This window comes from Arvicola amphibius, chromosome 1 (genome assembly GCF_903992535.2).
Source record: "Arvicola amphibius chromosome 1, mArvAmp1.2, whole genome shotgun sequence".
In the NCBI taxonomy this organism is placed as follows: Eukaryota; Metazoa; Chordata; class Mammalia; order Rodentia; family Cricetidae; genus Arvicola; species Arvicola amphibius.
This window is the reverse complement of record NC_052047.1, coordinates 166,884,816-166,956,904: the sequence shown is the minus strand read 5'-3', so window position 1 is coordinate 166,956,904 and position 72,089 is coordinate 166,884,816. Positions and strand designations below refer to the sequence as shown.

The 72,089-nt window shown below is 44.9% G+C and overlaps 1 protein-coding gene across 1 annotated transcript; it reads right to left on the bottom strand.

Moving 5' to 3' along the window:
• Positions 1 to 38,175: 38,175 nt before the first annotated feature.
• On the bottom strand, positions 38,176 to 43,032 carry Dmrt2 (doublesex and mab-3 related transcription factor 2). The gene is made up of 3 exons (XM_038317630.1): positions 42,505 to 43,032; positions 41,287 to 41,389; positions 38,176 to 39,230 (listed from the first exon to the last, which is right to left on the bottom strand). Exons 1-3 carry the CDS (start codon positions 43,030 to 43,032, stop codon positions 38,176 to 38,178), a joined length of 1,686 nt encoding a protein of 561 aa, XP_038173558.1.
• Positions 43,033 to 72,089: the final 29,057 nt, after the last annotated feature.

Genomic DNA, 72,089 nt, shown 5'->3' with positions numbered 1-72,089 from the left:
TTCTCAAGTTGTACTGTGAGACCAACATTACCCAAGTTCCAGAATGAGAATCTTAGTAAGGTGTCAAAAACACACAGGAAATCTCAGTCTATGTTGTTTGTGAATATAGAATCAACAGTTCTCAACAGATTGCTAATAAAATGAATCCAATATATGAAATCGATTTTACAGAGTGATCAGGTAGGATTTGCCCCTCCCGCCACCCCGTGAATGTCAAGTTGTTTAACATTCAAAATAATAAAAGCAAAAGTAGATAGAATCGCCGGGCGGTGGTGGCGCACGCCTTTAATCCCAGCACTCGGGAGGCAGAGGCAGGCGGATCTCTGTGAGTTCGAGACCAGCCTGGTCTACAAGAGCTAGTTCCAGGACAGGCTCCAAAGCCACAGAGAAACCCTGTCTCGAAAAACAAAAAAACAAAAAAACAAAAAAAAAAAAAGTAGATAGAATCAAACAGTGAGTTAGTAGTTCAAAAAGATTAAACAAGATTGGCAAATCCCTAGCCAAACTAAAAAGAAGAGAGAGAAAACACAACTTAATAAAATTAGAGGTAAAAATAGAGGTGATCACAACACGTCGCAGTGAAATAATGAGAATCATTAGTGGTGTAAGAGGTCCTTCTGTCTAAGTGTTGCTTTCATTGGTTAATAAAGGAACTGCCTTGGCCTGTTGATAGGGCAGAACTTAGGTAGGCAGGGAAGACAGAACTGTAGCCTGGGAGGAAGAAGGGTGGAGTCAGAGAAGTCATGAATCCTCTGCCTGAGACAGACCTGTTAGAATTTTTGCCAGTAAGCCACTGCCAAGTGGTGATACACAAATTAATAGAAATGGGTTAAATTAATATAAGAGTTAGCTAATAAGAAGCTAGAGCTAATGAGCCAAGCAGTGTTTTAATGAATATGGTTTCTATGTGATTATTTCAGTTCTGGACAGCCGGAACAAACAAGCAGCCTTTCTGTTACACGTTAAGGGGTACTTCTTTGAAAACTTAATGTCTTCATCAAGGTTTCTATTGCTCTGATAAAACACTATGATCAGAAAAAGTAAGTTGGATTTATTTCTTCTCGCAGTTCTCAAGCCAAACGCCATCGCTGAAGAAGTCAGGCCAGGAATTCACAGCAGGAACCTGGAGGCACAAACTGAAGCAGAAGCCATGGGGAGATGCTGTTTACTGACCCACTCCTCATGAATTGTTCAGTAGGCTTCCTCATAGCACTCAGGACCCTGACTAGCGCTGATCATCCATGCACTATGTGGACTCAGTACTTTCTCGTCCCTTTACATTCAGCCTTTCTTATTCTCTTTTCTTCGTGTTACTCTGTACCCAAATAGACACAAGTTATGAGAGAGAATTTAAAGCTAATTGATTTCTAGTTTCAATTCTGTCATGGAATTTTTGGTTTGGGTGGTGAATGAGTGCATAAAATGTATCAGGTACTAAAGTGTAAAATTTAATGTGAAACAAAGCAGCTCAAGTACTCTCTGATTAATTTGGTATGTGATGTGTTTATTTACTTGCAACTTTTATAATTTTTAAAGATTATGTTTTAAAGGAAAAAAGGACAGAAGTCACATCATCTCAATTCCTACATAAAATGTCTTTGATGATACTCAACATTCTTTCATAATAAAAGCTTCAAAGAAATTAGAAATTAGATGCACATACTTCAACATAATAAAAGTCATATAAAACAAACCTGCAGCTAACTGTACTAACTGGTTTTGTGGGTCAGTTTGACACAAATCGGAATCATCACAGAGGAAGGAGCCTCAGTTAAGGAAATGCCTCCATGATATCCAGCTATAAGGCATTTTGTCATTTAGTGATCAATGAGAGGGGGAGACAGCCCACGGCGGATGGTGTCATTCCCTAGGCTTGTGATCCTGGGTTCTGTATGAAAACAGGCTGAGCAAGACATGGGAAACAAGCCAGGAAGCAGCTCCCCTCCATGGCCTCTGTATCAGCTCCTACCTCTGGGACCCTGCCCTGTGAGAGTTTCTATCCTGAATTCCTTTCAGCTGAATGCATTCCCTCTAATCTCGGGAATGAAAGAGACAAATGTGGCTACTCTCACCGATCTTATTCAAATAGCACTTGAAGTCTTAGCCTCAGTTATAAGGCAAGAGACAGAAATAAAGGGAATACAGGTAGGAAAAGAAGAAATCAATTTACTCCTATTCACAACTGTGATCTTATATTTAAAACACCAAGACTACCCCAGAAAACTCTTTCTGCAGGGTAGCAGGATATAAAATCGACATACAAAAATAAGGAGCGCCTCTGTCTGCCATTAGCAAATGTGCAAACAATGAAGTCAAGAGAAGAAACATTCAAAAAATCAGGTGTGTGGGAGTAAACATAAACAACAAGGTAAAGATTGCTACCAAGAAAAGTTTAACTGAAGATGCTGGATTGGCAGAATTTTGTGAAAATGGCTACATCACCAAATGTGATCTAGATTCAACCCAACTCTATTCTTTACAGAGCTAGAAAAGTAATCCTAAAATTTTTATGAAGCACAAAAGACCCCAAATAGCCAAAACACTCCTAATAGAAAGAAAAATGTTGGAACAGCAGAGAGGACCCAGAAATGAACCTACACAGCTGCCTGCCCACAGGTAATTTTGATAAAGGTGTCAAGAACACTCATTGGCGACAAGGCATCCTTTTCAACAAAGGCTGCTGAAAACCATGGATTTCCATATGAAGAAGAATGAAACTGGACACCTCTCTTATCCTACACTAACATCAACTGGAAGCAGACCAAAGGCCTTGTTATAAGACGTAAAACTTGGAAACAGTTTTAAAAAATAGGAAAAACATTTCCAAATAAAGATATGGGTAGACAAGAGGTTTCTCAAAAGGACTTCAATGTTACTAAAAATGCCTCCAATAATTGACAGGTGGAACTGTATGAAATTTTAAAGATCTGTAAGGCAAAACAACTATCAAAGGCCAACTACAGATGAAGAAAAATATCTGTATCAGAAGGCATTATTACCCAGGATATAGAAAGAACTGAAAATTAAATATCAAAGCAATGAAATCATCAGACTTATAAATTGGGTCTCCGTCACACACACAAAGACAGTCCTCAAACCTAGAAATCCAAATAACCAATAAATACTTGAAAATGTGTTCAGCATCCTTAGCCCTGGGGAAAGGGAAGTGAAAACTGCTCTGGTGTTCCAGTTTACCATAGTTAGAAGAGCTCCCATAAAGACATGACAACAAACGTTAGCCAAGTGGGAGGTCAGAGAAACCCCTATTCACTGCTGGTGGAAATGTAAACTTGGGCGGCCATGATGGAAATCGGTTCGGAAATTTAAAAGAAACTGAAAGCAGAACCTCCATAGGACCCAGCTACAGCATTTGGGGCCATATTCTCAAGACTCTCAGTAAACATAGCACAGAGACAATTGCACATCTATGCTTACTACTACATAGTCACACAATCCGGGAAACAGAACCAGCCTAGACGGCCATCCACAGATGAATGAATAAAGAAGACATGCCACATACACACGAGGGAAGTTTATGCAGCCAGAAAGGAGAATGAAATCGTGACATTGGTAGGAAACTGGATAAAACTGGAAATCAAAATCTTAAGTAAAATAAGACAAACTCAGAAAGACAAATACTACATATATGCAAACCTAAGTTTTAAATTAGTTGATATTAGGTATTTCTATATGTGAAAAGACATCCTAACTGGAAAACGTTCTGAGAAGAGAGGAAGCCACCTTTAAGAGGTGGGTAACAAGGTAATGAAATACACTCGATGAGAAGGCAGAAGGCGAGACACGCCAGCTGAAGAAGGGAAGTCATGAGAACGAAACACAGCAGCACACACATGTGGGGATGCCACAGCGAGACCCATTACTTTTGTGTGGTAACCTAGCAACTTAATTTTAAAAAATAGAAAAACCACGTATCTAGACAAAGGTACCTCTCAACATCTCAATATGGAATACTAATACATGTAGAATTTGAGGAATGATAAAATGCCCTAGACTTAGATTACAGTGATGGTTACACAACTCCTGCAGACCAAAGAAGCCCTCAAAAAGCACGTGTCAACTGGTAAAAAGAAAAGGTATGACTTATTTCAATAATGGTTTTTGTTTGTAACAAGAGCCACGTGGGCAGAGAGACTGGCAGAGAATGTGCCACAGATATAAAACGTTCAAGGATCCCAGACTGAAGACTCAACACAATCATTGTCAAACCCCCAGTGAAGACCAGAAACCATAAAAAGAGATCCGTGGGATGGGAATGTAGATAATGAGAACATTGGCAAGGGGGAAAGAAGCTGAAAACCTAACTTAATATCAGACCCACAGATAGAAGGCAGAGATGTGTGTGCTGGTGCTAGTGGTGAGGGACAGAGGGATGTTACCTTACTTAATTCTGCACCCTTTCCTCCCTCAAATAGACACAGCAGCTTTCTCTCCAAGACTACCAGGATGGAGGAACCGTCCTTCAGAAAGAGGACTTTGTAAAACAATCTCCCCCTTAGCAAGTGCGTCCCGTAAATAGTTTCAGGTTTGTTTATCGCCCCTTCACACAGCTGCCCACATTCTTCTAGAACCCCATGCTTTGTCCATATGGATAAACACTCCAAAACCCTTTGCTTTGAGAAGAGCAATTTTTATTTGCACTGAAAACACTGTGGAAGAGATTTGCCCTTCAACTTCCCCTTTCTCCCTATCCCCTAGAACTAAACCAAACTACATTGGCCTCATTTTCTTTTACCTCGCCTAAGAAATACCACCAGTCGTAAATATTGTTGCTGTCCCCTAGATTCTGGCTGACATTTCATGCAAAATTCATTTCTGAGAACATCCACCTTTTAGTGATTTACAGCCAAAGTGTTAAGGATTTTGGAAAGCGAAAGATTTGAAATACAACCAAACAAAGACCTCACCTTGTCAGTCACCCCAGGATCTTTTTCCTGTGTGTGGTGGTGCATTGCAGGCATATTGTTCTGAGATCAGGATCAGACCAGAACAAAACCTTTATGCTCTCAATAGAAGTGCTTTCACAGGCATTGTGTGAACGGAGACTGTCTGCCTGCCATGCTTTCAACCCAAGAGATGATCATTTCCTTGCGGGAAACTCACCACCTCATCGGGGGGCCCCCGTCCTACCTGAGGAGAAGATCTGACTGCAGAAATCTTAGTGGGAATCTGAGTGAGAGTCGCTTTAATAGAGTTGAGGTTGAACAGCAGGGCTGAGAACTGAAGCTCAGACTGAAGGTTTGGATGCCAAGTCAGTAACTCCCTATCAGGTAGCTTCCCTGGACCACAATCCCACTTAGAAGGCAGAGAAAGACTGTCGCATTAGCCTGCATCATGATACATGGCTACAGACAAACACCAAGTCACACACCAGGCTCGAAGCTGTGCTAACAGAGAGCAATTTGAGAGTAACTAAAATAATTCCATCTCCATCTACACATCACATATCCACTGTCTCACTCTTTATTTTAAAAATTCAGGATGTTCAGGAAGCCCTGGATATGTGTGCGTTATATTAATATATATGTGTATGTATGTGTATTATATTAATATATGTGTGTGTGTGTGTGTGTGTGTGTGCATAACCTTCTTACCCTTGACTTGGCTGTCACTTTAAATATACAGCCATTTAAAAGGCACTTGAACACCTGCAGTACAGAGAGAACTTTTCATTTCCCTACTAGAAAAACAATCCAGCAAATTTAAATGAATCACCTCCATGTATCTCCTGCAATGGACCAGCTGCCTGGTTATTTGTCCCTGAATTGCCATTGCATGCTGATGGCATTCTTTGCCGGAAGGAGAATGCTGGGAGACGCTAATCAGACAGAGGATGCAGCCTTTGGCTGCAGCTTAAGAGGGAATCTGTTTACTCCGATTACAGCATGGTCTCTATCTCTCTCTTTCTCGCTGCTTACTCTCTTCCACGAACAGCCAAACACCGAACACCGCTGGGCTGTAGTTTTGTTTTCAAGTGAGGCCCCAGACTAGCGGCAGCCTGGCCACTGAAGGTTGTCAGAGGCAGAAAGTCCCCGTCCCAAGACCTCAGTCAGAAAGGGCAGGTGAAACTCAGAAGTCTGTGTGCTCGCCATCTCGGCCAGGTGATTGCCACCTGGTCATGAAAGACCTGTCTCCAATCCCCTTTCCGGAGCTCACAAACTCAGAGTTCCCAGGATTTGGGGATTCTGTTTACGCTTGGAAAGCTGTGAGGAGAGCTAAGGGTGCTGGGTTTATGCAGGACTTAGGGTGTTTCCTGCGTTTATAATTCAGCGGAGCAGAGACATCAATACCTGCTCTCTCACGGAAAGAAAGGGAAGTGAGGAGACACAAAGAACCCCTCCAGGCGCTCTGAAGAAGTGGGCCTGAGGGGAAGGAGAAAACAGTTCACAGGGAGGCAAGTCGGCTTCATTCACAGGCGTCACCTAGTGGGCGCTGGGAGAGGGAAGGGCCTGGAAGGCTGTCACCACACTCCCAACTCAGGCGCTGTAGGTACAAACAAAGAGGAAGTTGCTGCAGAGGGAAGCTGCAGGAGCCAGGGAGGACAGACACAGAGCACAGGCCAGGCCAGCTACTGAGGGAGACTGGGATTCTAGGAAGAGAAAAAAAAGCATCTTCAGGAAAAGCATACTTTAAAATGTCATAATTAAACCCAAATTCTGACCGTTCTCCATCACATCCCGGCCTTGGGGGCAGGCCATCTCTGGTCTGGCTCTAACCAAATGGCACAGGGCTGACTTTACGACCTGTATCCCCTGTTGGAATTATCACGCTGACTGCTTTGTTCTCAATGCTTTAGAACGCTGGAATACCGCCCGCCACCCCAGGTGTCTGATAAAGATGGTAGCAGATGACAAAGCCCTTGTGACCCCCTAATCCATGGACCCTTCTCCAGGTCTGTTGCTGGCTTCAGCTGCTGCCCGGCTTTTCCTGGATCTTCAGTATTCTGGGCACAGCGCCTCTCCGACTCAACCCTATTCCAAGAGTGGACCATTCTTAGGAAATACAGTACCATTTTATGTGCAATTCAGAGGCGACTCTCACAAAGGTAAACTGGAAACTCTGCTGCCTGATAAGCCAGCATGTTTACCTGGGAACTATCATCTCCCACACGATTGTCATGGGCATTAAATAGATGATATCCCATACTACCAAAATTCAAAGTCCCCTCTCCCTTCCCACAATTGGCAAATTAAAAATGGAAAAGAACATGGACATCTTAGTATACTGGTAGATTTTAAATATTTGAAAGGGAAACGGTGTTTTAAAGAAGACTCTCTTGAAAGAGTGACTACATTTTGTCAGGCTATAATATTAGATACACGAACTCATATTGGGAAGCTAAGTGACCTTCCTTCTATGGAAAAAAAAAATGAATCTTCAAAAACTCAACTTGTGAACCAATATCTTCACCGCTTTATCAAAAGAGCACAGGTTGCATTGAAGACAGATGCAGCTGAGTGCAGATTCCTGCCTCCTTTCTCCTAATATTCGGGGGAAATCACCTTGTTCCACTGTTGATGGGGATTCAGCTCTCTGACCTTGGCTAGTTGTTGATGACAGAAGAATATAGATTATCTGTTTTGTGTATTTAAAACCAGTAAGACGAGCGTGTCTTCACAGTACCCGCAGTACTTCTGAGATGCCCTGTGCAGCCTTCTCCACCCACACTATTCCCAGGTAGCTAGACAATGTGTTCTCCACCCTGAGTGTGCCCAATTCTTTCAACTAACCAGTTTCGCTCTCCCAGGCAGGCACCTACTGTATTCATCTACCCGAGGGAAGTCCTGTAGGAGGAGTCAACACCAGGCCTTGTGTTGAACTCTCCCGTTCCTAGACCCTACATCTTCTGACCTTTGACCTGGACACTCCCCCATCAACTCATTTTGAGCTCAGTAGTCAATGCTTTCTGGCCAACAGTTTCTGAGCACTCCCTGTTCCAACTTATTCTTAGGGCAGAGCCTTAGCCTTTTGTTCCCACCCTCACCTCTATCCTGCATTGTATCCTCCCAGGCACTGTCTCTAATCAAGTTCTCGGTGTGCAGCCTGCTGGAGGAGAATAAACTGTGTCCTGCAGTTGAATGAACTGGAGTTGGAGAAGCCGACTCTGCTCTGGAGAGAAGAGGAAGATTGCAAAGCCAGGGGCCAGAGAGAAAACCCTTCGGAGCCTGCTGGGGCAACAACAGAGAAAAGTTAAACTGACTCCAATACCAGCGATATTTGTTCCATCCTGCGTTGACCATCTTGACTAGAACACACACGCTCTATTATTTTTTTCCACAAAGTGCACTGTTCTGCCCAGGTGATCTGAGTTCCAAGGTTTAGGGGGTGGAGGGCATTAAATACAACAAAAAAGCCATTCTTTCCTTCCCACATTCACTTGTCCCAGCTCTCCAATCTCCCCTAAACCAACCGCTCTCTCCTCAGTCCTTGGAGTCCTATAAATGATGCCAAATCCACACAGTCAAATGGAACCATGTGGTCTACAGTAAGAACTGAGTTCTTAGCATGGCATTACAAGCTAAGGGAAGAGGAAGACCTAGCCTAAGTCCAAGCGAGTTTTGCAACATGCCAGAAGACTCATGATCGGTCTAATTAAAGATGGGAAAAAGTACAGAGCAGGGAGGTGAAAGCGATGCAGAGCTCTCCACCCTGCAGAAATGTTCTCGGTGTGGCACCCACGCTAACTGCATGAGTGTTACCTCAGAACTTGCTAGAAGGCAAGCCTTCAACCTCCTCCCAGACTCACTCAACCAGAAATCAAGGAGGAGAGAGGAGAAGTGGGAGCAGGGTCTACCCAGATGATTTTGATGACTGCTAAATTCAAAATGACTGTTCTAGTACATCAATGTTGAATTCCCCTCTGTGTGCTGCTAATATGCTTTATTGTCATTGGTTAATAAAAGAAGCTGCTTTGGCCTATAGCAGGGCAGAATATAGCCAGGCTGGAAGAGAGTGGGGGGGAGGGAGAGAGAGAAAGAGGACAGATAGATACATACATACAAACAAACATATATAGGTACATACATAGATAAACATATAGAGATAGATGATACATAGATAGATAGATAGATAGAGAGAGAGAGAGAGACAGAGACAGAGAGAGAGAGAGAGAGAGAGAGAGAGAGAGAGATGACAGATATATACAACCTCAAGTCCTAAAGGTGTGCTCAGTGGCTTCAAACAAGTTCATCGCCTTGGAGTTCGGCTGTCCATTAATCAAAAACTGCTATCACCGGGCTAAAATCGAGGTGTTATCAGGGTTCTACCTCTTGGTGGGGAGAAGCATATGGAAAGAAAATGTTTCCTCCCACATTTAGCTTCTAGGTTTACCCCTGCAGTCCTTGGCTTGCCTTCCTTCTGGTTTCAAAGCTAACACTGTGACATCTTCCAGGCATGTCCCAGGATCTAGCTCCCTCTTTCACCTAATAAAAAACCCTGTCACTACTGTGAACCACCTGGATGAGCCGTATCGTGAGCCGTATCATCCCTGCCCAGGATCACTAGTTTAACTAGATTCTCAAAGTACCTTTGGCTGCATAAGACAGCACTCTCACCGTTCCAGGGTTATGGCAGGGGTGGAGGAACAGGGTCATTACTCTAACTGTGACACTTACCGAGCATTTTCTGAATCCTGTTCGGATGGGCTAACTCTTAGACAGTGTCTCGCCCCAAACTCGCACCTCTCGGGAGTATCAGTCCCTGGCTGATATCCAGCCTCCTGCGATCACGCATCTCCCCACCTTTGTCCCCTCTCCCTTTCCATGCCAGGAGCACAGCACCCACACAGCACCCCTTCTGCTGCTCGCCGTCACCCTGCTTCATGAGCCCATTGGCTCAGCTCACACAGCTGCCCCCCAGCCACCGTCTGCACCTCCTCCTGCCATTCTTCCTCCCACTGCCTTCACTGGGCCCTGTACACTCCAAGCCACCAACCTGTTGACCCGATAACCACCCTCCCTTCTTTCACATTTTCCTGAACATGAATTAACCTTTTTGAAAAGACTAAATGGTACATTCTTAGTAAGCTATACCCTCTCCACTCCCCCTCGGGCTCACTATAAACAATGAGCAGAAGCCACCAGTCAGTGTACTGTGCTGTGTGCACAATACTTTTCCAAGGCATCTAAGGACCATGTATGAACAGTACTTCATTAATTTTTCTCCTTCAGTGTGAGTGGATTAAAGAACTAAAAACACACTAACTTAACCCTTCGAAAATGTAGACTGAAAGAAATTGTCCATACGGTAACAGCCATAGGGTATTTTTAACCTGAAACTCTTAATGTACTTTTTCCATGGATCAGTGCTTCGCCACAGTGCCTAGAGGCGGTGAGATTCCGGAAAGGCTGGGATATTGACAGGGATGTGTGAAAAGCATGCTATGTTCTGAAAGGGGCTTAAATGTGATGACGGCCGGCATAAACTCGAAAGACAACATGGGACACAAAGGAGACACAAAGAGAAAAGGGACACCACTCTGATCCATACAATGGGATCCAAACTACCCCCAAAGTGGCTCAAAGAAACAACAGAGGTAACATGGATGAAACTGAAGCTCCATTGTGCTATACACATGAAGATACTGACACTCATGACACACGCACACTGACACTAATGACACACGCACACTGACACTAATGATACACGCACACTGATACTCATGACACACGCACACTGATATTAATGACACATGCACACTGATACTCATGACACATGCACACTGATACTCATGACACATGCACACTGACACTAATGACACATGCACACTGATACTCATGACACACGCACACTGATATTAATGACACATGCACACTGATACTCATGACACATGCACACTGATACTCATGACACATGCACACTAATACTCATGACACATGCACACTGACAGTAATGGCACATGCACAGATACTCATGACACATGCACACTGATACTCATGACATGCACACTGATACTCATGACACACGCACACTGATATTAATGACACATGCACACTGATACTCATGACACATGCACACTGACAGTAATGGCACATGCACAGATACTCATGACACATGCACACTGATACTCATGACACATGCACACTGACAGTAATGGCACATGCACAGATACTCATGGCACATGCACACTGACAGTAATGGCACATGCACAGATACTCATGACACATGCACACTGACAGTAATGGCACATGCACAGATACTCATGACACATGCACACTGACAGTAATGGCACATGCACAGACACTCATGACACATGCACACTGATACTCATGACACGCACACTGATACTCATGACACATGCACACTGACAGTAATGGCACATGCACAGATACTCATGACACATGCACACTGACAGTAATGGCACATGCACAGATACTCATGACACATGCACACTGATACTCATGACACATGCACACTGACAGTAATGGTGCATAAAGCACTATCCTCTCCCATCACGTCAGAAGACTCATGAAGAACACAGCCTTGCCTGACTGGCCTCACCACCCTTCTCCAGCCAGCCCTAACTTTTACCACACAGCCACATTTGCCCTCTCAGGCACTTCAGAAGGTCCTTCTCCTAAATACTTCAGCATACACTCCTCAACAAAAAGTGGAGCTGGGGGGCTGGCTCAGCAGCTCAGAGTGCTTACTGCCCTCTCGGTGGACCTTGTGCAGACCCAGCACCTATGAAAGGCAGCTCAAGGCTACCAATAACGCCAGCCCTAGGACATCTCACACCCTCTTTGGACCCAAAAGAGCACTTCACTCACAAGTACATACTCCACACAAATACATGCATTGATTTAAATAGGAATAAAACGCCAGGCAGTGGTGGCACACACCTTAAGTCCCAGCACTTGGGAAGCAGAGGCAGGCGGACCTTTATAAGTTTGAGGCCAGCCTGGTTTACAAAGTGAATTCCAGGACAGCCAGAGCAGTTATACAGAAAAAAACCTGTCTTGGGGGGGGGGGGACACGGGGATCCAAATGAAATTCATCTTTTTTTAAAAAATAGGGGTACACTTTCATAGTGCTAAACTAGTTCTTAGTTCTCAAAATCAGAACATTTAACACCAAAGACAACAGCTTAACCTGCAGTACATAATCCAATGCTGTCAATAATGTCTTCTGACACATTTCCCTCACCACGACAAGACGCTGTCAAAGACCACGCATTCAGTTGTACCTGCCATATCTTCCTGATGTTTTTTAAGTCTGGAACAAGTCCACAGCCTTTCAGGAGAGGCCAGCTGCACTGTGCACTGTTCCTCAGTTTGCCCTTGGCAGATGGTGCCTTTCTGTTGGCTTCAGGTCACACAGGCTCAGTCAGAGAACACAGTGACCACCCAGAGCAGTGTGTCTGAAGGCCTAGGAGCCCGTCACCTCTTGTGGTGACTTCTAGTAGCAGGTCAAGGTGTTGTCCAGTGTCTCCACTACACACCGGCCCTACACACTTTGCACACATCGTCTATGGAAGATCATTGAGAGACTCTGAAAGTATGAAGGTATGCATATAAATTTACAGTTATGTGGAGCATCCGCTGAGGACTCAAGCCTGGGACCATCTTCCCGTGTGTGTGTGTGTGTGTGTGTGTGTGTGTGTGTGTGTGTACATGCTTGTATCTGTGCATGTGTGGGTATGGATGTATGTGCACGTATGTAAATGTGCATGTGAAGGACAGAGGTGTACATTGAATGTCCTCTCTATCACTCTCCACAGTGCTTTTTGATACAAGGTCTCTCACTGAACCTGGGGCTCATTGGTGGGGCCAGACTAGCTGGCCAGCGAGCCGCAGGGATCTACATGGATCCACCACTGTCCCCCTTCCAACGCTAGGGTTAAGACACATGCTGTTCTGCTTGGCTCTTTATGTGGATTCTGGGAATCCAAACACAGGTCTTCCTGCCTGTGTGTCACATACCTTTCCCACTGAGACATCACCTTCCAGTGGCCTTAAAAGACTTTTTTTTTTAACCTATACCCTCCTTCCTCATTTATCTACTTCAGACAAGAAACTTTTTCTCTTTTTATTTATTCCATTATCTCTGGTAGAGACTCCTGGGATCATATTTCATTCAATGGGTTGCTTCCTTCTGTGTTCAGATTTTCCCAGATTTGGCAAGCCAGAAAGCCATTCCAGCTGGTTCCTATCATCCTTTTGACATGGCTCTATCACGTTTTATGAGAGCAGCTTTACTTTCTGCCATAGCAATGTATTCTCACTAATCTCTTTTTTGGTGTTTAAATCAGAATGCACCAAAATTATGAAAATTCTCCACTTCACGTAAGTTGACAGTCATGCTCTCAAACGTTTTTGTGTAAAGTGAAGTAAATATTTTATTACGGACTGACCTACAATTTTGTTTTTAAATGAAGGAGCCACCATTTCTAACATTATGTGTATTTACATGCCCTCCCTCTTCTGACAAAAAAAGATTAAAACCTTCAACATACAAATGTTTGGTTACAGCATGCAGACTGGTAATGATTGGCTTCGTTATTACGTCTGTATATTTTGCTGAGCCATAGGGAGCACTGTAGCCCAATGTATCTGCTTCTACCTTTGGTTCTTTCTCCATAGCTCAGAAAGGAACTGCTGTGCTTTGACTGAAGACTGAGTATATGTCAGTATCAAGAGACATCTGCTGAGGAGCACAGTGTGAGAAAGATGCAAGCTTTGCAAAGAGACCTGAGCTCGAACACACCTTCTACCACTTGTTAATACAAGCACTGGGCATGGGTTGTCCTTCTCGGTCTCTGTTTGTCACCTTCTTCTATAATAGACACCTCAAAGGCGTGTTGTGTGGCTTGAGACGTAGCTTTGAAACCTCCCAGCTCAGACACTGACACATAATAAATACTCAAGAAAAATCTTTATTACTTACAGTTCTGATAAGATTTCCCTTCTCGATAATAAGAAGGTGAACTCCCAAAAAAAGATATAGTAATCCTCCTGGATATTGGAAGTAGACACGATCGCCAGGCAAAATTGGGAACTTGAGGGTTGGGCAAGACTGGGCCAAGGGAAGATGGGGAGAGAAAAGTGTGAAGGGGAGAACGGGGGGAGCTCGGAGGAATGGGGTGCATGGGATATAGGAAGGGTGGATATGGGAGTAGGGAAGCATATATCTTAATTTAAGGAGCTACCTGAGGGTTGTCAAGAGACTTGACCCTAGAGGGGTTCCCAGGTTTCCAGGGAGACGCCCCCAGTTAGTTCCTTGGGCAGCTGAGGAGAGGGAGCCTGAAAAGGCCAGTTCCTATAGCCATACTGATGAATTTCTTGCATATCACCATAGAACCTCCACCTGACGATAGATGAAGAACATGACAGAGCCCCACATTGGAGCACCGGACTGAGCTCCCAAGGTCCTGATGAGGAGCAGAAGGAGAGAGAACATGAGAAAGAAAGTCAGGACCGTGAGGGAACCTCCAGCTGGCGACAGATGGGGAAGGTGACTGAGCTCCACATTGGAGCACTGGACTGAGCTCCCAAGGTCCTGATGAGGAGCAGAAGGAGCGAGAACATGAGGGAGAAAGTCAGGAACAAGAGGGGTGCGTTCACTCATGGAGACGGTGGGACAGAACTAATGGGAGATCACCAACTCCAGTTGGAATGGGACTGATGGATCATGCGACCAAACCCGTCTCTCTGAATGTGGCCAACAGCGGGGGCTGACTGAGAAGCAAAGGACAATGGCTCTGGGCTCTGATTCTTCTACATGGACGGGCTCTGTGGGAGCCTTCTCAGCTTGGTCGATCACCTTCCTGGACCTGGGGGGAGTTGGGAGGACCTTGGTCTTAGCATAGAGTGGGGAACCGTGATGGCTCCTTGGCCCTGAGAGGGAGGGAGGGGAGGTATGGGTGGAGGGGAGGGGAGGGAAGGGGGAGAAGGAGGGGAGGGAAGGGGGAGGAGGAGGGGAGGGAGAGGGGAGGAGGAGGGAAGGAGATGGAAATTTTTAAATATAAAAAAAAATAAACCATGAGGAAAAAAAAAAAAGATTTCCCTTCTCACAACCCCTCAGTTGCTTCCTATGAAATTCTAAAAAGAGAAGCCACAAACAATCTGACAGTGATAGTGTTCACTGAAGTCCACCCCCTGTAACGGGGGTGCCGGTGGTCATGCAGGGACAGCCAGCTTCATCCCCTCGCACAGATTTTAAAAAATAAAAACAAAAAACACTGAACCCAAGAACAAGCTGGAGAGAAAGGGAAAATAGCAGCTTTATCTCTTCAGGGTGTGTGGGGGCCTATGATTGGAAAGCCAGTACAGGAACACTGGCTTGAGTATTTTGCAGGGCCCTGTGTCCTCCCTTCTCCCCTGTTGGTCCTATTTAAAACCAACCCCCATTTCTTCCCACCATTTCTTCTCACAATGTCTTCTGGGAACAAGAACCTCCATCTCAGGGAGCCGTCCATCTCTTTTCTTGACTCCCTGTGTTCCTCTAACCCTCCTTCACCGTAGTCTCCACTTCTAGCTTAGCCTACCAGGAGTCTCTGGCATGGGAGAGTTGCTTCATGATTCCACCTTCTCCTCCTGTATCCTCAGAGTGAGGTGTTGTGGTATGTAGGATAAAGGGCATTGGCGATCAACATATGCAGATAAAGCATCTGATAGAGTTTACCCCCAGAGAATTATGCATATAAGATATTTTCATTGTTCCTCCATCCCAACCATCCCATTCTCCCATCCCCTTCATCCCAGCACTCGAGAGACAGACACAGGCAGATCTCTGTGAGTTCAAGCCAACCTGGTCTACATAGTGAGTTCCAGACCTGCCAGGGCTGCATAGTGAGACCCTGTCTTTAAAAAAAAAAAAAAGCAGAAACAAAGGAAAGAAAAATTGTGTTAGAAATGATGAGGTAAAACATGTGCACCTTATACCTTAAAAAGGATGCCCCTCACATCAAGTAAAGACATGCATGTGGGAAACCCAAGCAGAGCGAGAATGTAGAGCTATAGAAAAACTAAAATAACTATAAAGCGAAATTTAAAGAAAATGTAGGGCATGAAATAAGACTTCTGGATCAGAACCCTAAAAACAAAATACTAAGTTTTGTAATGATGAACTGAATACTAGCAAAACACAAACCAGTACAGAGAAACAAATTGATGAGTTTGGGATAAGATATTTGTAACATAAAAAAGCAAGAATTTAACAAGTATAATATATCAAAAAGGCTACTGGAAATCAGTAAGAAACAAGACATGAACCTTGATTTTTTTTTAAAGGAGCAAAGTGCAAAACAGATAATTCTCAAATAACTACTGAGAACATTACAAAGTGCTCAAATCCTTGCATAAACCAAAAAATCTTCAAATAAAATAAGACTGTTATTACAAAAATAAGTTGAAATCATTTCAGAGACAACAGGTTGTAAGAATCTAGAAATCTTTCATGCTGTGCTATGCTGTGCCAGAGGGCACAGGAAACTGGCACTGCCATTCTAGGATGCAAAGTATCCTCTTTGTCTCCCGAGTTCTTTCTGAATCTGTGTGGCATGGAAATTCTTGCACATCTCCTAAGAGCAAAGGCATGAGGTCATCGGCTATGGTGTGATACATGATGATGGGTCTTAAGGACAACCTACGTGCCCATCCATAAGTGAAGAATAAAATACAGCGGGTGCAGTGGTCACTGGTGATCAGGGAAACTGAGGAGTTAGCGTCTGATAGATAGAGGTCCAGTTTGGAGAGATGTAAATTCTGAAGACAGGTGGCATAGTGGATGCAGAAGAATGTGAACATGCCTCATGCCAAAACCTACACATTGAAAATGACAAAAAATATAAGATTTTTTTGAGACAGGGTCTCACTCTGCACCTCTGAACGGCCTGCAACTCCTCAGATAGACAATGCTTCCCTAGAATCCACCTGCCTCAGCCTCCCAAGGGCTAGAATTAAAAGTGCTCAACAGCGACAATCGGCTAATATTGTAAGATCCCGGTTTGGGATATTTTACAACACATTTTTAAGATTTAAAAAAAAAAATGAGTCCACAGTATAGAGTAAATTACAAGAGTTAAAAATAGTGAGCTAATTGCGGAGCTATGGTGGTGCCCGTCTTTAATCCCAGCACTCAGGAGGCAGAGGCAGGCAGATCTCTGTGAGTTTGAGGTCAGCATGGTCTACAGAGTGAGTTCCAGGACAGCCAGGGGCTATTACAAAGAAAAATCCTGTCTCGAAAAACAAAAACTAAAGACAAAAACAAACAAGCAAAAAAAAAAAAAAAGGAAGTTAAGACCTACCAAGCCAAGAGGTCAGCCTGGCACTGTCAAGGTCCTGATGGTGCCTAGTCAGTGATGAGCAGCCACACGATGCTGCCCAAGGGCCTAGCAACAGGCATTGTCAGAGGCCCTGATGGTTGACTGTCAGATGTCAACGGATGATTGGGACACCTGGGTATTGGAGGGTATGTAAGGTTCTCCCCATCACTAAATAAGTGAGTCTGCTGTATCCCTTTCACTGGACTCCAGGAGTCTAGAGCGTTGACATCACACCTTCTCACCCCCTCCCCGAAGGAGGATGTTAGGGTCCAGCTGCAGTGAGCTAATTGTAGTTATAGCAACATTTATCATAAACACAGTATTGAATGATGAATGAAAAACAGAAACATGTTTGAAACAAGACTTGCTATTTTGCTGGAACACATTTCCAAAGATTTGTTACCAGCACGTTAGCTTGGACACTTACCGGTGTTAGGGGAGCAGGAATAGAGACCGGAGGATGCGGGGTGCTAGGGAGAGGTGGGGAGTGGAATAACAGAAGGAGAAGGGTGTTCCGTGGACCAATGATGAATGATGACAAGGTATTATGAACTGAGATGTTTTCACTTTCAACTAAAAATAAATTACATCACACCATAAAAACCCTCCGAAAGAATAGAAAGTCTATGGTTGAGAACCTATTTCCTTCTTTGGAAGTGGAGTGAAGTGAATTAAAATAGATTTTATTCCAAATGTTCTGGATCTTCGGTGCATTCCGGCAAATGGTGATTTACCCTCTGGCTACACACATCGCAAGTTCATCTGTGTTTTATGAGCTTTTAAACATCCCCAGTGATCTCTCATTACCACACTTTTCTTCCTTCTCCCTTTTTCCTCCACTCCATTTGGAGCCAGATTAAGGGGTGGGTGAGACAAGAGTTACCTAGGGCGCAACTATTTAAGAGGTGCGAAAAATATCACTGGAATTATAGCAAGATGGAAAAATGATTTTTCCTAGCACTCTTATTACAGAAAGTACTTTGTGAAAGCACAGAGAATCCGGTAATAAATTGTATGGGGTGGGACTGTGTGTGGCCCCTCTTCCAGGCAAATATATGAACACTAATAAGAGGTTTTTTTACGCTAAAGGCCACGGGAGACAATGTAGAGTTAGCCACAACTCCGACAGCCATCCACCGTTCATGTATAAACAAGGAAAACCTTAACCATTCCGGTGTACAGATACCCCTACTTAATCCACTTAACCACAGCCCAGCACTCTTGCTGTTCATTTGAGTAATCATCTTTAAGACCACAGAGGGATTTAGGGAGAGGGAGGAAGGGGAAGGGGATGCTGAACTGCTTGCTCTTCCTAAATGTGGCTAAATAAACATGGGATGTGTGTGCAGGTGTTCAAGACTGACCCCATCAGTTAGTCACCTGCTCCTATCTGGTTCTGCCTCCCAGTAAGTAGGGACAGCATTTCAGAGGTCCCTTCACTTCCCAGTGTGGAAGCCTGTGACTCCCTGTAGCAGGTATTCAGTGCTCAGCTATGCCGTTCCTCTGACCAGCCTACCATCATTGGTTGGAAGGGATAGAAATGGTGAATAAGGGCCACTGTCGTTCCATTTATTAAGGGGACAAAACTGCTGACTGGCTATGCCAAAAACCAAAAGTTTGTATCTTACCCTTTAAAAGGGCAGTTTGGAGAAGAGAGACCAGTGCTGGCTCATGGAGGAGTGGGGGGTTGGTCTCACGTAACTCAGGATGACCTGAAACTCACTCAGCGCCCAACGGTGACCTTGAACTTCTGATCCTCACACCTCCACTTTCCCAATCTCTAGAACTGCATATGTCTGCCATCATGCCTGGCTCCCCGAATGCCTTTTTGAAACCTTAATTACTAGGAAAAGGAAATAGGGACAATAAATCCGGGAGGCAGTTTGGGAATATCAGGAGAATTGTCTGCCTGCGCACATCTCTGTGGGGTGTCTGGCAAGCCATAATTCTGTACCCGAGGTTCTCCTCCCATCTAACACACTGACTCAACTTAATCCGAAGTATAAAGCAGGCATCTAAAAGCTTGCTTCCCACTTTCTATTGAATAAACAGAGTTCCAACTATATTTTCGCACATGGATAGTGGTTTTTCTTAATATCCCAATTTTTTTCACTAATTCCACATATTAAGCTGTTTAATAACCTGTGTCATGCATTAAACAGTTTGCAATAATATGCTCCTTAACTCTTCAGGATGACTTAAAAGCTGAAACACAAAGGGGAGAAAAGAAATCTGGTTCGATAGCACACTTTGGTTTCATTTCCTCCTGAGCAAAGTTGATTGGCAGGCACTGCAGCAGGTACAAGGGACACTTTATGGTGCCAGGCCTGCTGCTGCTGGGGTCTAGTGGGCATGTGGTTTCTTAGAAAGAGGCTGAGTTAAGACTGGTCATCTATGTGGAAAAGCCATCACCCATCTCAGAATGAGGACTTTGGAACACGGTTCCAAAGGTTTCTTCCAGCCTTTGGGTTTCATTTGTTGGTGACCCTTTAATCAATACCATTTTCTTGTAAGTCATAATGACGTCTAATTCTTTTTTTTTTAATTTATTTATTATGTATTTAGTGTTCTGGGCACCAGATCTCAGTATAGATGGGTGTGAGCCATCATGTGGTTGCTGGGAATTGAACTCAGGACCTCCGGAACAGCAATCAGTTCTATTAACCTCTGAGCCATCTCTCCAGCCCATGACGTCTAATTCTTAAAGACGCAGAAGCACTAGGTTAAACATTCTTCACACATTATTTTCCCACTCATTCTCAAGAGCCCTCTAAAGACTCTTTTATCCTCCTCAGGATTCAGAGCCGAACCTGTGACATACCTTCTGAGGTCACAGGGCAGGTGGAACTCAGCCCAGACCCTCAAGACATCGTCTTTGCTCTGCTGACCCTGAAGTGTGCTCCTAATTATAAGCAGCACTTGTTCCAGGCTGTCCCTGTGAACCTCTGACGCCAGGTTTTAGTGGTAAAGTTCCCCACGGTGCAACCACTTACCTCCCCTGACACCCCCGCCCCACCCCCATGAAACAGCGGGGCTTGCTTAAAGGGCTCACTTGCAGCAGCTTCAGAGGACCAAGCCAGCCTGGAGGAGGAGCTATTCCCAAGAGGGTGGGAAACAAGGTGACTGACAGCGGTAGACCCGTGTGCTCCTGCAGCCTTCCCAGTGGAGCTGAGGCAGGTTCTCATAATTTACATGCTCCATTTGAAATCTCGATGCTGAAGCACCAGAATTAGACATCTGTTCCCTTGACATTTTAACCAAAGAGTGCTAGTTTATTGCTGAGCTTAAGGATAAAAGAAGTAAGAAATGAAAGTTGGGTTGAGCTTTTTTCAGGTTTCCTCCTCGCTAAGTACAATCAGATGTTGGATCCGCAGCCTGACATGGGGTGGATGCTCGGTTTATCAGCTCGGTTTTTTTGAGACAATGCTTTTCATCACAAGAGAAAAAGGAAAGGCCCTATACAAATAGCTTCAGTTAAATGCCTCAAACAGCCCCAAAATTGTGGTGCCAGAAAAAAAATAAAACGGGAAAGATATCTAAACTGATTTATGAGGTTTTGTGGAGAAACAACTACCCTTTCATCTCTCAATACACAGTTTATCTTTGACCCTGGAGTACTCACTGGAATTCTGGGCAAAGGGCACCTACTCAGAAGTAAGCTATCCAAGACCCCAGGAGCTACATCATGAGTCAGAGATCAAACGCCTTTTATGTTCCTTTTGGTCCAAGATGAAGACTGTGGACCTATTATAGTTTAATACGCAAATAAAGAATCCTTCAGGGGAATCTGCTGCCTCAGCAAATGCTTTCATCTAAAAGGACAAGTTATTTGTGATATTAGATCCAGTCAGTGTCTCTATCCAGTATCACAGAGATGGGGAGATGGGAAGGTACCATTCTGAGGGCAAACGTAGGAGTTATTGGTTTGACTTTCCTTTTATAAGCAAAAAAAAAAAAAATCACAGTGCTGTCTGTTGATTTTCATCCTTGACTCTAAAATAACATGCGCGCCTAAGGGATTTACACTTCAAGGAGCTTCCCACATCTTCCTCACACTTTCTACTTTGGCCAAGAGCATCTTTTCCTCTAGGCTTCCATGAGGACTAAAGCTGTAACTTATCAGCCGAGACTTAATTAAATGCATGTGGCTGGTGAGTGTTTAGTTTCTTGGTTTGGTTAGTGGTTTGTGGCTTGTTTGTTTGCTTGTTTTTCAGGAGATGTAAGGAGAAACTGGGATATCTGGAAAAAGTCATTGTGGCACATTGTGATGACCACAAGATGGAGAGCTACCTGGCATAAGAGAATCTTCCGGTCTCCAACACCCTTGCCTCTGTCTTGTGTCATCTTCCTGATCAAGATGGATTCTGGAATGTTAACAGCCTGACCAATCAGAGCTTTCCCGGGGTTTATACTGTGACAAGAGCAGAAGTTCAGTGTCTCAAGAATAAAGACTCTGTAAGTGCTGGAAGGGAAGCTGGTCTGTAACGGGAGGGAATGACAGAGAAGAGATGGCAGAGGAGCAGGAGTCCTCGAGACAACCTCTCCTGTGGCTCAGCTAGCCCCTTACCTCTTATGAGATTCAGCTTCCAATTCTTCTGTAATATACATGAAACATATATTCTAAAAGTCCTCATTTTGTATTACCCTCGAGAAGGCTAGGATGCTACAATCAGAGCTCAATGGGCCATTCAGATTTCAGTGTAAAAGACTAGACAAGTACAGACAGCAGGGGTCCAGTCCATGAGGTTGCAGACAAGAGCAAGGACCCATTTAGAGACTGACCTAATGGACGCTTGTGTTGCATTCTGTCAAAGGCGCTAGTTGCTCTCCATTTCCTCAAACTTGAGGTTAAAAGGTAACAGATTTATTTGTTGGAGAAAATTTCACAAGACTGTAGTGTGGTTATCGCCGGCTTCCTTTAACCATATTTATAATGAAAATCCAGAGCAGAGAGCAGAGCATGTGCAGTTTGGTACAGAAAGGATCATAAATGCAGTTAAAGTTGTGGACAAGGCACTATGTGTAGACAATGTAGCTGTAGCTATTTAAAAGCGTAGGGCTATTTTTAAAAAGACATACACTTATATGGGACAATAGAAAGGTATATTGACTACAAGACCCCATCCATCGAAGTTTCCAAGATACAAAAATGCAAACTCATTTGAAAATCCTGAAATAAGAGAGCCTTCAGAGCATCCTGCTCCAATAGGGCAACTTAATGAAGTGTTTGCCCTGGTTAATCTCACGGGTTCTCCAAGGGTGCTGTAGTGCTGGTTCAAGAGGGCCCAGCTATATCTCAAGGCTGCAAAAGAACTGAGCATCACCCACAAGCTTTGGGTTTTGCAGGAATCTAAAATACAAGAGTGGAGGAGTCATAGAGGCTTATATCGAGGTTCCAGGAAATCTCTGATGAACTGGAGCCATATAAGGATTGAAACCGACTAGCTGTAGATGATGGAGCCATAAAGCCAAGCTACCCAAGACAGTCAGAGTTCACATCACACCACGGCCTGCCCTGGATGCTGGACCTGGCGGGTCAAGGTTTTTGTGTAGCTTCAGTCTCCTTTATGAATGGAAATGTTTATTTGGTACTGTTGAATATTGGAAGTATGCAAATTTCTTATTTTATAGGGGCTCAACAGCAAAGGGTTTTCCTTCAGTATCAGCAGAGGCTTCGACTCCTGAATGGTGTTGGTACAATTAAACCTGTCGAGAGTCTTGAAATTAAACTAAAAGCATTTTGCATTCTGCATTGGTCATGAGCTTATGGAAGACAGGAGTGGAAGGTTATAGTTTGGTTCTGAAATGCCCCCATAATTTCATATGTTTGGACACCTGATCTCCAACTGGTGGCACTTTTGTAAGAAACTTTGGAAATGTTAGGCGAGTAAGAGGAGTTACCCAGAAAGAAGAACTAGGCAACTGAGGGTAAACTCTCATCCTTGGCTGTTTCCTGTCATGTCACTTTCTTGGTTAGCACCATGTATGAAGCCACTGCTACGCTCTCCATCCTGTATTGAGTCACTGGGGTAGGAGTTCCTTTTGTCTGTGTGTTGCTTTCATTGGTTAATGAATAAAGAAACTACTTTGGCCTAGTTGATAGGGCAGAAATTAGGTAGGTGGAGAAGACAGAACTGAATGTGGGGAAGAAGGGCAGAGTGAGAGGAAGCCATGGGTCTTCTGCCTGAGACACGGATGTTAGAATCTTGCTGGTAAGCCACAGTCACATGGCAATACACAGATTAATAGAAATGGGTTAAATTAAGATGTAAAGATAACCCAATAAGAAACTAGAGCTAATGGGCCAAGCAGTCTTTTAATTAATACAATTTCTGGGTGGTTATTTTGGGGGCTAAGCTAGCCCGGTGGCCAGGAAGAACAGAGGGGCCCTCCTTGCAACAGTTTGGGTTTCTCTCCTTGTAACAAGTCACTGACACCATTACGCCTTCTCCACCATAATCCACTGAAATCCCCTCAAACTACGAAACCAAAATAAATCTTCCCTCCCTTAAGTTGCTCCAACCATGTATTCTGTCCTATTGATAAAAACAGAATAACTGATATAGACGGTATCAAATTTTTAATTATTTTAACTTTGTAACTAATGCTATCCTTTTGGAAAGTATTGAGATCGGAAAGATTTTCTCTGCAACATCTACCAATACTTTCACATTCCATCCTGTGACCCTATAAGAAGAGAAGCTCTTCTGCCCTCAGTTGCTGAGGCCAGGCACACGTCAGGACTGTCCCTGAATAGAGGCCTAGTAAAGAGGCCATTGTGTGAAGCTGTGAAGTTGAAGCCTGGGTTGCCTTGAAGAACCCAAGATGTTAGAGATGCCAGAGTCCTGGGATATCTGCCAAGCAGAGCTGCTAACAGGGAGTGGAACCAGCCCAAGAGAAAGAAGTGCGCTGCAGTCAACAAAGCTGAACTGGGTTGGAGATCTGAAGAGCATTTTGACATCAGACATGGAGATGCAGAGTTTGGAGTTTACCCAGCTGGTTTTCGGTCTTGCTTTGGTGCAGTATTTCCTTGTTATGTTCCCTTCCTTACATTTTGGAATGGTAATGTGTATACAGTGCCATTATATGTTGGAAGTATGTGATCTGGTTTTTTTTTAATTTTGATTTTATAGGGGATTACAGTTAAGAGATTGCATGAATCTCAGAAGAGACTTTGAACTTTGGACTTTTAAACACTGTTAAGACTGTTATAGACTATGGGGACTTTTGAAGTTAAACTAAATGCATTTTGCATTATGATATCGTTACAAGCTTATGGGGGCCGGGAATGGAATTTGGTAGTTTGAATGTAATTGGCCTCCATAATCTCATAGAGAGTGGCACTATTAAGAGGTGTGGCTTTGTTGGAATGGGTCTGACCTTGTTGGAGGAAATGTGTCACTGTGGGGATGGGCTTAGAGGTATCCTATGCCCAGGATACGACCGAGTGCATCAGTTGGTTTCCTGTTGCCTGCAAGATGTAGCACTCTCGGCTCCAGCACCACATCTGCCTGCACGCTGCCATGTTCCACGTCATAATGATAATGGACTGGATCTCTAAAACTGTAAGTGAGCCACCCCAATTAAATGTTTTCTTGGTAAGAGTTGCTGTGGTCATGGTGTCTCTTCACAGCAATGAAACCCTAAGATATTGTCCCAGTACTTCCCCAGGTTACCCAGGCTTGGAAGGGAGAATATTGCATGAGCCAAGACATGCCCATCCTGGAAGCCAGCCTCAGTTCTTCCTGTTGTCATTACAGAAAGGAACAAGAATGACTTCATGGAAGCTCTTCAGCGTGCCTCCGGAACACCCGCTCAGAAGCACACCTCCCACCTCTGCACAGGCCACGAAGTGAGAACCTACAGAGACAGACCCTTTACTACATAGAGGCAGAAAGGAAGCAGCAAGATCCCAGGTTCTTCAAGGACAAAGAAAAGACTCAACCTCGACCACAGACAGGGTCCCCATGAATGCTCTTCGTGTCCTGAGGCAGCTTCACAGTTGCCCTGGTTCTCAAACTCCCTACAGACGAAAAGCCACCAGTCACAGCTGGTTTATTAAGTTTCCTGATGTTGTCTTCCATTCAAGAGTCAAGGTTATTAGTGGCAGTCACGTTAAAGCAGCGAGTCCGTCTTCTACACATGAATGAGATGCTTACGGATGCCTTCCTCAGATCAGCGCCTCTACACAGTGAAGACGGTTCAGATGGCTTGGTGTTCCATGGTTAGGAGAACAGAGTTCTTTCCGCGAAGGAGAGGAAAGGCTTACAATAAGCTGAGAGGAAAGCCTCTCAGGATAAAGATCAAGGGACCTGAAACTTTGAAATCCATAACTCCTTGAAGAGACACAGTGTTCTCATTTTTTGCAATGAAAAGTTGTTCTAAACCAGCATAAGAACCTTAACATGATGAGAGCCCAACCAATGGCCTAAGCTCATATTAAAACAGCTCATAGGCAATGTTCTGACTAGTTTTTTTTTTATCAACTTGACACAAGCTAGAGTCATTTTGGAAGAGTGAAAAAAAATCACACAGACCATATACACACTAGACTGCCCTGCAGAAAAACCTATGGGACATTTTCTTGGTCGATGATTGATGTGGAAGGGCTCAGCCCATGTGGGTAGCACCACTCCTGGGCTGGTGGTCCTTAGCTATATGAGATAGCAGACTGAGCAAGTCACGAGGACCAAGCCAGTGGGCAGCACTCCCTCACAATTTCTGCTTCAGTTTCTGACTCCAGACTCCTGCCTTGAGTTCCTGCCCTGACTTTCCTCGGTAATGAATGCAGTGTGACACCCCCCCCAAGTTGTTTTTGCTCATTGTATTTTGACACAGCAGAACCCCTAAGGCAAGCACTAGTGTGGCGTGTTCTCCGAGACGCACCAGTCGGTAGGAAAGCAAGAGGCAGAGTTCAGCTCAAGATACAATCCCATTCATGTCACATGGAGAGACAAGACCATGCTCATATGCCCCTAGCCCGTATCGGGGAGACACACAAGGGTTTAGCTTCTACAGAAACACTCTACCATGAATATAGTATGCAATCTTTTACCAGCTGTAAGATTCACCTTTAAAAACACAATTTGAATCCAGGAAGTAGTTGTGCACCCTTTTAATCCCAGCACTCGTGAGGCAGGGGCAAGTGATCTCAGTTTGAAGTCAGCCTGGTCTATAGAGCAAGTTCAGGACAGCCACGGCTACATAGAGAAACCCTGTCTCAAATTAAAAAACAGCCGGGCGGTGGTGGCGCACGCCTTTAATCCCAGCACTCGGGAGGCAGAGGCAGACGGATCTCTGTGAGTTCGAGGCCAGCCTGGTCTACAAGAGCTAGTTCCAGGACAGGTTCCAAAGCCACAGAGAAACTCTGTCTCGAAAAAACAAACAAACAAAAAAAATCAAATTAAAAAACAGCATAATTTAAAATCTAGAAAAGAGACCTATGTATTTATTGCAAAGCATTCCTACCTACATATAATGTATTTTATAATAATATATTTATTATAATATTTAAAATTTGCAAGACATGAGCAACAGTTCTGTGCCAACAAGACTGATTTTCCCCATGTGCTTATTTCTTAAAACCCACTCACTTCTCCTTACAGGTGGTAAAGTTACTCACAGTAAGTGAAAAGGAAATAGTTGGAGAGAAGACCATGGATTGGGTACTTAATGAGCCTCTGTGTAGGAAGTCAGCATAGAAAAGACAGCAGGAATTAACTGAACCCATTAGATGTCACGCTCAGATCTGAATGAAGGATCACAGCGTCAGATGTAGAAACAGAAGTCAAAGAATGCACGCAGGGAAAATAGTGAAGCTTCAAGGACAAGAAGGATGCAGAAGAACCAGTGGGGACCACAAGACAGACAGATACTGTCAATAGAATCTCCTTCTTATTCAGCTGCTTGCAACCAGGGCCTGCGACAGTGGCTTATTGTGGGAAGAGTTACCTACCTCCTGCAAAATGTGGACGTGGAAAGAAGGACACAGTCCAGAGCTGGTTTTGCAGATCCTCAAAGCTCACAGGCATTCGGCATCCTTGGGTCTTCCCATTCCAGCCTTTTTTTTTTTAACCATAGCCACCAACCTTCAGGTCAGAAGATGCTGGCAGAGGTTCAAATTCCAGAAAGAAATAGGTAGAAAAGAGAAACTCAAAAGGTGTTCATCCTCTCTGTTTGGGACTCTACAGAGATTTTCCTGAAGTCCCATGCACAGCTGTCCACCTACACCTCAGTGACCACACCTCAATGCAAATGCAAATAGCCTAGAGAGTAGTGCCTTTACCTGCACACAGGGCCAGTCTAAAAGCTCCACTACCAACAGACAGGAGAACAGACATGAAGAGGCAGCAAGCGGTGCCTGGTTCTCTTCCTAGCCTAAGCATTCAGATAAGAGAGCAATAAGGAAGCCAGACCTGAGCTGAGCCATCTTTTCTTATTTAGGCCAAGGCCAATGTCTGAGAGAACCACTGAGTGCTGAGGTTGCACCTTCTCTTGAAACGAATCCTGTTGGTGGGGGCCTGTCGGTGGAGGGAGGGGTGTTTGTTAAATGACTTGGAGTTAACGTCAGACTTTTTTCTACTTAAAAGAACCAAAACTGACGGGGCGTGGCAGCATATGTCTTTAATCCCAGCACTCACGAGGCAGAGGCAAGCAGATCTCTGTGAGTTCAAGGCCGGCCTAGTCTACAGAGGGATTTCAAGGATAGCCAGGACTGCTAACAGAAAAACAGTGTCATGAAAAAAATTATATGTGTGTGTGTGTGTATGTGTGTGTGCGTGCGTGTGTGTGTATACATATATAAAATTTCAAAAAAGAAAGAAAAGAGTAGGAAAAAAGATCACACATAAACCCAATTTTGAGCATATGTCTGGTTCACGAAATGTTCTCACTAGCTATTTATTGGACTGGGAGGTTTAAGAGATGGCGCAGCAGTTAGGAGTACTGGCTGCTCTTCAAGAGGACAAGGGATTGGATTCCCAGTACTCACAGAGTGGCTAACAGCTACCGGTTACTCCAGTTCCAGGAGAGCAAATGCCCTCTTCTGGCCTCTATGGGCACTGTACACACATAGCATACTGGCATCTATGCAGGCAAAACACACATGCACATAAAATAAAAAATAAAATGTTTGTTGAACTGAACTGAATTTTAGGGGAAGTCACACAGCTCTGTTGCTCGTCTACAATTACTCCATGCCTGCCTTGAGCCTCCCACTTGTTACCCCTGACCACTGTGCTGAGGGCTTGGAGCTGTTTTCTATTAGGACTTTGCAAATACTTCATATGCAGCTATAATCAACAGCAAGCTTTTAAAGCCTTCTGGTGTGTAAACGGCCCTGCATCTCCAGTGGTTTCAGTGTAGGGGTGAAAGTACCACTGTGGGCTGGGAGATGCTCTGTGGGTAAAGGCAGAGAGAGGAGAAACTTAAGGACCAGGAGCCCGGTATGTGCAATGGTGAACAACAAGAGATCTCGTCTCAAATACAGTGGGAGGAGAGGACATACTGACCCCTGAAGACGCCCTAGGCTGACCCCTGTGTCCTTCGACTTCCCCACACACACACCATGGTATTCACACTGGCACATGAACATACACACACACACACACACACACACACACACTTAAAAAAAATACAACCTTCTATTGGTTCTGTTGTCATAGCCAACATCCTTGAATACCACGGCAAACGGGAGAAGCTGAGACAAAACCCACTACTCCTCTCTCTGAAACTCCTAAATCCACAGGTCTTATTTTTTTAAAGCCCTGACCATAATAAAATGTGCAGAGAAAAGTGAGAGAAAGCTGAGTCAGGTTCAAATGATCGATTCCTGAAGTAACAGTGAATCATCACGGACCGTTTTCAAACGGAATGCAGGGGAAATGGTTGTCTGTGTTCAGAGACTATGTGAAAAGAAAAATAACCAATGTGATATGCTAAACTTCCTGGTTACACATTTTTGACGACTGGGATGCACATGTGTGCATGCAAACCAGAGGAAAGCATTCCTGAGCCATCCACCTTGTGTTTTGAGACAGGGTCTCTCAATGGAACCTGAAACTAGCCAGTTAGGCTAGGCTGGCTGGCCAGTGGGCTCCAGAGATCCGCCCATGGTCATCATCCCAGGGCTGGGATTAGAAACACTGGCTAGAGCACTTGGCTTTCGGTGTGAGTACGGAGATCCAATTCAGGTCCTCATGTCTCAATGGCAAGTACTCTCTCAATGAAGTTATAGCATCAGGCCCCAGACGGGACATTTTTGAAAGCCATATCTTAACTGTTGATTCCTCTAATAGCTTAACATTGCCTAGCTTATAAGAAGTGCTTAATAAATATTTATGGAGCTAAATGACAGCAGTGTGTCACATATAAAGAATCAGATTTACAGATTTGACTAAACTTGAAATAAAACCAAAGCTTAACTTTACTGTACTTGAATAGAGTCAGATTTCACCTTAATGAATGTCAATACACTCTATATTGATTTAAGCCATAGAAAATCTGATTTCTCAATCAAAATTGATTAAGTTGGCTAAACTAAGAGAACCATTTTCAGAATTCAGCATTTATCATATTAAAAAATATTTAAATCTAATCAGCCCTAAGATTTCATAGATAAATTAATTTTATTTAAAAGCAAGCCAATGGAAAAGCATATATGTGTGTGTATGTATACACATACACACACACACACACACACATATATATATATATATATATATATATATATATATATATATATATATGACTTTCCACACTACTAAACCCCAAGAATATCACATAGCAAAGAATCAGTAAATGTAAGGCATTTGTCTGTCTAGACACTTGGGTGAAGTTATTATTCAGTTTCACACGTATGCAGCAGAGGTGCAATGTTCTTAATCACAGTGACTCATGACTTCCGGCCTTAAGAGGGTGTGCTCTTTATAACTTCTTCTAAATCATAACAAATTTTATGTTAAAAGTACCTAGCCAGGCAGCAGTGGTGCACACCTTTAATCCCAGCACTCAGGAGGCAGAGGCAGGCGGATCTCTGTGAGTTAGAGGCCAGCCTGGTCTACAGAGAGAGTTCCAGAACAGCCAAGGCTACAGAGAGAAAAACTTGTCTCAAAAAAAGCACCAAAAACTATTTCAGCAAATTTCTAATATCTAATTGAGTATTATTAGCCATAAATTCATATCTACAATACATTTGCACTCTCAGTTTTACATCTTACTACACAGGCTCTAATTCTCTGTCCCCAGAACCCGCCTGTCCAGGCTCTATTTGTGTGTATTTGATATAGTTTCAGATTCCACATGTATGTAAGATCTATATCAGAGTACAATGGTAATTTGCTTGATTACATATAAGTATTTCAAAACATGTTTTTTATCTTAGATAGAAGAATGATAGATAGATAGATAGATAGGTAGATAGATAGATAGATAGATAGATAGATACATAGATACATAGATAGATAGATAGATAGATAGACAGACAGACAGACAGACAGACAGACAGACAGATAGATAGATAGATAGATAGATAGGTAGGTAGATAGAGCTTGCTAATCTTTCATCTAATCCTTCTCCCAGAAACATAAAATCATGGATTACCAGAATTGGAGATAATTCTTATTAAATACTTCTTGTGTTAGAAATATGTCTTACTCTGTAGCCCAAACTGCCTACTCATGGCAATCCTCCTGTCTGAGCCCGCCTGGGGTGGTAGCTTGAACCACCACAGCTGGCTTCAGTTAACCCTTCTCCAACTGTTTGTGTGCCAAGGTGTGTGGTAGGATACAGGCTGGAGCAGTCTCTGCTTGCCAGTGCAGCCTAATGCATAGTGCAAGGCTGCCTCCTCGCTCCTCATAAGGACCTCCAGATATTCTTTCACATATACACAAGCCAAACCTGAAGATGGCCATCCAACCACTGTGCCTCTCTGGCCCCGCCATATCCTTGGCATGTCTAGTTTCTTCCAGAGACTCCAAGGGAACTTGACTGCCCCGCTCAAGATAACATTTCCTCTACATGAAATGAACTCTTTCCCTTGGGATATCTCTGCTCAGGACCACGTCTGCAACATCCTGAACTTCATAATTTGAAAAATTTGGAAGTACTTTCACCACCTTCATTGCCAAACCCATCAATGACTGCATTTAACGTGCAATGTTCAAAGCTTGTCACACATTTCCATATCTGATCTGATGCAAGAAACGGGTTGTAGCATTTCCTTTGATCTGCATGCTCTAAAAGGAATCCAAGTCTGCCTCAGCAATTTCTTGCAGTTTTGACTCCTTCTCATTCCCTTTTGAGCTTTGCAGTCCCCTCTGACTCTCAGATTGGTTTCACATAAAACTAACAAGAAGTTAAGTCTCTTTCAACAGATTGCTTCATAATTCGGTGAAAGTTGTTTTTAATGTCTGACATGAGATTTGCTCTTTGGGCCAGGCGTAGGGACATACATCTTTAACCCAGCACTAGGAAGGCAGAGGCAAGTGGATCTCTTCTGAATTTGAGGCCAGCCTGGTCTACATAGTGAGTTCCAGGACAGCCAAGCCTACAGAATGAGACCCTGTCTCAATTTTAGGCTAGTCCAACCAACCAGCTATAGCTGCCACCCCTCCCAACAATGTTATCCCCAAGTTTGATAAGCTGTGCTTTATCTTCATCTGCCAACTAGAATATGGGTGAAGACAAGAGGATCTTGGAGCCAGGAAACAAATGACCTTCCACAAAATTGATATTGATATATTGCACAAAATTGATATTGATATATTGCTCAATGTTTTTGAAGCTAGCTATTCAAACAGCTACAAACCTCTATGACTTCACTCTTACTGTCTTCGTTACGTTTTCTGTTGCTGCAAAGAGACACCAAGACCATGGCAACTCTTATAAATGAAAACATTTAATTGAGGGAACGGCTTACAGTTTCAGAGGTTTAGTCCATTTAACATCATGGCGGGACATGGTGGCATGCAGACAGACTTGGTACTAGAGAAGGAACTGAGAATGGAGAAGAAGCTACGTCTTTAATCTTGATCCCACAGGCAACAGGAAGTAAACTAAGACACTAAGTGTAGCTTGAGCATATATGAGATCTTAAAGCCCACCCCACAGTGACACACTTCCTCCAACAAGGTCATACCTACTCCAACAAAGCCACACCTCCTCATAGTGCCACTCCCTTTGAGCCTACAGAGGCCAGTTACATTTGAACAACAGTTACCAACTCTGAAATCCTTCATCCTGAAAGACTTTGCCTAAGTGCCTTGCTAGATTGGGATATAGTTTGCCTAGGCCACCCTCCTGGGACCTCCATAATAGCTGTATCAAAGAGTAAATGCATTAGTTGACTTCACAGTTTCAACATCTCAGGTCCCTTCTTATGATAATACCCTATGTAAACAATCTGATGATGACTGAAGGGCCAGATGACTGGGGCGTAGCCCATGCTACTTAATAACATCAAGGAGCCACCACATGATTGCAAGATACCTCAGGGCTTTGCCAACATATTGTCTTAAGTTCACTAACTCCAACTAGGATATAGGTGACACCACTTCTCCTGTTTTCTTTGTTACTCTGAAAATAATAATATACATAATCATTAATGCAGTTAGTAAATCTGAAGTGCCCCTTTCCCCTTGCTTATCTTCAGCAAGGACTTAAATTTTGATCGCATCCATGATATATAAATGCATACAGTCTTTGGCTTGACCTCGATTCAAAGCAAAGAAAACAACAAGCGCATGCATGCTAAGTCAGAGGCTTAAAGGGGAATAGCTTACCAGACTGATGGGTCTTGGGTAAGAAAGGGCTTGGGAATCTCTTCCTAGACCTCTCGTTCTTGTCAAGAGCCAACCTGCATGCAGAGGCCATAGACTCTCAATCGCTGCTCACATGCCAGACAGGTGTGGTGGGCCAGGTGTTTCTAGGTGGGTGGTCTGTGTCACTGGAGTGTTTAGCATTAGCAAATCCCCATCCTGCTAGGTATTCCCCAAGGTAACCGTAATCATTGATAAAGTAGATAAGGATATCCTCACCTGCAAATGCCAGGCCCTTTGTCTTACAGCTTGATGAATGGTGGACGTGCCTTCTACCCCAGGCCTGAAACAAGGGCTCATTTTTAGGCTCATCAAATATCATAAATAGCACACTTAGTTCCCAGCTAAGGATGCCAATGAAAGGATTCTCGTGGCCAGCAAAAGTGTTCCTTTCCAGTCATATGCTAGAGAGAATAAATGCAAATATGCGTTCTAAATTGTACTTATTAACATTGCACATTTACTACAGTACATCTTGCCAGCCCATTTCCAGGTGTCTCTGCCTAGCATGTTCTAAATGTATTTAAACCAAACAAGTTTGAGGCCAAAACAATGAGCAGGTGAAACATGATTTAAAAAAAAAAAAAAGCTTAGTATAATCCTAAAAATAAATATAAGTGGGTGCCACTGGCCCAAGTTTATATAATGCCGAGTCTAGCCATTTAAACACCAATCAGCTCCATGAGCTGGGCCCCGGCTGTGGAAATCAGCTGCAGCAGTAAACCTAGAACAGAAATAAAGAAGTTGATCCAAAACTCATGAAATCTGGTGGGCTGTAATCATTCTTGTCTCAATTGAAAACACAGCCTCGACATTAAGTGATGTCTTTATTATTCAGCTGGGAGTTGTGGATTCCTATTTCTTCATCCCGACCTTCAGCCATTTCTTTCTCCCTTTAGCACCTCGGAGACGCCGCGTAAGGAGCTGTGGAACATTACTTAATCCAAGTTGCAGCCTTCCCTTACACAATTGGAACTCAGCTTGTAAGTTCAAATGACTGATAACACTCTCAGACTCATACTGAGAAGTATATAACAGATGCCAGAGCCTCTGGGGGTGACAACCGTGTTAAGAGGAAATACTGCACACGTTGAGGGAGGTATGTCTACCTGAGGAAATACAGTTTCCAAAGACAGGAAGTGGGTAAATAGATTGGTGGGCCTGGGTGAAGAGAGGGAAAAGTCTACCCCCAAACAGTGGCAGGGAGCATTTCAAAAGGATGCACACACCGTTGTGGCTTGAATATGATCTGTGTGCATTAGGTGCCAGGAACATGGCACCTGCTGTGGTGATGTTAAGCTGGTGGGAATTGGTTAGACTATCAGGGGCACCAACCTCAGAGGAGGTTACAGCAGTTTTTGTGGCCTTTGCCTGGGTCTCAACCTGCTCAAGCCACCAAAGGGTTAGTAAAAAGGGAAATTTTTTTGATATTAATGTATATGGAATTACTCAGGTTAATAATATTATCATTGCATTAGTATCCACAACCTAGAGCACATTGCATTAAATGTGAATTAAAGTCATGGAAATGTAATCATTTGCTGCTGGAAGTGTGGTCTGAAGCCAGTAGCATCAACATCTGGGAACTTGTTAAAAAACCATAGGCCCACCCAGACCAGCGGGATCAGAGTCTGCATTTTTACCTAGGTCCAGAGAATCCAACTGTCCATTAAAGTCTGAGAAACACTGTCGTCAGCTTTTGAAAACTGCAAATAGAGCAAAACTAACACTTGATCAATTGACATGGAAGGAAAACAACTCATTAAAACTGCATTATTGTATTGTGAGTTAAACTGAGAAAGGGGTGAAAGTTTTATTAGCCCTTAAGTCCTCAAGAAATGACACAAGCCAAATCTATCCATTACCTTAAACATCGAGACTGATCAAAGCGAACCAGGAGTTCAGCTTAATATGTCAGAAGTAGAGTTCTTTGAAGACCAGAAGCTTTCAGGGAAGCACGATGATTTTTTAAAAAGCAAAGAGCCAGCCAAGAACAAAGCTCTGGTTACGTGGCTAATGGTAGATTTGGTAGGTTGAAATTCTAAGAACTCATCATCACAGCAGAACTAATAAATTTGCCAGGAAAAGTACTCTCCCTCATAAACATTCAAGGACAATAAAATTCCAGTCACTTGTATTGTGAGAAAAACCACTAATAGCCACAGCCAACTGGATTCACTTAATGGGATTAAAATGATCTAGAGACAGGATAAAGAAGTCCCAATTGGTCTCTGGATACAAAAGGGAAAATATTGACAAATATGAGTATTCAAAATTAAGATTCCCCGCAGTTGGTAGAGGATTTACCTAAGGTGAAGCCCTGCATTCCTTCCCCAGCACTGAATAAAACCAGGCATGGTAGCACATGCCAGTAATCCCAGCATTCAGGAGATGGAGGCAGGAGGATCAGAAGTTGAAGGCTATTCTCTGGCTGTGCTGCCTGAGACCCTGGAGAGAAGGTGCTGGGAGCGGGGATGAGAATAAATCCATCTCTGGTTGAAAAACCCTTTCTCACCAAGACATCTTAACATGGTTTGTTTCTAACGAGTTTCCCCTCGTTGATTCTGGTGTGGCTCAGTATTCAGTTTGCACTTAAGGCTTTATACAAAAGGCAAATTGTCAGAAGAAAAACAAAACTGAGTGAGTGTGTAGATAAACCCCAGGTGACTAAAGGCAGACCTCTAACACCTAACACTGGGGCAGACTTGGCTGGAAAACCCCTTTTCCACTTAATGATAATCCTCAACAGCTATTGACATCTCTGCCTGCTTTCTGTTCTGTTTCCCTGGCAAGCTTCCATTTGCTCTGGCTTTTGCAAGAGTAACAGTAAGTAAATTTGACTCAACAAAACCAAGTATTATTTTACAAGTACAAACTGAAAATCAACCTAAGTTTGGGCTTGGGTTTTTGAAACTGATGCTAATTTTAAGCAGCAACCCTGAGAATCCCTGGAGGTTTCCATGAGCTAATCGGTAGCACCAGCGTTTCCACTAGATGGTAAACTGTTCTCAAGAGCAAGAAACCTTTCACAAGCCCAAAATTGTTGCGGGAGCTCCTTCTGCTCCTTCAGCCAATGGCTGCTGGCGTGGTATCTCAGCAGCTATTGGCTGAAGGAGCGGAAGGAGCTCCCGCAACACAAAATGGTTTTGATATCCAGACTTGCCCCCATGGCAGCCCTTTCAGTGAAATATCTAAACCTTGTCTTCCGTAGTGAGGTGACTTTGACTGATATCTTAGAACTTCAAAGTTTTGTTGTTTAGTTCCATGTGTGCATGAATGTGTGCGTGTGCATGCGTGCAAAGTTCGTGTCCTTGCATGTGGAGACCAGAAGAGGACTTGCAGGAACTGGTTTGCTTTACCCACTAAGTCATCTTATTAGCTCTAAAACTTGAACTTGATTCGGAGTCCACAAGTGAGAAGAAGGTGCTTTATTCATTTGGTATGACTTTGGTTTTCTGAGACAGGGCCTTACTACGTTTCGCAGGATGGCTTTGAGTACACCATCCTCCTGCCACTATCAATGCCCTCCAACCTCCAAGTGTTTGGATTACATATGTAGCAAGCGTGTCATGAATTCCCCTGGTCTCAAAGTTGACTTGGAGCCAAGGATGACCTTAAACTTCCGATTCTCCTGCCTCCACCAGGGCTGGGATTACAGGAGCATCCGGGTTTACAAAGTGCAGGGGAACAGACCCAGGGCTTTGAGCGTGCTAAGCAGGCGCTCAAATCGTTCATAACCCACAGGTGACCATTGAAGATTAATATATCCACAAGCGTCTCACACTCATTTTATCAAACTTCTGAAGCAGCACTTAATATTTTGTTAAGCAAAACAAGAGCCAAGGGCATAACAAAGAATTTACAAATGGTTAGGGAGAGAAGTCGCCTGCGTTCAATGATAAACATTCTCAGCCTTCTGGCAATTGATAAGATTTGAATAATTAATGTTTTTAATCTCAGAAGAAAATTATGCTGACAGCCTTTGACACAGTACACCTGGGAGAGGTATAAACAGGTAGTTGGGGACCAGCTGAGAGTTGGCAGAGGCTACATCTAAATGACCAGCCATTGTCACCAATCTTTCAGGACTAGTGAACTAACTCAAGAGCCAAGGGGGATTTGACACCACTGTGGACTAAATGGACTGCCCCCAATAAGGGGAATTGATCTGTGGTCACCAGAAAACTAAAGACATGGTGTGTTAAAAACAACTACAAATGTCCAAAGGTCTGTTCCTTTCCTAGAAAGGAGTGCTTGACATACAAAGGCTTGCCTAAGGGAGAAACAGGCCCAGAGAATTCACGTCTGTCCATCTCCAAACACACAATCAAATCCATATCTTGTTGCACCTGATTTCCCTTTGAATTATTTCAACTTTGTCAAACCACAGGAAACTAAGTTCCATCAACATGCAAAGAACCTTAACTCTATTCCCAAGCTCCCTTTGCCTCCATCTTAAAAAGTTAAACTGAGTTAGATAGATACTTATACATATATATCTATCTAACTCAATTTAACATATATGTATGTATGTATATATTTTCTTCAAGAAGCTCCGGGAATGTAGTTTAGAGAAAGAAGAGCATTCACCCAGCATGTGTGGACCCTGCATATGCCTCACACTACCTGCAAATTTTAAACGAAATTTTAAACGAAAGCATTATAGGCTTATAGGTATTTTCTGTGGCTCACAAGGACCATTAAGAGTGCTTGAAAGCACATAGACTTATAGAAAAATAAGGAATGCATTTCTAAGACACAAGCTTTCCAATCTAGACAAAAGACAGCTGTTTGCTTCAACAAACTCTAGGTCTTTTGAGGACAATGTTATTTTTATTGCTTTTTGGAGTGCTGTGTAAAGCATAGAACCTTACAATTTACATAGTAAGCAATTTCCATCTTTAAATATACTGAGGTGATAAGAAAAGGTACATGCAGAGGAAATATGTAGGATCTTAGGAATCATCATTTACATTAGAAATTTCTTTATACAAACATCTTAACTCTAAAAACAGAGAGGGTATCTGCAAAGAACCCTCTAAGACTGTAGAAAATGCAGCTTTCCATTTAAGCAGCCTTTCACTGGGAGACATGAGTGACTGCAGATGAAGGCCTCTTAAGAATAGATTCAACAGAAAATGACAGCGGCTCATTTGCTGAGAGTTTCGTTCCAACTTGTTTGGCTACAAAGAGGTCCTTTGCGCATCTGTCTATTGTAAAAGTGTACTTCTGGTTCTCCTTGACCAAACACTCTCTGTGTTTCTTTGGGATCTCATCAAAGACTTCTTTGACAAATGGTGTTTTCAGCTCAAGGCCTGATTTGTCGTTGAACGTCTGCTGGAATACTGAGTGGAATGGATTATGTTTAAGTGGCAGAGGGTGCCTGGTGTTTTCCTTGCTGATCTTCGTTAAGACGTGCCCTTGAGCTGCCAGGCAATCCATATCAATGGGAGAGAAATTTCGCCTGGGTGGGGAGAAGGCAGACCTCTCAGGGACAACCTGGTGAGCCTGAAGGTCAGTTCTTGAGGTTGGGACCTCCGGGAGATGAGGCAACACCAGGGAGCCTTCTGGTTTCGGTGGCATCATGTCATGCTCTGCACTAAGGCCATCCTGAATTCGGGTTCCTTTCAAATCCCAGTTGGCCCCAGACTTCAAGGCTTGAACAGAAGTGGTAGCATTTAAAAGGTATTGCTGGTAAAGAAGGGTGTCGCTAATGGGACCGCATTTGGGCCAAACTAAAAATCGTGAGGACAGGGGATATTGTCTGTAAGTTGTGGCCACACTAACATTAGAAGAAATCAGTTCCATGTTCCCCGATCCTGAATACTGCATGGTGAGATCGAGGCAGGTTGGTAAAAAGTTACAAAAGTCCTTGCTGGGTGGCTCCCCTGCAGTGGGGCTGTAGGCACTTTTGTAGGAACTGTATTCAGGTCCCGGCACCATACGGTTGGGCAGGAACAAGGCCGCAGCTTGAGAAGTTTCCAACATCTCCCTCTCCTTATATTCTCTCTCCAGCATGATGTTCTCCAACTCTTTGTCCGCAAAGGCTCTTCTCTTCCTCATCCTGTCACTAACAGGTGGCGGTAGAGGAAGGGTCCCTCCCAGGTAAGTCTCCGCAGTTATTGGGCGATAGCCTAAAATAAGCAAGTATTGGTAAAGAAAACAGATTAACATCCTGACAAGGAAAATCTGGAAATCCAGAAGGCAAACGTAACATCATAAACCACAGGATAATCAGTTATAATTCCAAATCACTGATATTTTAATATAGAAGCAAAAGTACATGTTTGGTTTAATATAGTTTCCCTATCGGGAAAGGTGCCCATATGCTAGCTTCTGGCTGTCGTTGGTTTGGTTGGGATAGGTATGTCTGCTTGCTTGCTTCAGCAAGTGTATCATTTTATGACTGAGATTTTAATATTCTTCCCAGATCCCTAGACATGGAGAGACAAAGCTGTCCACCTTATTTTCATTAGTGTTTTATTACCCATATCATCTTTTTTCTTTTTTTATTATTATAAAAGATATCTATACCTACAGCTGATGTCACTTTTATTTTCTAAAGATGTCTCATTATGTACACAGTGTTACAGCTGTAGAATAATCCAAGGAGAACTAGGAAAAAAAGAAAAAGAAAGTTAAAGAAGATTAGTAAGGAGAAAAAAAAGAAGAGAAGACTTGAGGACATAGAGAAGCATAGAAAAGCTGGAAATAGCTGTTAACTAGTCCAAACACACAGCACACCTAATAATTCATCAGGCTTCCCTTTGACCTCTTGAACAAACAAAGCGAGACAAAACAATGGGGGGGGGAGTATCTCCATCTACAGATCTCAAGTGTTTTCCCCCAAGTTCATTCATGTTGGCCAAATACCAAAAGGGCTGAAAGAGCAGTCGTTAAGATGCAGATGAAGTTGTGCACAGTTCAGAAATAGAGACAAAACCAAAAGCAAAAACTAACAGAACACAAATAGAATGCTTGGAGTATTGCACCACTCCCAAACACTTAGCAAGACTAGCAAATTTTTCTGAAGGATCCTGTGTGCCGTTTGTATTTACACAGTGACAAACCTATTACACTCATTTGCAAATAAAATAAAAATTGAAAGGTATTGCTTCCACTTCTAGGTTAAGTGTCTGCCAGAAAGTTATTTACTGAAGTTTACTTTTTTCCATTGAGTCCTCAAAATGCCTCAACTTGCTTTGGCAAAATTTTCGATTTATCAGTATGGTCCCTAGGGTTATAAATGTTTACCTACTTTGCAACCAAATTCAAAACTCTTTCAAAGGTCAGACGTACACAACACAGACTGAGACACAGACAACCTTTAAAACCACTCAGGATCAGCTAAACTCAGAAGAAAAGAAGACTCAACTGTCCATTTCCAGGAAGGAAGCCCTTCTATTTAAGATGAGCTATAGGAAATGGCAGTGATTAAAGCAAATGGAACTTCACCTTAGATAAAGGCAAAGGAAGTGTAAAGAACGTTAAGGGAACCGGCGATGGCAATACATTGCTTAGCCAGTCACTAAATAAACACCATGTCTAAATCCAAATGCTTTAGAAAATGACTACTTTTGGAAGAATTAACCGGTCTCCAGGGTTTGTAGAAAATGAAGGCGAGGGTAGACCTACTCAGCGAGCCTCCAGTTTGCCTGTTTGATTCCAGTCTTTTCCCACTCTACAGCCTTGAGGGACAAAAGCAGTAAGAAGGAAGTGTGGAGGGGAGCAGCTTGCATCTAGATTTCCAAGGAGGAAAACAGAACGCTGAAGAGTGAAACCTGAGGCTAGAGGTGACTCTTGGTCCCAGCTGTAATCGTCTTGCTCCGCTTACTCTGCCCATTAAGCTCCTTCCATAACTGGGGGGAGGGGTGAGTTTTAATTGTTTTCCTTCCCAAAGGTAGCTTCCAGGATCACTTGACGGTGCATTTTTGTGCATCCCTCACACTGGGACAAATTTCACAGGCTCTGCAGCGGAGCACATTAACTAGTGAGAGGACCTTATCCTGGTGGTAAAACCCTCCGCGAGTAAAGCGCCAAGCATTTTCTAGATATGAATTCCCTTCCGCGAGGCAAAATTTCGAATGAGGATTAGCTCCTTCCTGGGTTAATACAAACGCCATGCGTCTAAATGATAGGCACCCCTCAGCTGGATTTAAAAAGCCACAGAACAACTTGACATTATTTTACCTTCTAAAATGCTTTTGGCCAGCAAACTTGGCGCCCTGACTTGCCTCTGGTACACTGCTTTCCGCTCGAAATTATTCTGTTTCCCGGAAAGCCCCTTCTTGTCCTGTAAACACACACACACACACACACACACACACACACGAAAAAGAAAAAAATCGTGAGAGTAGGGGAGGGGCATCCACAAGCCTCTAGAAGTCTCCCCAACCTAAAACATATTTGTTTTGCCGTCTCTTATAAAAATTATTTGAAAGAAAATTAATGGAAGCGCTCCTTAATCTCAGCTCAGCCGCTCCTGATTCTTTAGATACTGCTCCAAAAGGCACTTAAGGAAACAGCTAGAGGGAGTTGAGATCCACTGTCAAGGGAACTTTAGGAATCTGGCCTGCGAGAACTGGGTTGGGGGACGATTGCCTCCCCAGGGCGCAACCACTAAACTGAAGGTGCCCTGAACCAGAGTCTGAGGACAGGATGGTTTCTCCCCTAGGTGGAGTGGAGACGACGGGGTGCCAGAGACTGAGGGAGTCTTCAGTGTCTGCCTTGTTCTCAGGATGAGGGCCGTACGTAAAGACGGAAGAAACTCTTAAGGGACACCAGCCTGGGAACCCTCTGCTCGCTGCCAGGCTGCTTCCAACTGAGTGAACTGCAGAGAAGCCTAGCAAGACTGGGCAGCATCTACCGCCAACCAGGAAAGAGATTGAGCCCAGGACCAGGGCCACCTGAGGTCCCGGACAGCTTTGGGCTGAGAGGCTCTACTCAGCCCGAATTTTTGTCTCCTCTGGAAAACCGGCATCAAGTTCTGCCTAAGTGTTAAGGGGACACCGCACAGTGACAGCAGCGAGTGCTGCTTTACTCTCGGTGGGCGTTATTAACACAGTGACTGTACACACCGTGGCATTGTCAACCACCCTCGTCCCTCGCCGACCACCTGCAAAACTAACCCTAAAATATTTTAATGACTTTTCCGTGGTGTCCCAAATGGACCTAATTATTTTTAATGCCACACTTTGTTTTTTTGTTTTTGTTTTTGGTTTTTTTGTTTTTTTTTTTTTTTTTTTAGTAGGAGACTTTTCTAGCACGCTCTGCTTAGTCCACCGCTTTCTTTCCCGAGTCCGCAGATTAGCGAGAGCAGAGTATCTACAGCTCTCCTGCTGCTAAGGGGCTCCCCATCCTGGCTCGACACGCACCCTCGAGACGCACCCGGGGCCTAAGGGTACCCACCTCGGTGGCCTGCTGCCTCCGGAGCGCCACCTGGGCGGCCATGACACGCTGGCGCTCCACCACTAGCAGGCAGTTGGCGCACTGGCAGTCCCGCCAGCGACAGAAGCGCTTGTGGCCCTTGAGACAGGACACCACGCCGTGGTTGCGGCAGCGCGCGCATTTGGGCGTGCGGCTCAGTTTGCGAGGCTCCGCGCCGCCACCCGCGGTGGCACCGCGCTCAGGGGCTGCAGCGGCGGCTGGCAGCTCCTGAGCCGCTGGCGGTGGCCTGGGTGCCGGTCCTCCCGGCTGCTCTGGCCGGTCCGGCACCTCCGGGGACGCGCCCGGTTCTTCGCCGTCACCCTCGTCCTCTGCATCTTCGTCCTCCTCGTCTTCTTCCTCGTCCTCCTCGATGTCCCCGTCTGCTGTTGACGGACTGGGTCCCTGAGACGTGGTCCGCTGCGGAGTCCCACTGCCATCCTCCTCCAGCTCTAGGCTCTCCACGTCGATCTCCCAGTCCCCGGCTCCCAGGACTGCCTGTCCTTCTGTCATGGCGCTAGGCTCTCGTTCGGGTCGGTTGCCGGCACTCTAGGGAAACAGAAAGAGGCCCGAAGACCCGCCTGTCGCAATCAGGACCCTTTCTGAGTCTTGGCCCAGAACTTCTTTTGCAAGACCAGAAGTTACCCAGTTTCTTTCTGGTCCCTACAATACAAGCCACATGGACCCAGAGATTCACAACTCAACGAAGGTTTTAGTTTACTAATTCTAAGTGGTCTGTGCACCTGACCTTTAGCCGCAACCCTGTCTGGCCTCTCCAGACCCACTGACCTTACACACTCTCCGGTTTAAGCCACTTGTCAAGCTTTTCCACAGTCGGCTAACATGGCCATGATGCATATAAAACTGTCGATGGAACAATTATCTTTCCTTTCATTACAAGGGACCTTAAAATCACGTTTCCCAAATGTCCCTCACTGACTGACCTATGCCACCGCAAAGACTCTGGAGTGGTCTTCGCATCCCTACCCTTCCCCTCCACCAACGCTGTGCTATTATTAGACGGCCCACACACCCACAGGGAGTGGCGGACACTGGCCATAAAGCTGCAGAAGCTAGTCTGGCATCAGCAGTGCTTGGGCCACACAGGGTTGATGCAATTTGTTTTTCATCGTTAAGACAAGACAACCAGAAGCAGAACGGATCAGTAATGATGATTCAAGCCCTCATGCCCTCCCTGACTCCCGATCGGCGACATCATAACACTCACCAAGACTCAGAGGCCCAGGCTAGCAACCCAGTAAAAAGATATCCAGTTTTAGGATCTCTCTGGAGCTGCAAGCAGCGGACGAAAACTGAAAGGGATCTGACAGCAGGAGGCCGGAGCCCACAGGGTAGTGGGGAAGGGACGGAGGCAGGAGGTGAGTCAAGTCCTCAGCAACCTCACCCCGTACATCCCAAAGTCTGCAAAGTTCTGTTCGGTCCTCTGTAGCCCGGGTCGCTTGACTTCGCTTTCCACTTCTGGCCCAAAATGGGCAGGAAAGGTGGGGCTCGGACCCAGGACTCTGCCGCCGCCGGCGCCCTCAGCTTGCTTTCTGGGCAGCGGCGTCACTCACTGCAGTCCCGGCCTCCGCGCCCCTTGCTAGTATTATCCACCCACCCACCCCCACCCCCGAGCTCTGCATCCTCTGATTGGTCGATCGTCAGGCGGTGTGCACGCCGATTGGCCGAAGCACTCAGGCTGAGCGCCCTCCTCCTCTGCACAGAGGACGCTTCCCTCCTAGCTTTACTGAGCCGGAGTCCACACGCCAGCCTTCGCTGCAGCCGGGTCCCTGATCCGGAAGCTGAACCTGAAAGGGTGACCAGCGATCGCAGCAGAGACGTCTCCATTTATCTCGGGAACTAGGGAACAAGCTGAGTCTCACTCTTATGCACCGTATTTTTCTCGAGAAGGTAACTAAGAGGTAGAGGTCAGAAAGGTTAGCGTTGATTTCTATCGATGGTCTCATCGTCTCTGCTATTTAAGGGGCCGCTCTTTATGGGATCTTTCTCTCCACACGAAGAAGTCCATGCTTATCTTGCAGGATAGCGCCTTACTGTCTTACAAATATCTGTATTTTGTGGATAGCACTGAGGTGCAAAATAGTTCCTTCACAGAGCGGGGCAGGTGGCCGCCTCAACTACAGGTCACTTACATTTTCCTTCTGTCACTGGATAGCACAGCTCATACTGAAGAAAATGGAAATCATTCACTCCAATAGCAAATTTAGATACAAAAATATTCAATCTAAGCATGCATGTATACAAAATTTTTTAAACTGCTTTTTAGCGTGTGTGAATAGTGTTTGTAAAGAAAATGGACTTTTTTTCCCTCTCTCTCAAAATACCCGTCCCATAAATGTTTGAGACAAAGTTAAATTCCTCCCTCCCCCACGAATCGCAAGGAAGTCCTTTAAACTGCATTCCGTATTATCTTAAGCTAAATGTAAAATCTCGTTGATGCTTTTGAAATCTCACCTTTAAATATAGCCCTCTGCAGGAGGACCGGCTTTGAGAAAAAAAAAAAATACTTCGTGTCGTTCTCCTGGACTTGCGGTAGACCAGTGGTGGATATTTGTTGAAGGGAGCCGATTTCGGAGCTGATTGTAATTTTCCTCTATCCGAACCTGTCAGAAAGTTGAGAGTCAATCAAGCTCCCCACGAAGTGGAAACAAAGACCATCTGCCTGCCGGAAACACAGGTATCCTCACGCCCTTAGGGGCGGCTGAATTCCTCCTAGGTCAGGCACTGGAGCCGCATTCATGCCCAGAGCCAAGGCGATGTCCAGCTAAGTAAATGGAGATGGCTTTCTGTATGTTCCCGTAGATTTTTCAATGTTTCTTGAGGGTCTTGAGAGGCGACTCACTCTTAAGTCGCAAGACTCCCTAGGACAATTTCACTGAGGTAAACAGGAACCAACTCTTGCTGCCTCTCCGTTTAGCACCTCCTAGTAACACAGATGAGTTTCTTCGCCATCTGTGTTCTTCCTTGTCTAACCAAAGATAAGGTTCACCTGGGTGGGGAGCCTTTGCGTTCTTGACTTGTTTAACCTCTGTTTTCTCCTGTGAGTCCTGGAGAGACCCATTGTCCTTTGGAAAAGCAAAGGTGTGGGTCAAGAACCTTGGACCTGTATAGCCTCCCCACAGATGTCACAGGAAGTAGGGAGTCCTCCATTCTCAGCAGCAAATGCTGGCAGAGGGTTTGCCATGGCTTCTTGGTTGTTTTGTTGTTGCTGCTGTTCCTTTGTTTTTGTTTTTGTTTTTGTTTTTGTTTTTGTTTTCATAGCTCCTTCGCATCACTTCTGATGTTAATGCTTGGAGTTAGGAATAGATTCTCCAGGACAGGATTAGGCACTGGTCTTTCTTTCCTTGTTGTTTCTTCAGATAATGCTGAGTTTTCTCCAGCACAGTCACACACACACACACACACGATACATTTCTACCTTTGCAAACGGTATTTCTGTGTATCTGCCCTCCGATTGAAATTCCACCACCACTACCCTGCCAGATCATGTAGACAGAAGGCTTGGTTCTTTATTTATTGCTTGTATGGCGGGCCCCTAAGAAGAAAGAAGATAGGATATATTAGCCCTTCCCCGGTACTTTTAAATATTAACGAAGTTCAGAAAATAGGCTTGCTTGCTACTAGATGGCAGAGAGGGGAGCCAGGAAGGAAGAGGGAGAGGAGGTGTGGGTGGCTGCTTCCTAAACTGAAAGTAAACAGGCTAGGGAATCCAGCAGCCCTCTTACTAGTTCAAACTTTAAGAGCACTTGAGAGAGAGACAAATAATATTTGTGTACATGAACCAGTCAGATTAAGACCAAAACTTGGAAATGGGACATGGGGGTGTGGGCCCTAAGGCAGAAGAGCAAACCCAGAAGACCAGTCCTTGGGAATGTCCCAGAGCAGAGACCAGCCTGCCTGTTGTGGGCTTGCTGGGCCAGACCAGGGAAGGATGCTGAAGGGCTTCTTGGCTCAGCTGGATCCCTAGGTTGCAGGGTAGATACACCCAGTGGGTCTTCTTCAGCACTCCAGAACCCCATGGATAGGGAAAACACAGGACAATAGCTTCATGGCTGTCTTCTAATTAACACACACACACACACACCCACACACACACACATTGCCCTTTTCCCTGTGTGTCTTCCTTCCTTATACCACCATCTGTGCAGCTGCAGTCAAGGTCCTGTTGAATTACACTCCATCCTCTGGTCCTAAAGTCCTCCAGGGAACCACTGGTGGGGATTTATCCAAGGACAAACTTCAGGAAATCCAAGACACTCCCGTACTAAAAGTAAAAATGCGTGCACTCCTTCTGGGGGTGAATGGTCATGCGTTTTATTGGACTGCCAAAGGATGCCATAGTTACACAAACTGTTCAGTAAACTAAGTATTCAGGAGAAATGGGGGTGAGGGAGCCTGGGCTCCAGTTGGTTCTTCCACAGACTAGTGACCTTGGACAATTATTTTTCTACATCTTTTAAAAAGTGACCTTTCCTGGCCTGGCATATAAAAACTTCAACGTACAAGGATAGGGTGATCAAAGAAAGAGTCTGACCTCCGGACAGACCTCTTTCTCCTCTTTGAAGACAGCCTTGCATCTAGCGAGAAACTGGCTTCCCTTCACCCTCTTAAAAAAACCTTCCTTGACTCAGGACTTGTTAGGTGAAGAAACAAGTCCCTAAAGGGGACTTGGAAACCAACACCAAGTCACAAAGCACTGTTCTTTCCAGGACTTTTTGCGCTGCTGTTGCAAGCTGTGGAGTTGGTGGCCTTCCCCTTATGGGTGAAGGTGGAACGTGTCCTTGCTTGCTTGTGACTAATCAACACACACACACACATACACACACACACACACACCTCCACCCCTTCCTGCTCCAGCACTTTTTGAGCCTACCAGCTGAGAAGCTTACCCTCAGAGAGTCAAAGGGAAACAGAACTGAGATGAAGGGAGGGAGGGGGAGGTCTTTCCTTGGTAAGAGTGACTTGGTGCTTTCTCCAAACACCTGTCCAAACATAAATAAATCATTTTCAAAGAAGGCACGCCTATATCAGATTGGCCCTGCTCATTGTACAATCCCTTGAACACACTCCACTAGAATGGCCCCTGAGTCAGGCAGTTAAGCTACTCCTGTCTTTACCATCCAAAGCCAATTGGTCTCTGCCCTGAGACCTCCACTTGCTCAAGGAGCCACGGGGACTCTAGGGCAACCAAGCCTAAGGACTCATAAAATGGACCTGGGAGGCCGCTACCAATAGCAGCAGCTTGAACTGCCCAGTGAAAAGATCCATGTGGTGATTGGCTGTTGGGCATTTCTGGGCACCTTGGTATAAGGGCTTTGCTGTGGCTAACTGTGGCTCTGATTTCTTTAGAGATGACCTCAAACTTGTGGATAGCAACAGTATCATACGTACAGTTCGACAACTTTAACCGGCTATGGACATGGTAAAATAAATAATCCCAGATGGGACCACAGAGATATGATTTCCTAATTTACTTTGCGAAATCAGATATACGACCTGTCACACTCAGTGGGGGGGGGGGAGGTGAGCGAGGAGAGATTTGAGGAGATAACTGTTCTCCACCAAGACAGTTAGCACGCCCCTCCCCCTGCTTTGCTAAAAAGCAAAGGGCGGGAGCCCTCATTTCTTCTTGCTCCTTCCGTGCTAAGTTCAGTGCTAGGAGACAATGAAAAGAGAAAGGGGGCAACAGATTTCTCCCTGCTCTTGCATTTAAGGGGAATTGAAACTCAAAGGAGATCATTGAGATGTGGGTTGGGGGGACAGGATGCATAGCAATATAGAGGCAATGCAGATCTAAAGAGGCCTTGGCTATTTCTGGTCCTCCTCAATGCTCCCTGTGTTTTGCAGAACATGCCCTTTGAGGAAGGATATGGAATCCTATGCACGGTGAAGCAATCTTGCAGGCATCTCTGCCACCCTGCCTACCCCAACCCCAGCCAGAACTCCAAGTCACAATGATTGAGAGTCCTCTTGTCCTCCCGATACCTATGCCAAATATTCCCCCAGGAGGCACTGGGACCTAGATTCCACCCCAGAACATGCCCTTTGAGGTAGGATATGGAATCCTATGCACGGTGAAGCAATCTTGCAGGCATCTCTGCCACCCTGCCTACCCCAACCCCAGCCAGAACTCCAAGTCACAATGATTGAGAGTCCTCTTGTCCTCCCAATACCTATGCCAAATATTCCCCCAGGAGGCACTGGGACCTAGATTCCACCCCAGAGGTGGTGGCCTTGCTATGGAAGGCAGTCAGGAGACTGTATGTGCCAAATGCTTCCTTGTACACATACCCTCGTGGGGAGGAGGGATGGCCTTGCCTTTGGGAACTTTCATCCCCTATGCCTGTGTTAGAGTGTGACAGTTCAAGTGTTAGATACTGCCCACACTCCCCTCTCATGTCAACACTCTAACCAGCAAAGCAGAAGGGAGTCAGGAGAGGCAGGGGAGCAGAGTGTTGGTCCTGCAGGAGCTACCCAGAGAATGAACTGTCTTCTTTATATATGAACCACAATCCTGCCCCTGAAGGTCCTTGAGTGTAGACTGAAGGAATCCGATTGAATGGTTTCTAGTTAGTCTACCAAACATGAAAAAAAAAAAATGGCATGGAAATTGAACAAAGATGGCCTGCTTGCTCAGGATGATAAGAGGGGGTGGAGAATAGAAACAGTTTGGCACTGATTTTGACTGACTGCTCACTTTCTCCTTCCCCTTAGTTCTGCTACTAACCCTGTTCAATCAAAAACCCCTGAAAACCAAATCTATCCACTAAGGGAAGGGTGAGCCCAGTCTCACAAAGAACTCATTGCCTAGAGTTTAGACCAGATGGGATGGATTCATTCCAGTGGCCACACAAGCCACAACCTACCTGTGACCCTGTGACTTCTAGATTATGTCTGTCCTGGCTTGGTTTTAAGCCAAAAATCAGCAGGCCGATTCTTCAGACCTCTTTAGCCCTGTGTGAGGTTCACTCTGGGGTCTGGGTTTGGGTTCCAACGAGAACTAAAATGTTTTCCTTACTGTAGGTCCAGGAAGGCTCTCTAAATGTGTTCTTGCTGAGAAGGAAGTCTCCTTCATTGCTGGTCAACTCCTTCAGTCTCCAAAGCAGATTGGAGGGGGACTCGAACAAGATGGGGGTGAGGGTGGAAGAAAGTTTGAGGAAAGAGGGAATCCCAACTCTCCTTGGCTGTGTGTCTGTCCAGGACCTCAGTGACTGGAGTGTGATTCTGCACCTCCAATCCAAATGACAAAAACACAGGTCTTAAGGGGGCCTGAAAGAGATTCTTTCTATCAATATAGTAAGTGGTAAAAGTGGGGGGATACTAAAGGAAGGAGGAGAGAGAGAGGGAAGGAGGAAAAGAGATTGGGAGGAGAGGTACAATTGGAAACTAGCTCTCTATGGATCCATTTCTCTACTGGCAAGTAAAGCAGCCCCAACCTTGGGTCATTTTCTTCACCATTACCCGTGAGGCTTCTACATAGTTAAGGGGTTGAAACGGAACTAGATCATCGCTGAAGTCTTTTCCTAAGTTCAGAATACTTCTAGGTGTGATGGAGGGAGAAAAAAGAGAAGAAGAAGAGACTTGCCTGAGCGGTCACTCCTATGAGATCGTAGGAATCGAGAGACGGGGGGGGGGGGGGGGGGGGGGAATCCACACCAGCTGGAGCATGCCTTTACGACAAGGCGTATAAACTTTAAGAGCCAGGGAAATCTTCTCTTTGAACGAACGAACGAGCTAACCGCCAGAGAATAGGAAGGCGTTCCACGGGAGGTGAGCCATTGGGAAGGGGCGAGCTAGGAGATGTCACTTGCTTCACGCTGATTTAACGTGGCGGGAACGCAGGTGCAGGAAAACTCCAGCCCTTTCTCTTGTTCACCTAGAGCCCCTGAGCCCTCCACCCCTGCCCTTTCTTTCGTAGAAAATTTATTGACGGGGTGAAAGCCGGCTAACAAAAAGGCAGCCTTGTGAGCTTCGGGCTCCACAAGAATGCTTTGATCCCCCTTCAGTGTCTAGCAGTCCCCTAAACGCCTGAGATCCCTGCGGACCAGTGACTCAGAAGTCCAGCATCTATAAAACCAATGCCTGCGCACTGCACAAGAAAGCCGCGCGGGGGCGCTGTGGGCGGCCACCCGCCTCGGGGTCCAGAGCTTGGGAGACACTAGTGGTTTCTGGATTACATCCTCCCTCCCTCCCACTAGCTTTGCCAGGCAAGCCTGGCGGGTGGCCGGCTCTCAGTGAAGGAATAGTCATCATGCGGGCTGTTCGCTTCCTTGGCCGTCCCGATTACTTCTTCAAGCCGCCTTGTCCCCCACTACTTGCAAGAAGCGGGAGGATCACTCCACTCTGGAAAGAGTCACAATCATTGTGGGCCCACATTTTGTCAGATCCAGAGTCTGACTTGCTACAGGCTGCCGGTTCCAGAAGGTTATCCTGTTTAGAGCACTATGGGAAGGGAAACAGAACAAGATCTCAATCTGAGGCTATCCCTCTGCAGCACGCTTCTCAGCAGGAGCTAGCAGCTGTGGCGACCCTGGAACCCCAAGGTGAATTTTGTTCCAGCTGCTTCTGCCTAAAGCTCCCCCCATCAGCCTTCCACAGGAAACTAACTCGATTTCCCGAGCACATATTAGAGAATTGCCCCATCCCACCTTCCCCGAGGCCACCGCTCCTGCTTCCGCTTTGTAAATCCCGCAAAAAATGATTTGGGAAACTGAGGACCTTTGGGTGGAAAACAGGTTTTCAGAATTCCACTCTGTTGCAAATGATGAAGGTTCAAGTTTGTCAGGAGGAAATGTGTAGACCAGCCCATGATACCACAAATCATTTCTGGGGTCCCTGAGAAGTTTTGCACAGTTCATTCTGTGTCTGTTTCCTCATTTATAGAACCCAGACTCTTGATAATATCAAGCTCACAATGGCAGAAGCAAAGCAACTGAAAGTATCTGAAAATTAAAAAGCGTTGTGAGTGTCAGCTGCGCACGTCTCCCTGGTCTAATTTTTTTTTTTTCCACGTCCTGGGTAACGGAGAAAAAAGGTCAAAGATGGCAGTCTCGGAAGGGTCACAGATGGAGTCCTGTTTATTAATATGCAAGCGGCTCTTCTTTCTCAAAGGAAGCTGCCGCCCCACACCTTCTCCACCAAACAAACAGAGAGACTTACCTTTCTTTGACCACTGTGGAACCAGCCTTTCAAGTGTTGGTAGGAACTGCTTGTCCTTGCAGAGTGTGAAAGACATGCCCTCCTGGCTTCAGGAGGGTGGTAGCAAGGTGCTGACCTCAGCAGGGAGCATTTCCCTTCCTGAGAAACTGTGTTACAGAAGCAGGAAGGGACAGTCAGGTCTCCAGTCCTATATCTTACTGTAACCTTCCTATAGCCTTCGACCAGCAACTCTCGGCTGGGCTGGCTTTTGTTCGTTTGATTCTTGTTTTTGCCTGTTGTTGTTTCATACTTAGGGGAAAACTTAACTGTACACAAAAGTAGGCCAAATTGCATAAGATCCACTAAAGTAATTTAATACCTGTGATGACCCAAAGAATCAATAGCATCCACACAGACCTTCAGCAGACGAGTCATTGCCAACCATTACTCTGCACAGCTTGCTGGAGAGGTCCACCGCAGTCCTGCATGGGAGCTGAGTTGGAAAGATTTCATCTTACTGAATGAATGGCATTTCTGCACCACGGTTCTGGTGCATTCTAGACTTCACAGTCCTGGGGTGAATCATTAGAGCAAGATACTCATCAACTGAGCCCCCAGTGTGAGGGCAGTGGACAAGGGACAGGGACACAGGTGGTCACCGTGAATGCTGGATCTGCACTCCAGTCTAGTGACTTAATTATATGCCTCTTGATCTGCTAAATAGCTTGGGGGGATGTTCTCTAAAAACCGCAGTCTTGACTCTCAAGCAGTAGGGTGACTGTGCCCTAAGGGGCTAAAATTACTCCTTTAACAGAGAAAAACAAAATCCTCAGGCCTAGCTCTGAAACTCGGAACCTATTGGCTCCTCCCAGTCAGGAATTCTGTCTCTTGAAAACCTCTAATAATCCTGTCTCATTCATATCAACAACCTTCCAGCATCGCGAACAAACAGAGATTTGCTGGGCTTTGTTGCTTTATGTTTCTCTTTTTAGTTTTCTGGATCCCAGTTTGCACAACACACGAACACATCTGTACACTTAACTTTCGTCCACTTAAGCACTGCAGAGTCACTGAACTTGGCTTATCGGTTCCAAAAAGAACCAAATTTGGCTTCAGTGTGGAGTCCAGCCCGGTACATGAAAGCACGGAATCAACTCTCCAGAGGTGGTGTTCTCTGTAGTTTCCCCAGATGTTCTCCTATTGTTTGGCAAATGTTTAACGTAATAAATATTGATGGTTCCCTCACATGTGGTATTAAGACTTGCTCATCCAAAAAAAAAAAAAGATCTTCTTTTCTGCAATCTTTTAAAAATATATTCCTAGGTTTGTTGTCTTGAAATTAGCTTGTACTCTGGCAGCTTTCTTGAAATGTCAACCAGATGTGGAGTCCCATTACAGAATAGTGTTCTCCCATTTTTTACAAAAGCGAATTTTCCTTGTCGCACGGATTGGTGACGTTCTAAAGCAGTGCTCTTCAAAAGTCTTCCGTCTGTTCCTGAATAAATTCTCTAAGAGTCAATGAACCTCCTCATTCACACATGTTTGAATTCTCTTTGCTGGCTCCAGGATCATGGTTCCTGCCATCTCAGATGTATTTTTCATGTCACCGCTAATGTAGAGGAAGCAGTGGTCCTTAGAAGAGACCTGTCAATCACAGCCTTGTCCCTTCCATTTCCAGTCACACACACACTTCCATTCAATGCTCCTGTTTGCTCCTTTCCAAAAATATTATCCTTCTGGGATGAAATTTTTCACGCATAAACCCAGCCCGGCTGAATGGCCTTTTTTTTTCTAAAGGAAGTTTGAGAAAACAAATTCTTAGTTATTTGAGAGAGTTAACACAGGCTGTTTTTCAAACCTGGATATATGTGTGTATTAATCATTAAGAAGAGAAAAGGAGAATTGGTGAATTGACTCTGTGAACGAGACTCTTGAGCCTTTGGAAATCACCAAATGCTTAGTAAAAGTGAGCGTGATTTATAAATCTTTGTAGATTACAGATCCTACAACATTTATTAAATCTTTAGGATGACAGGTTTATTCCCATTCCTCTCTGGAGCCACAATAGTAATCGGCCTTCACTGCCATGGGAGCGTGTGCATTTGTTAGCTCCGATAAACCTGTAATTTCATTATCACAGTGACAGGCGCAGTTTTGTCTGCTTTTCTGCTTTGAAAATAGAACTATTTTTAAAAAGGTACAGAGCACAAAGATATCTCTAATACTATTTTGTACAGAAATATAAGATGAGGGTTCCAGGTCTTGGGTGGTGCAATTAAAACTTGGAGGGTATAATCCCCAGCACTGGGAGGGGAGCGGTGTCAGGGTGCAGACCCCTGGAATTTTCACAGAAAATTCATGTCATACATATGTGTCACTTTCTGGAATTAATTCTTAAATTTAGAAAGTCTGACAAATATACTCAGCAATGAGACTGAAATCATCTTTGCCTTTGTCTGAATTGTTTTGTCTTTTAAAAAGCTTACATGTATGGATGTTTTGTCTGCATGTATGTCAATGCACCATGTACATGCCTGGTGTCTGAGGAGGTCAGAAGAGGACATCAGATTCCCCAGAACTGGAGTTACAGATAGTTGTGTGCTACCATGTGGGTGTTGAAAATCAAATTTGGGTCCTCTGCAAGAGTACCGGATGCTCTTAACCACTGAGCTACCTCTCCAGTCCCTTGTCTGTATATTTTAAAAATATAAAGGCGGCCGGGCGGTGGTGGCGCACGCCTTTAATCCCAGCACTCGGGAGGCAGAGGCAGGCGGATCTCTGAGTTCGAGGCCAGCCTGGTCTACAAGAGCTAGCTCCAGGACAGGCTCTAGAAACTACAGGGAAACCCTGTCTCGAAAAACCAAAAAAAAAAAAAAAATAAAAAAATAAAAAAAATAAAAAAATAAAAATATAAAGGCATAGAGATTTTATTCTTAAAAGCTTTCATACTTGATACAAATAAAAATAGGATTTAAAATCTTTGCTAAAGATAAGCTTTTTTGCTTTTGGGTTTTTGGTTTTTTATTTTTAAATAGTTTCTCTGTGTAGCTGCTCTTACTGTCCTGGCACTTTCTCTGTAGACCAGGCTGGCCTCGAACTCCCAGAGCTCAGCCTGTTTCTGTCTTCCAGGTGCTGGAATTACCACCACCCGGTAAAAATATACTTTTAGTGTTTTGTTCTAATGTTAAAGATCAAACCCAAGATCTTGCAAATGCTGGGCAAGCACTCTGCCACTTGGCCACATACACAGCCTAGCAATTAGCTTTTATTTCATTGTAAGTTTTCTCAAATATATAAAACTAGCCACACTTATGTTTCCATGAACATTACTGAGTCTGTGGTACTTGGTTTGGGAAGAAGGAAGTCTCTATAGAGCCTACCATTTCATTTCTATGTCTTCTTAATTGTTTGTAAAATTTTAAATGAAGTAACCAAAATAGAGTCCAGATCAGTTATTGGGTAAAGGTGCTTGCCACCAAACCTGGCACCCTGAGTTCTATCCCCAGAACCCATGTGGCTATTTTCTAACAGAGGATGGTGAGAGAACAATTTGCCCTGTGAGGAGTTACTCAGGAGTGACAGGCAAGGACAACTCTGTGTGAGGTCATCGACCTTGTGCTTCTGTGTTATTAGAATCCCCCCTTGGGGACTAGCCTTCCTTTGGAGTCTCACCCAAGCAAATGGTAATGAATTTCAGTCTAAGCTGGCCCAGCTAGGGTTCAGCACAGACATATTGACAGTCTAGGCAGCTACTTGCTGCGGAACTGGAGTGGCAAGAAAAAGCTTTTCACAGACTCCACCAGCCCCCTGTGACTGCATCCCCGACAGTCCCACCCTACTTTAATGGGCAGTGTCTGTGAAGGCACTTCTCACTCTGCCTTCTGCCACTGCCTTAGTCCACTTCTGAGCAGAAAATATTGAGCAAGCTTCTTTCTTTCTATACAGTGATGTGCTATTGTTTTCTTCCCCCAAAATTCAACATCTGTGAATTACAAGTAGAAACTTAAAGCCAGAGGGAATGATGTTCCAAGCCATAACCAGATCTGTCTACTGTGATTGAAAAATTAAAACCATACCTCTCACCAGAATACCCAGAAGGCTTGGGACGAGAAGTTAAGTAACTCAAAGACTATTGTGGTTTGGATGTAAAATGTCCCCCACAGGCTCATGAGTTCATGCACTTGGTCTCCAGTGGGTAGCACTGTTTTAGAAGATTGTGAATGTGTAGGAGATATTGCCTTGCTGGAGGGAAGTGTGTCCCCAGAAGTAGGCCTGGAGGTTTTATAGCCTCACCCCACTTCGCATCTGCTCTCTATTTCTTGGCTTCACACTCAGTATGACCAGCCACCTCTTGTGTCTGGCTCCATGGCTTCCCTGACATGGCAAACTATATCCCTTTAAGCTGTGAGCCAAAGCAAACCCTGCCTCCTTTAAGCTGCTTCTTCTTGTCAGGCATTTGATTGCAGAACAAGAGAAAAATTAACTCGTTACAGAGTCAAGCTGTTCTGCTTCTAGGACTTGGCTTTGGGGACTGGGGAGAAGGGAGGAGCCATATCTCCAGGCAGATAGGAAGAATGATCACAGAAGTGAACAATTACCCGCTGACCCACAAGGCCTCAGAGGCCAGCCAAACTAACTCCATTATACTTCACCAGTGGAGGACTGTCTAAGCAGAACAGGCTGTGAACACTGCTGAAGACAGCCAAAGGAGCTCCCAGGACAGAGCCCTGCTCTCTGCCTCTGTCTCTTTGAAACTGGTGGCTGGAATGAGTTATAGTCAGTGATTTTACATAGAACAGTATTTTTATAAAGTTACTGTTTTAAATGCTTATTCAAGTCCCTAGATCTGGGCCGGGAATTCATCTCCGTAGGCGAGTGCTTGCCTGGAGTATAAGAGGCCCTACATTCAACACCCAGCTGGGACCAGTTATTGGGCAAAGGTGCTTGACACCAAACCTGGCAACCTGAGTTCAATCCCCAGAAGCCATGTGGGAGAGAAAACCAACTCCTGTAAGTTGTCCTCTGACCGTCACAGCCACCATGGCACATGTGTGCCCATGCAATCAATCAATAATGGAAAGCGAATCCCTAGACCTGAATCTCTGCCCCTCTGAAAGAGTATTTTAAACTAGAGGTTGAGAAAAAAAAAAAAAAAAACTTTAAAGACTAGTTTTCATTCTTCTGGTCTTCTTAAAGATGCTAAATGCCAAAAAAACTAACCAGGAGACTAAATGTTTGTGTAGGGAAAATAAAAAGATGCAAGAGGCCCACCTAGGTCCCACACTCTCTCACGGGCCTTGGCATAGTAAAGTTCACTCACAAGGTCAGCATCTTAGTTAGGGTTTCTACTGCTGTGAAGAGACACCGCGACCACACAACTCAACTCCTATAAGGAAAGCGTTTAATTGAGGGGGCTCGGTGACAGTTTCAGAGGTTTGGCAGTGAGTATGGCAGTACGCAGGCAGACATGGCGCTGGAGGAGGAGCGTCTTGCAGGCAACAGGAAGTCAGCTGAAACACTGGGCGGTATCCTTAGCGCAGGAAACCTCAAAGCCTACACCCACAGTGATACACTTCCTCAAACAAGGCCACACCCACTCCAACAAAGCCACATGGTGCCACTCCCTGTAAGATTACAGGGCCAATTACATTCAGACAACCACAATCAGCCTCTCTCCCTTACCGCTCATCCTCCAGGCCTCAGCCTGACCTGTCCCCATAGCCTGCTCTATTAGCCGGCCTCTGCACTGCTGGTTCTCCTGTGCAAATCCGGTGCCTCGCCCAGAGCTACCTCTGCATGAACTCTAACCCTCATACCATCACATTCCCCAGTGCCCCCAGTCTAGGGCCACCACCCCTCACTCTTGTTCTTGTGCCTACAAATCCATCCACAAGCTCAGTTTCCGTTTTTGGCTATTGGAACCCACACACGCTGCACCAAGATCCCTCTGCAGATCTTTACCGACACCTGGCCTGTATCCTTGCCCTGTTGTTACACCCGGTTCTCAGACAATCATAATCTGTCATCCTTTTAAAGATCTGCTCAAATTTCACTTTTTTAGAGCAAACTTCTGTCTGCCCTTCCAAGAAACGCCTTCCTCTGTTGACCCCTGGCTTATTTGAATGTCTGTCGTATCTATAATCTACCTCCATGTATGTACAGTTATTTTTGTATGTCCTTTTTTATCACCTTGGTAAGTTGCCTTTCCAAATATAGGTTGCACATTTATTAAGGACCAGAACTACATCTTAAAACCCTTCATGCTCACCGGGCAGTGGAGGCGCATGCCTTAAATCCCAGCACTCGGGAGGCAAAAGCAGGCAAATCTTTATGAGTTCGAGGCCAGCCTGGTCTACAAGCGCTTGTTCCAAGAGAGGCTCCAAAGCTACAGAGAAACCCTGTCTCAACCCCCCCAAAAAAAATCCTTCATGCTCCCATTAATACCTAGAGCAATGCATGGAAGAGAATAATGTGTTCAGTGGTGATCTGCTGAGGAGGTGAAAACCTCATTTAATTTTGTGAATTAAATGAAGCCTTTCTTGTTTTGACCCCACATTTATTGAGTCTATCCCTTGATCCTAGTACTAAGATCTGGGGCTACGGCAATACAGACAAAACCAATGGTCTTGTTTACAGAAGACAATAAACAAATAAACAAGGAATATGTCCAATGGCATAATAAGAGAATCTGTGTGGGGTGGTAGTTCATACAGAGTGACTTCACCGATAAAGGGAGAGCGGAGATGAGAAGAGACTCAAAGGGGTTAATATCTAAGGGGGAAGAATTCCAACCAGAGACAACAGTAAGTGTAAAGACCCCAAGAGAAAGAATGCCTGGGATGAACTTCTTAGAAGTGGCAAATACCCCTGCTGGGAGTAAGGGAGGGAAGGTAGGAGGAAAACACCATGGTGAAAGCCCATCTGGGTCAGGAAAGGATGGTCATGCAGAGCCTAGATCTTACACTCTGAAGAAGATGGGGAACTTTTGAGGGATGGGGCAGATAGGTATGACAATCATTCACTTTTCCCGCAAACAGAAATGCAAAGGTTCAAGCAGTTCTTGGTGTCATTCCGCATGGACTCCGGTGTCTAAGATATAACCAGGACTTACAGCATTTAGCAACATTAAAATATTTCTGTACACAAAAGCACTTGCTGGGTTAGACACATGATGAGATGAGAAAGCTACTTCTTGAAATAGTGCCTTGTGTGTGTGGCCCTGGTTTAGATCAAACCAGGACCCAGTGGTACATAAGCAGTAAAAAAAAAAAAGGGGGGGGGGGTCACAATAACATAATGTCCTGGTGTCCAACATTGTGTAGATGACCCAATAGATTTGTGGAGGTGGGGTAAGACCCTGTTCAAGTCACAGGGTGGATCCAAGCAGACTTTGTTTCAGAGCCTTTGACCCCATGCCAATAGGTTAGCATCACCCTTAGAATCTGTAACATTTCCAAGTCTTGACATCCATTGCTGACAAGATAATGACAAGCTAAATGCCATCAACTTATTTCTAGAAACCCTCTCATAGACCTAAGTGGAACTGAGACCTGAGAAGAAAAGCTCTGTGCCTAGAACTCTTTACCATCCAACTACTGCAGTCTGTTACTGTGGCTCTCTGCTCACCTTCTTAATATCTGTGGTGGTTTGAAAGAAAATGGCCCCCAAAGGGAGTGGCACTATTAGGAGATGTGGCCTCGTTGGAGTAGCTGTGGTCTTGCTGGAGGAAATGTGTCAGTGTGGGGAAAAGCTTTGAGGTCTCTTCTCAAGTTTCACTCAGTGTGACAGTTAGTCAACGTCCTGCTTGCTGCCTTCTGGTCAAGATGTAGCCAGCACCACATCTACCTGCATGCCACCATGTTTCCTTTCATGATGATAATGGACTGAACCTCTGGAACTTTAAGCCACCACCTCAATTAAATGTTTTCTTTGTAAGAGTTGCCATGGTCATGGTGTCTCTTCACAACAATAAAAAACCCTAACTAAGATGTTATCCAAAGGGGGAAGTAACACACACACACACACATACACACGACTTTCTCAACTTCTGCCTCACAAAGAAATTATTCTGAAAGACTGATACTGTTTCTCCTCAGAATATGCTCAGCCCAGCCCTCCCATAGGTGCTGATGACCTGAACTGGTGGGAAGCTAACTTTAGTCTCCAGCAGGACTTAGAGATCACTAAGTCACAGGATCTAGAGTGCTGTGGCATCAGGACACCTGTCCAGTTCTGACTTGGTCACTGAGAGGCTCACTAGCTAAGGATCTATGCCAGTGGTTCTCAATCTGTGTATCCCGACCCCTTTGGAGGTCCAATGACCCTTTCACATGGGTTACCTAAGAAAATCAGAAAACAGATATTTACATTATGATTCATAACAGTAGCAAAATTACAATCATAAAGTAGCAACGAAAATAAGTTTATGTTTGGGGGTCATCACAACAGGAGTAACTGCATTAAAGGATCGCAGCATTAGGAAGGTTGAGAACCACAGGTCTATGCGGTGATACGTTTTTACCCTTTTTGATTTCAGAATCATAAAACATTGCATCATTTGGATAAACTTCTAGAATCAGAATTCAGACTTGAATGCATTAAAGGAGCATCAATCATAAAGACTCTAATCAAGGAAAAGGGTGAAACGCTGTCATTACAGCAAAAGGGACCCACTGGCCAGCTGAATCCGTCAATCAGACAGGGATGGCAAATGGCTCTTAGTTCCAGTGTTAACTCAGCTCGACAGTTCAACTGCTGGACACTGGGCTACGAGGAGGATTCTGAGGCCAGACAGGAAGGCAGAGAAACTAATGAGCATGGCTGTGCAGGCAGCAACACCAGAGTCTGAGAGCAGCAAACCAAGTTAGAGAAGGTGCCCAACCTGACTGGAATACAAGTTACCAGAAACACTATACTCTGCACTGAAGAGGGGGGAAAATAAACACCTGTTCCCTATACAACCACAGCAGCCAGCCGGCGTTCGGTCAGCCGTCCATCAGATCTTGACAGTCTGATCTTTACTACTTATTAACTTAAACAATGCTATCATTGACAGAAAAGATAAATTTAATTGTGTGATTTATCAAGCATGTCAGGGTTAATGATACACCTCACTGCAACCCGGGAACACTAGCAAGGTCACCAACAATTAGCTGGTCATCAGACTGTCAATGTACCGCCACTCTCTCCACATCTAATGGGCTGTTGGTTTAACTGCTGCCCACTGCCTCCGCTATGGGCTTTTGGCCTCTGATGTTTTTGAGCTTAGACGTGTGACATTGCTTTTTCATCTTTGTTTGCGGAGCCCGTCTTTGGCTGGTTCCAATGGCCTTGGAAGTGCCGACTTTAAAACAGTTGACAAGCACATCTTGTGACAGAAACTGTGTTTAAAAAAAGTCACCTGCCAACCACTCTCGGGCTATCTTTCTCTACCCTTAAAACTCTTTTTCTCCTACTTTTATGGAACCACTGATCATATATAATGCTTATATTTTATACTGTCTTGAATGATACATAATTATTTTCTATTTTTCTTTTTTCCTTCTGGGGATTGAACCCAGGGCCTTGTGTACATCCTAGGCAGGATTTCTACCATTGAGCTACACCTCAGCTTTGTTATTTTTTACTTCACATAAAATGCTGGACAGCCAATAGCTACGCAGGAGGTATAGGTGGAACTTCCGAGTAGAGAGAGAGGAAATAGGAAGGAATCCAGGTGCACAGGAGATGCCAGGGAGACACGAAAGGAGTGAGTGTTGGGGGAGGCTGTTCGTTTGCTTCCTGGCCACCCAGACTCCCAAAATAAACACACAGATACTGTATTAAATAAATCACTGCTTGGCCTATTAACTCTAGCGTCTTACTGGCTAGCTACCTCTTATATCTTTGGTTAACCCATTTCTATTAATCTGTGTATTGCCACATGGCTGTGGTTACAGGCAAGGTTCCAGCTGGCAGCTGGGAACCTTTCTCCTCTGGCGGCTACTTGGTGTCTGTCTGACTCCACCTTCTTTCTCCTAGCATTCAGTTTAGTTTTCCCACCTAGCTCTACTCTGCCCTATCACAAGCCAAAGCATCTTCTTTATTCATTAACCAATAAAAGCAACACATAATCAGAAGGACCTCCCACATCAGAGTTGAACACAGAGAATAGGAAAGAGGTAAAAAACATGGGGTAGAAAAATAATTAAAAATATTGGCTAATTTAAGTTATAAGAGCTAGTTGAAAACAAGCCTTAGCCAAAAGCTTTCATAATAATAAATCTTTGTGTTGTTATTTGGGAGCCGGTGGCCCAAAGCAAAACCGGACTACAAGTAAATGATTTTTTTAATACGGCAATATCTTAGACTGTGAGTAACTGTGATTCTTCCCATATTACACATTAGGCATACTTCAGTGAAAAGATTTATGGTTCATTATGTTAGAGACTATTTCATACTATAACATACTCATGCTAACACCTAATGAAGCTACAGAGAGAGACATAACAGAGAGGAGAGAGGGCAGTAGAAACCATTTACTTGAGTGATTTGAGCATAGTTAGCTCAACATTTCTTTCTACACAGAAGGCTCCAACATGTAGCAGTTAAATTCCAAATTACCCTGATCGAAACAGAAGTGAGGACTCCAAGTTGCCCAGTTTCCCTGTCTCCCTCTTCCCAGCCCCATCCCTCCCAGCAAAGTGGTCCCTAAATCATGAACGCTCGCTTAAGAAAGGGAAGTTGAACCAGACACTGTCTTGGGCAGCATCTCTTTGCTGAAACTTTTCAACGTTTCTAGTCTAGTAGACTAGACTACTTTCTCATGCATCCCTCAGATCACCCCTTCGTGAGAGGCCCCCAAATCAGGAATTTTTAATATCGTCTGTGACAGCCCTTGCTAGTGTATCATTCTCCTCCCTGACGGATTTGAACATGCATGTCCTACTTTTAATAATAACTTATAAGTTTCCGTTAATAGTCATTTACATTAATGGAAATGAAGTCATTAGTGAATAAAGGCCGCAGGATTCGGCACACGGGACCATGGGTATTATGTAAGCCTCAGTGTCCCTTGTCATCTATAACTTGTTTTAATGAGGCATTCAGAAACTCACAGCTTCCTTCGGACGCGTGACTACAAAAGGCCATTTTCCAAATGTCCTTATTAAGGATGAAGTTATATGCGATGAAAAGCACTAGCGCTCACTACGATGGAACGATTTTCGCCAAATGTGTATATTAACTACTATATAGGGAATGTTCTAGCCAAGCTACTGATACACGAATTGCCGCTTGGCTGAATTTGGAGGGGGATAAATGCTTGCTGCAGTGTGGTAGTAAACCAGTTCTCATTAAGGCAGAAGACCTTCCTGGAAGGTTTAAAAGCTGGGAACCAGGCGGGCTCTAAAATCCCAATGGGAACAGTAGCCCAGGGGGTCAGAGAAACATTGCTGGCTCCCACCCAGGCACAGCTGGGGACCCGGGCTCCCAGGAAGCCTCACCCAGTCACAGCCCTGGGAACTCAGCCCCATCACAAAGCCCAAACATTAAGTGAGCGGTGGGCACCCTGTTGGTGGTACTCAGCAACCCCCCCATCTCCCCCTCCCCCCCCCCCCCCCCCCCCCCCCCCCCCCCCGCCTGGCTGGGAAGACCAAGCCAGAGAGAAGGATTGAACCTCCTTTCCCCGGTGTGTGCTCTCGCTGGGTCAATAGCAAGATCGTTATGAGAGCGAAACCGGAGCTGGGTAATGTGTGTAGGATCGGTGGCTTTATGGTGTCCCTGCTATGTTAATTAGCATTAGGAGGGTGATGGATTGGCAACACGTGTGCGCTCGGAGTCTTAAACCGGCCCTGAGAGTTTAGCACCTCCATTAGTTACACCTCACAGAAACCCAGGGGATGTTTATTCAAAAAGAGGATCGCTTACAGGAGGGAAACATGCTAATTCATTCCTGATACCATCTGGGGAGAGGGACACCCCATCCCTGCTCTCCCTACGCGTGAACAGCGCAGCCCGTCATCTAAGACAGGGCTGGGATTAGAGGTTGGCGGGGAACTACAGAAAACCTAGGGCCCCTGGCCTGGGAACCCTGAAATCTCAAATCCTCAGTTGTTCCTACTCGAATCCCTCCGAGACAGAAGTTCAGAGAAGGCTCCGTGTTGACATTTCAATCCGCTGGGCTGACTCAGAAGCTGGGAACTCGGCAAGCCTCTCCCACACCCTCCAGGCCACAGAGAAGCCAACTCCTGCTCTGCCCGCCTTAGTGCCCAGGCTTCCAGCAGCTGCTGCCTCTCAGGCCTGCACCAGCTGGACCTAACCCATCACAAAGCAGGGGCCACAAGGACCCTGGAGGAGAGCCTAAAAACTAAGACCCACTCAGGCGGGTGATCATTGCTGGGCTGTTTTGTATTAAAAATTATAAAAATTACTAATTTTTTACTATTTCAGGGCCGCTTGAGATGAGAAACCAAACTCCATTCAGATTCTATGTTTGCGGAGGGTTTTGTGTTTCTTGCTTTTTATCCTTTAGATTTTTAAATTTTATTTTTTGTGTAGAAGTGTGTTAGCTGCGTGTATGGTATGTGCACCACGTGAGTGCAGTGTCAGAGAAGGCCAGGGCAGGATGTCGGTCCCGTAGAACTGGAGTTAGAGACGGTTGTAAAGTGTGTGAGTGCTGGGAACTGAACCTGGCTCTTAAGCACTGAGCCATCTCTCCAGCCACAGGTTTTAGAATTTTCATTCTACCAGAGTAACTGTGGAAACATGAGAAAAGACAGGTGTGGCTAAAGGACTAACAAATTCACGAATAATGCTGACTTTAAATTAACAGGATCATTTGTAGTTAGCATCTACCAGGTATAGATCATATATACATAGTGATGTGCATACATTAATACAGTCTAACACTGACGAAGAGGTAGGAGGCGGGGCAGAGCTTTGGCCTGCAGTGTTCTCCAGTTTCTGATATAAATGGTCCCACAAGCCAGGCGGTGGTGGCGCACGCCTTTAATCCCAGCACTCGGGAGGCAGAGGCAGGTGGATCTCTGTGAGTTCGAGGCCAGCCTGGTCTACAAGAGCTAGTTCCAGGACAGGCTCTAAAAAAGCTGCAGAGAAACCCTGTCTCGAAAAACCAAAAAAAAAAAAAAAGAAAAGAAAAAAATAAATGGTCCCACAAAGGTCCATCTCCCAACCTGAACTCACTGGGCAGAGTGGAGGAGAGGAGACCCTACCTACCGGCCTTGCAAATCTGTAGGTGTATAACCAGCACACAAATAAAGACAGAAAAATAGGAAGGACTATTTGCCTCCCTTCTTAATCTACAGCATGTGTCTCCCCGGCTCTCTTGCCCCTGACATCAGTCCCTAGGATAGCATATCTGGGCTAGAATCCAAGTTCTGCTGGTGTGGAATATTGGGGGTAGTTTCTTGTCACCTACAAAATGGGGACTTTGGGGCATAGCTTAGTGGTACAATGCTAGCATATATGCCGAGCACATGAGCCATTGAATTCAGTGCCTGGCACTAAAAAGGGAGGGGAGGGGAGGCTGAAACAAACAAACAAACAAAAAATAGATTCATGGAGACTAGAAGAGAGGTTAGCAGGGGTCAGGGAGAAAGAGAAGCAGGATGCTGCTGACCGAGGGGTATAAACCCTCAATCAATTTGCGTGAGTGTGCTCTGAGGGTCAGCGAGCTGCAGCGTGGTGGTGAGCACTATGCTGTGTATGTAAGAGTCTTTGCAAAAGTTTGTGTGAAGTATCTAACTGCCAAGGAGGGTGGGAACAAGGGTGACTCTGGGGTGAAGAATGAGTTTGCTTGGTTGGCAGTGTGTGTGTGTGTGTACATGTGTGTGCATGTCTAAGGTGATGAATGAGTCTGCTTGGTTGGCAGTGTGTGTGTGCGCGCATGTGTGTATGTGCGTGTTTATATACTTTACATAAGTCTGACAGTATTTTAAATAGGGGTGCTGAACTGACTTGAAGCTTTACTAAGCACATCCTAAAACAGTGGTGTTCAAACCTCAGTGTGTATCCTAGTAACCCAGGCAATGGGCTGAAACAGCTCTCTGCTCAGACCCCAGCATCTCAGACGGAAGAAGCTAGAGTGGGTTTGGGAAACTGTGATTCTAATATATTTTCAGACGTGGCCTGAGTCTGCAGGTCTTATAAAACACCAGTGACAATTATACAGCTGGCCCAAAGCTCACAGTTAGAGTGAGATACTCCAAAGGTTTCAGAAGACTTCATAGAGGCTTCTTAGCATCAGCTCCAAGAGGCCAGAGATATTACATCTCATTAAAGACCAATTACCAATTCCCCAGGTCTGAAACCAAGGTGTAATTCTAGAAAGACTCCTCCTGACCTTGGAGAACCCCATACACCCTGTCCTTGATCAAGGACAAGCAGGGAGAATTGCTATACTTCCTCATTGCCTTCTTCATTAGTCAGTCACCAAACCAACACCAGCAGAGTGCCCAGCTCTGTATCTGACGGCTGTAGGGAAAAAAACAGGCTTGAGAAGACCACACACTGAAGCAGCAGGAAGAACCAATCAGATCCTGGGGACACTGGGCAGGAGAACTCCCCAAAGCCCACCCGACCATCCTCCATCAGGCGTTCACTTTTGGGTGGCTACTTGTTTCATTAGTAGTTGGTGCTATGGGTGCCTAATAGTAAGCACCAGTTCCTATCAGTGACAGCGGGGGAAGTCAACTCTCAGTAGCAGAGGTGGCAGCAAAGTATTCACTGGTCTTCTCTGCCACTCACCGTTCATAAATGCCCCATCTTGTGCGCCAGCTGAACTACCCCTACATGGTTCAGGCAAATTCATCTTGCCTCATGATTGATCACTGACTGTCCCATACCCGCTGCACTCATTACACAGTCAAAGGGAGTGGGAACAGTTACATCTTTTTCCTCTTTCTCATTTTGAGAAATAATATTTGTACAGATTTATGGGTTAGGATAATTCAGTACATATTTAGAGTCTGTAGTGGTCAAATCAAGAAAAGTAATATATCCCTCTCCTCAAGTTTTGTGTGTTGGGCACTACGTGTTTCAGACTCCTCTGGTTGTGATGTTTTAAAATACATCATAAACTGTCAAAGAACATAGTTGCCCAATAGCACCATAGACCACTGGAACTAATTCCTCCTATCCAACTGTATTTTGATACCGTAATCCACCCTACCTCCCTACCTCCTCCCGGGCATGATAAATCATCATGGCTTTTGACATCAGCTATTCTATCCTGCCAAGTGATTGGTTTCTGCTAACACAACACACAACACACACCCCAGGGCCAGGCCACAGGGTAAGGGTAGCATCATGTTTAAAGCAACACACAGGAAAGCCAGGCTCACCAACTGAGGAGGAGACTTTGGGCAAACCACTCGTACCCACATGAGCAGCCTGGGCAGGAGTTCAGCTGCTGGGAGTTGAGGCACATGCTCTGTTTGTTCGATCAACAAACAGCGCTGTGCCTGCCCAGCCACTGTGAACACAGATGTGCCCAGAGTACCGCGAGCCCAGGCGGGGACCTTGGGGAAGCAGACTCTTCCAGTCTGCATGGACCTCAGCTTACTAATGGATCTGCATTCTGATTTCCAGATCCACCCAGAAGACTGGCCTAACATTTCCATCTAACTTTAATGACTTTCTTCTCTTCCATGTAGTAGCTCCACATGGATACCAGTATAAACACTGCTGCTGTGACCAAACCTAAGTCAAACCTCTTGGCCTGCCATGCCAGAGCCAAGAAACACGGACTCCATCCTTCCTCTGCTCTTTTTTTTTTTCACCAGGAAGGTAGCTGCTCCCTCCCAAGGCCTCTCACTGTGGCAATCCCTTTCCTTCCTGTGGTACCCTGGCCAGCTACCCTTCTCTCCAAAGGGGAGTGTGGAGGGAGACAGGCCTGCTAGCTGTCTGGTCATTCATCCTGTGGAATAAAGATACAATGACAGAAATGTCTGCGATACGTCATCCACTTCCCGCTATGAACTAATCAAACTGCCGCTTGTGCTTTATGTGCCGTTTCTCCCTTCTGCAGGTTGACACATTCTCGCGGTACATGGAACAAGTCAAGAGAAGAGTGGCAGAGCTAGCTACATGAGCATCAGAACTGTGGAAGGAGACAAAAAGGGAAATGGCTCATGTGTAAAGGGGCTTGCAGCCAAGCCTGATGACCTCAGATCAATCCCTGAGACCCACATGGGAGAAGAAGAGAACCAGCTCCTGAAAGCTGTCCTCTGACCTCCACACATACACACATGCGCACACACACACACACACACACACACCACAGCATGCACACATTTACACACTCATGAAGAAAGAAAGGGAAGCGGGATAAAGAAGGAAAAAGAAACTAAAGAAAACATTAGCAGCGGGGTTAGGCATAAGCTGGTGAGCACTCAGTTACAGAGCAACATTTGGCCCCATTGGAAGTTCCGTAAGTGCAAAATTAAGGTGGAACTTTATATGAACATATGAAGCTAGTGAGGGTGGTGGGAAGCTGGTGCTCCCATGCGGTGGGCAGTTCGGTCATGGATACAGTCCCTGGCAAAGCATTCTGGGAAGGTACAGCAAGAGACATAATTTGTTTGCACCTTTGACCTAGAAATCCTGCTTCTGGGAAAGGAAGAAGTGGCACTCACAAGCCTATCAAGGGGAAATTGCTGACACCGTTTGTAAGAATGGAAGCAACCTCGTTCACTCGTCTCCCCGCGGTTTTCTAGTCACCCTCCACCAGCTGTCATTCCTTCTAGGGGTAATCACGAACAGGTGCAGCCAAATAAATATTTAAATATTTTGACTTTAAATCAAAACATGTCAGCCTTCCAGGTTCATTAGTGTGCATGTCATACCCAAATCAGGAGAGAATAAAATGCCTAGTGTATAAATACCGAGGGAACTGATGCCCATTTAACTCCTTAAGGCAACTGGATGTAGACAGCAAGGCCCAGAGTTCCCAGTAGCCCAGAAGGTACCGCCCATCGCTTTTAGGAACTTCAATTTAAGAGTCCTAGAACTGTGAATCTAAGCAACCAGGGGCCTCCAAACAGTCCTGTAAAGGTCTGCCTGGCACCTATCTCTGGGACAACAAGGGGACAGGCAGAGGAGGAGATGGAACACCAGAGAGCTCAGACGGGGTTCATCTCCTCAAACGACATTCCTTTATCATGTAGTCTGTGCCTGACATGGCCTCTCTGGAGGCCTCATTGGCTGTCCGGTTTCCTGACGTCAGAAGAGCATCTGCATCCAGTAGTCACATGATTCAGACCTTTGACCTCTGGCCACTGACCGGCCATGGGGCTGATAACTGCTTGGGCCCACCTTGCCAAAGAAAGCCCCGTGTGTAGTGCACTCTCCCCTCATGAGCTGATGTCAGATGTGGACACTGGCTCCAGGAAGAGGAATCAGCATGTCAGCCAAGATTCTTCACTCAAGAAGCAACTTCTCTTTTCTCCAGAGAGCCTAAGATATAATCCTTCATTTCCTGATTGGAAATAAAACTCAAAAGTAGGCAAAGCTTAAAAGCTGGCAAAGATGAGAATTCTTTATCACTTATATTTATATAATTATATTACATTATTGAAATTGTATGTGGAATTATAACTTTATGGTGCTTATAGGTATTAGAGACAACACTTGATATGTGCCACCTATTATTCTTTATACACAGAAGCACACAGAAACCTGTGTGGAAAGTATTGTTATTTTCCATCTCATTTTACATATAAGGAACTTGGAGCATAAAGACATGCCAGTGTCCCGCACTATCAGGTGATCTTTTGTCTCAATGGGAATAAATTAGCTCAAAGACAGATCTCTCCCGTACAGATGGATGTATAGTGGCTTCCTTCACTCACAACATTTGTAGCGGACAGACTAGCTGCAGCATCTACCCAGGACACCATTGTGGGGCGGTGCTCATGCCAGAGTGCACATGTGGAGGTCACAGGGCTACTTTAGGCGCCATCTTCTTTGACACAAGCCTTTTGTTGTTACCTGATATAAACTCCATGAAAGCTTCTGGGCATTCTCCTGCCTCCACTGCCCATCTCAAGGTCAGAACATTGGCCTTTAAGTCAAATCTAGGGGTCTGAATTCAGGTCCTGACACCTACACAGCAAGTACTTTACCCATTGAGCCATCCCTCCAATCCTACTACACCCTTTATACAGAAAATAACTACTAAAAATTTATATCAAAGAAAATAGCCAGTATATAGGCCTTTCCATAAGCAGTCTAGGAATGTGGGAGAAACTGAGGCCTAAAAGACAGGAGACATAGAGGTGGTGGTTAGGTCAGACTTCAGGAAGTACAGTTTGCTGACCTCACAGTGTGGATCATAAGGGACCCTGATAGTCTGCCTCTTCCAGAGTCAAACTCCTTCCCCCTCCTTCCTCATCTTCAAAATCGGAAATGAACAGCTATTAATCTGATGAGTTATTTTTAAGGAAATAGTGATAGGATTTTTTTTTCTCCCTCAAAGCCTTAGATGCACGAACCTAACCTAAACCAAAACCAAACATTTTGTCCACTTAGCTTTGGTAAAGTCTATGTTACATTCAAGCTTTGGTCGGCCTCAGGTTACGCTATACAAGAGCCTAGCAGACCAAGCCCCAGGCAGGAAGAGCCCCAGATATTTCTGCCTGAATCATACCTTTCAACCCCTGGGCACATGGGCCCCATCTGAGCGTACCTGTGCTGTATCCCTAGTTTGTCTGCAGGCCTCTGCCATGCCGCTGGCTGATGGAAGCTCACCCTCCTCTGTGATCCTACTGACAGGTGCTCCAAGACCCAAGCGAGGCTTCTTGTACCTCATATGACATTGACCGATTCCCACTTTGGCTCTGGCAAAGAACTTTCCTTGTTCCCATTTAATTTGTCAGGAAATGGAAGTGTTATTTAGCACAGAAATCAAGGGCTATCGTGGATTCTTGCGACTGTCAGCTTCCATATTGTCTTAGTCAGGGTTTCTATTGCTGCAAAGAGACACCATGACCATGGAAATTTGATAGAGGATGGTCATCTGTCTATGTGTTACTTTCATTGGTTAATAAAGAAACTGCCTTGTCCCTTTAATAGGACAGAAAATTAGGTAGGCGGAGTAGACAGATCAGAATTGTGGGAGAAAGAAAGCAGAGTCAGGCAGACGCTTCAGGCAGATGCCATAGCTCTCCTCTCTGAGACGGACACAGGCTAAGATCCTTCCCAGTAAGATACCACCTCGTGGTGCTACACAGATTACTAAATATGGGTTAAAGCAAGATATGAGAATTAGCCAATAAGAGGCTGAAAATAACGGGCCAGGCAGTGTTTAAATGTATACAATTTGTGTGTTGTTATTTCGGGTGTAAAGCTAGCTGTGCGGGATCCAGGCAGAATGCAGCCTGCTGCTCCTTCTACAGAAATTCTTTTTGTTTGTTTGTTTTTTGTTTTTGTTTTTTTTTTTGTTTTTGTTTTTTTTTTGTTTTTCAAGACAGGGTTTCTCTGCAGCTTTTTTAGAGCCTGTCCTGGACCTAGCTCTTGTAGACCAGGCTGGCCTCGAACTCACAGAGATCCGCCTGCCTCTGCCTCCCGAGTGCTGGGATTAAAGGCGTGCGCCACCACTGCCCGGCTACAGAAATTCTTATAAAGGAAGCCATTTAATTGGGGCTGGCTGACAGGTTTAGAAGTTTAGCCCATCACCATCATGGCAGGCAGTGTGCAGGCAGACATGGTGTTGGAGAAAGAACTGAGAGTTCTACATCTCAATCCACAGACAACAGGAAGTGAACTATGTCTACACCAGCTTGAGCATAGAAGAGCTCAAAGTCCACTCCCACAGTGACACGCTTCCTACAACAAGGCCATACCTACTCCAACAAAGTCACACCTCCTAATAGTGCCATTCCTTATGAGCCTATGAGCACTGATTACATTCAGACTAACACACATATTCATGACTCCAGCTCCCTAAGAGTAGAGTTACCTGTAAGACCCAGGGGGGTGGACTTCATTAATTTTACTGGGGCACAAACCTGAATCTGACTCACTGCACAACTGGTATGCACAGAAATGTACACCAAGTCTCCAAAGTCCAGCCCTGAAGCACACACCTCTGAACCCTGCACTGTGGATCTTCTCTCAAGGCCTCATTGCATTGGATGCAAGAAGGAAAGATGTAGGTTCAATACCCAGCTCAGAACTGATGGTTCCTGTATCGAGCGCCCAGTGTCCTTTTCTGGAGATGGGGAATTAACAGGCTTGGCTTCCTCACAGAGTGGTTATGAAATTTTAACATAAAATGTGTGTGATTCATGGCACACTGTATCTGGAAACTACAGGGGCTCCGTTAATATTAAGCAGCATTTTTATTGTTTTATTTTCTTGTAGAAAATGATGGAAATTGACAATTTTCTCAGATGTCAAATCACCAGATTTTA

Bases quoted from the DNA above. Each gene is read 5' to 3' on its own strand.
- Dmrt2 (XM_038317630.1), bottom strand. From the start codon at position 43,032: ATGACAGAAGGACAGGCAGTCCTGGGAGCCGGGGACTGGGAGATCGAC. The intron at 41,390-42,504 runs GTGGGTACCCTT...GTGTGTTTACAG, and splicing joins GGAGGCAGCAGGCCACCGAG to GACAAGAAGGGGCTTTCCGG. The intron at 39,231-41,286 runs GTAAAATAATGT...TGCTTATTTTAG, and splicing joins GGCCAAAAGCATTTTAGAAG to GCTATCGCCCAATAACTGCG.